The sequence below is a fragment of the Abrus precatorius genome, unplaced genomic scaffold, assembly GCF_003935025.1.
Source record: "Abrus precatorius isolate BTA unplaced genomic scaffold, Abrus_2018 Scaffold5, whole genome shotgun sequence".
NCBI classification, from domain to species: domain Eukaryota; kingdom Viridiplantae; phylum Streptophyta; class Magnoliopsida; order Fabales; family Fabaceae; genus Abrus; species Abrus precatorius.
Window position 1 is genome coordinate 21,509,106 of NW_020874395.1, and position 72,089 is coordinate 21,581,194.

The 72,089-nt window shown below is 31.4% G+C and overlaps 2 protein-coding genes and 1 non-coding gene across 3 annotated transcripts; 2 read left to right on the plus strand and 1 right to left on the minus strand.

Annotated features, from left to right (window-relative positions):
• The first annotated feature begins 1,524 nt into the window (after positions 1-1,524).
• LOC113868015 lies at positions 1,525-2,288 on the plus strand. Its single transcript, XM_027503565.1, has one exon. The coding sequence runs from the start codon at positions 1,674-1,676 to the stop codon at positions 2,286-2,288; it is 615 nt and encodes a 204-aa protein (XP_027359366.1). The 5' UTR covers positions 1,525-1,673.
• Positions 2,289-30,521: 28,233 nt separating this feature from the next.
• On the minus strand, positions 30,522-30,628 carry LOC113868220. Its single transcript, XR_003505246.1, has one exon. It is a non-coding gene; the product is annotated as a small nucleolar RNA R71 (small nucleolar RNA).
• Positions 30,629-44,717: 14,089 nt separating this feature from the next.
• Positions 44,718-45,368, plus strand: LOC113867992 (succinate dehydrogenase assembly factor 4, mitochondrial). Its single transcript, XM_027503531.1, has one exon. The coding sequence runs from the start codon at positions 44,889-44,891 to the stop codon at positions 45,222-45,224; it is 336 nt and encodes a 111-aa protein (XP_027359332.1). The 5' UTR covers positions 44,718-44,888; the 3' UTR covers positions 45,225-45,368.
• Positions 45,369-72,089: the final 26,721 nt, after the last annotated feature.

Below are 72,089 nucleotides of genomic sequence, written 5' to 3' on the forward strand. Positions count from 1 at the left end.
TTTAATTTTGTTAAGTTGATGTTTGTGAAATTGTAAGTCATACATTTACCTATTTTTCAAATTGATTGTGCATTTAAATTTACTCATTAGAAATGTGTGAAATGAATATGTATGTTATTTTTAAATAAACATATATTTTTAATAATTAAAAAATGTAAGTTTTAAAGTGATATTATATATGTATTTTCATTAAAAAAATGAAACTATATTTTTTAAATTACTTTAATTTAACTCTATAATCACAAAATATAAGATAATAAGAAATTTTTATAAATATAAACACAATTATTCATTAAAACTCTAAAAATTTATATAAGATAATAAAAAATTAAATAGCAACTTTTATCTAAATAATTTAGAATAAAATTAAGAAAAAAAAGAGAAATAGATAAAAGAGCATATAATTTTCAATCAATTTTAATCTTATATACAATTGTTATTTTCAGTCAATTTTCATCTTTAAAATATAGGTCGCTAAATGTAAAAAAAAAAAATTTTACAAATATCTCACTTTCTTAATACAGTACTCTCATTAATAATATAAAATTTAATTATTTTTTCACAAATATCTTTAACAGTAATGTTTAAAAAGGTGTTTTTTTGTTCCGGCATTAAGGTAATAAAATAGTTCATATTATTACCTTTTATAAAATCAAGCGACTAAAAAAGAAAAATCATTTATAAAATATAACTCTTTAAAAAGCCTTTGAAGATTCCTCGATTCAGTTATGCTATGGATTGATGTTTTAATGGATTGTAATTACACAAATATCATTATATTTGACGTAAAAAAAATATCATTGTAAATTTAATAAGTAAAATATTAAAGTATCATATCATTTTTATATATTCAATTGTTTGTGGTATTTTATGTAAAAGATAATAATTAAATAAAGTTATACCATGATAATAACTTCAAAATTTATACCATTATATAAAAGCATCTTAAACTTCGTTCTTAAACTTATAACCAAAGATGAGTGTATCTGGTTCATCATTTCAACCCCATTTTTCTCTCTATTTTCAAATCATTTTATATTTTTTAACATTTTTGTTAAATATTTTTAAAATTGAAAATTTTATTTAGAAAGTATATTGGAGAAAGTACAATAAATACCAATTTGAAACTATCATCGGAAAATTCCCACCAACCCAACCCCACTCATAATTATGTCTGGCTTTGTTACCCGCTAAAGTTGTTTTTGGTACAATACCCACCAAAATATTTATCTTCACACATACTGAACCAAACATTGCTCAGTAAAGACCCATTGTGAAACCACGTGTCCCACATTATATATTCTGTCACCAACTTTCCCTTTTTGCCCTCTTTCTTTTCCATAATTTCATTTCTTAATCTCCACTCTTTCCTTTACCATGTTTCACTCTCTCAGACAAACCCAGTTGTCACTGCCAATATGCACCTCGTCCTATATAAACCCACGTACTTTCCTTGTACTCTTTCGTGTCAAAAACACATTTTTTGCCACAAACTCATTTCAATAGCAATTATCCTCTTCACAATCTCTCCTTCCTTTATCCTCTCTCACCCAAACACAAATATTGCCTAGTTTACAAATTTTGTGACCCCTCTTTTGAATAAAGCTGCAAAATCTCATATTTTTGCTTTTATTATTTATAGACACAATTTTATTTTCTTCATTGGTGACAATATGAAGAAGAGAGCTTCTACAATTTTGAAGTTGCTAGCTGCTTTGAGCTCAATGGCCAAATCAAAATCTTTAGCTCTCAAGTCCAAAACAAACGCCATCAAGGCTCGGTTGATAATATTCTCACTTGTGATGAACAAGAAGTATGTGATGAGCACTATTTCTGATAAGTTCCAATCTCTTTTGGGTCATCATTCACTTCCCAAAGAAGATTGCTCGTTGGAACATGGCAGTGATGACCAGAACAAGGACACTGTGGTGTTCAATGACAATGCACACTCCAACAAGGTAGTGTCCAATCCTAATGAGACCCAAGTAGTGGTGGAGGACAAAGATCATGATGGCCATGAAAGTTACTATAGGTATGGAGAAGATGATGATGGGGGTGATGGCAAGTACCCGGATCTTACACACACAATGTTTGAGTCAGAGGGTTTGGATCTTGAAGGCTCTGTGATTGATTTGGTGAAGTGTTCAAAGGAAGAGGCAGGGCAAGAGTTCAAAATGGAGGATGAAATTGACCATATGGCTGATCTTTTTATTCAGAAATTCCGAAGGCAAATCCTCTTGCAGAAGCAAGATTCTTTGAAAAGGTACCATGAAACGATGCTCAAATGAGGTGCTTGAAACTTGAAACCCATGTTTACCATCGATATATATTGTTGGGTTAAGTTCATAAAAGCTCAAAAATCATCTCCCTTTGTTAAGTTTTTTCTCAAAGGATGTGGGAGAAACATAGGCACCAGTTAGTGTTTGCTTAGAATTCTGGCGAATCATATCTAGAAGAAGAGAAGAAGAGAATCATATCTAGAAGAGAACAAATTAAAATTTGGTGTCCATAATGTTCTTCATATTTTGTCTTCTACTTGTGTGCGTACACAAATTAATTTAAATTTTATATTTTCATTAGGACACTATTTTTGCATTAAAAAAAGAGCCATTTTGGAAAAGTGGAATGGTTCAATCCTGCACAGGAAAAGGCACTGTGAGAGGCACAAGCACAGGTAACGGAAATATTACGCGACCGTCAAAGTCAGAAAGGAAATCGCACGAACTAAAAGGCGTCAAGGAATAATGATTTGTGCACACACTTTAACACACGTCATCTAATATTTGTCCAGTTTATACTGCACACCCCGTCTCACAAATCTGAAATTGCCGCACCTTTGACACGTTCGATTTAATTTAAACGCTTTTTATTTTTTATATTTTTTGAAAAGAGAAGAGTAGAAAAGTGAACAAAAAGATAAAGAAATTATTAAAGAATATATTGATAAAAAGTTCTTATGAAGTATTTATATAAAAGTTTCAAATTTTTTTGTTTATTATAAGCGTGAATACCGAATTTTAGTTTAATTCTCATTTCAAATAAATAACAGTTGGTAATAAAATAAAACTCAAAAATTTTTAAAAAAATCTGAAAAATAAAATAGATAGATTTTTTTTGGAGTTAAGATAACTGAGTGAGTAAATATTTTTTTCACAGCCTTGTTGTTGGATTTTAAAAAAAAATACAATACAATGAGTTTTTAATTTTTAAAATAAAAATAAAAAATTACATTTCTTTAAAAAAAATTATTTCATTATTATTAAATAAATAATCTTTCAAAACTTACTTTTTTTTTTCATCTAAAATAATCTAGATTTAATCAGGGTCGCGCCCTTGAATATGGTAAATGACTAATGAGTTTACTACTAAAGATGTTTTGTATACACAAAAATTCAAACTTAAAATCTTACTTAAGAGATATTGAGCCGCTTATCACTCAAATCAACCTCATTTAGTTTTCATAACTTACTTTAATCTTTTGGATGTCTCATTTAATTTTCATAACTTACTTTAATCTTTTGGATATGTCATTGTGTTATATTTTATTTTTTGAGTCCTCACATTTTTTATGTTTTAGTGAAGTATTTTAAACTTTATTTCTGATCATTCCTTTTAAGTTGACTATATTATTATAATAATAAATGATTGAATTTTTATAAGATCTATTTAAGTAAATAGTATAATAATTTATTTAAATTTAATATTTTAAAAAATTTGAGTTCAATATTAATTTAAAATATAAAAAAAAGTTCAAAATAAAAATATTTGATTTTGTATTTTGTTTGAATTTTAAGTTTTACGTTGTTTTATTTTGCATTACTATCATTATGAATGGATTAAAGGAAGAAGAACCAAAGAAAAACATTCTGACCTAAAATTCTAAAAATAACAAAATTAAATTTTTTTTCTTTCAAACTAATTTTTTTAATCTTAAATTGACATTATACTTAAATTTTTAAAGATACAAAAGTCAAAGAACTTATTTTACAATTGACATTAAAATTCAACTATCGTTTATTATTTTAAAAAATAAAGACAAATTAAAAGATAGAAGCATGAATAAATTCTAAAATACTTATCTAAAATACAAAAATGTGAAAACTTATAAAAAGAAAAAGAAACAATAAGACAACACAATGATATATGGAAAATGTTAGAGTGAGTTTTAAAAAATTATTAATTTAAGATTAATAAAAAAATTATTTTAGTTTTCTTTCTTGAAAGATTTGTATTTTATTTAAAAAAAAAAATGAAAACACTCTGTATTTTATTGTGCTTGAAAAAATATCATAAGAATAAGAGTGAAAAAAAATGTAAAAATATCATATAAGAAAGGTTACATAGTCAAAAGAGTAAAAGGATAGAAAGAATATTATTTCTTGTGTTTCTGTTAAAATTTAAAGTTTATTATTGTGCTTAAAAAAAAGAAACAAAAAAGAATAAAAATTAAGGTGTAAAAAAATGTTAAAACATAAAGTAAGAATAATCATACAATCAAAATAATTATACTATCTTATTCACTCTTCTAAAAAAATGTAACATTATATTAAAATTAATTCACTCATCTAAAATACTAAAAAATATACTTTTTTAGAAATTAAAAAAATCAGATTTATTTTTTTATCATTATTTGAAATAAAAATATGAATAAAAACTCTTAAAATACTTGTTATCTAAATTAGAAATGTTAGCAATATATTTTTTTAGCACATTATCTATTATCAGTTAATATTTAATAAAATTATAAAAATATGACTGAAAATTATTAAATTAAGAATAGAATTTAATTATTTTTTTAGTATTTTTTAACAAATTTCTCTTTGTTCTAGGTCATATTAGGAATCATTTTGCAACAAGAAAAAATGCTAGCAATATTCTCCAACATATTTTTATTTATTAACTAAAATTTACAAAAAATTATAAAAAGTATGCGAGTCTCACTCTTAATTTAATTATTTTTGCTCTTAATTTAATAATATTTTTACACTTTTTTAATTTTTAATAAATTTTAGTTAATAATAAAATTATATTAAAAAAATATATTAAAGAATATATTTTTAACACTCTTTTAAGACAAAATGGTAAAATTTCATAAATATTTTTGTGTTATTTTTTATTAAAATTAAAATTTTATGTCAATAATTATATAATGAAAATTAATATTAAAAATTTAGAAATATTGTGAACATAAAATACTAATCTTAATTAAAAAGTAAATTTACAAATATTCTTAATATTATATCAATTTTATTTATCACGGAGATATAATTTACTTGAGTTGGGAATGCTGTGTTTATTGTCGGCTAGACGAAAAAGTTTACTACGGAGTTATGATAATTCGTATTGCGATGGGACAGTAAATAGGAACGTGTTATGTCCTCTCTCTTTCTATTTTTTTCTTCTTCTTTTTTTTATTGGTTTGATTTAATCAGATTTTTAATAGAATATTTTTAAATTATTTTAAATTTATTTAATTTGAATTATATTTTTTAAAATTATTTTATTAAATAATAACGTAATATGTTACTTTAAAATAATAACTAATGTGACATAGATACATAATATGATATTATTAAGAAGTAACAGGGATATTGTAAAACAGTTTAAATTTATGAGTATTAAAATATAGAAAAACAGTTAAAGGACTAATTAAATTAATCATATTTATAAAGATAAACTCATTTTAAACTTTTTAAATCAATAACATTAATAAGTAAATTATAAAAAAAATATAATTTTATGTTTATAGGATAAAGTTGAAAATATGAATTTAAAAAAATAAAAAAATAAATATACATTTTAAAGGATTAAAATTAGATTTTATTTTACTAACCAAGACTTAAAATACCTACAAAGATGTAACATTATTTTCCCGCATAATGATAGACATCAAGATATAAACTAAAAAAAAAAAAGTATAATTTAAACTAAAAATTAAAGTTTATTATCTTTTTTTTATAGGCAAAACATATATTCTTAGAGTTCAAGAGGAACTCAAAATCTATATGCATAAAGAAAAACTAATATTTACAAAGAAAAATAAAAAGTAAAAACATATTTATACAAAGTTAAAGACAGATACAATTTTGTGAGTTTAGATACCATTCAGCTAAAACAATAGTTTTTCCTTTACTAACAAATGATAGTCATTTCCAGGACCTTAGAATAATAGAATTTAGGACTTTTCTCTCATCCAAAACACCATAAGTACCACACTATACTTACACAAACAATCAATAAACATATCCCTTTTCTTTTACTACAACTAACATTAACCCAAGAAAGCAAGTGAGTCGATAATTCTGAAGGCAAAACTAGTGAGAATCTAAGTCAGCGAGCAATAAAGTACCAGATTTGAGATGAAACTGAGCACGTTAAAAACAAATGGGTTGGAAGTTCTTCTAAACCATGACAGAAGCAACAAGTTATATCATCAATTTAAACACCATGATCAATCAGTAAATCTTTATAGGGAAGTGCATTCAATAACAATTGCCAAGAGGGAAGGCGCAAGGCGTCATCCGTACATTGATCTACACTATTAGAACCACCAAAAAGTTCAAATAGTCATGAATATGTAGATTGCACTGAATAACAACCTAAAGAATTTGCCCTCCATACCCATTTATCTTCTTATAATACCTTAATAAAAACTCCATCTACAAGCTCCAACAAAAGATTAAAGTTTGAGATCTCACGTTGAAAGAGTCCTCTTCGCCAACTAACATCCCAAACCCCGTTAGTGCCATCATGAAAACCATTCTCCAATACATAAGATTTAACATTCCTCGCCACTGCAAACAATCGCGGAAATGCCTCACACAGTCACACCCTGCCTACCCACTTATCTTTCTAAAAAAAAAGTGTGCAAACTTGCACCCATACTCCTATCCAACTTCTCATTCAGCTATGAATTTCCTTGATGAATAACCTCCAGTAAATCACGCCACCACAAAGAACATCTGTTGTGGATTGATGGATGCTGAATAGAAGAAGCTAATATACCATACCTAACTTTCAACACCTGCACCTATAATGAACTAGAATAAGTAACACCTCGCCACAACCTTTTACCAAGAAGCGCCCAATTAAACCACTGCATATTCCTAATTCTCAAGCCACCATTCTTTCACGGTCTACAAACCGTTTCCCATTTCACCCAGGGGATTTTAGATCCATCCTTAACACTCTTCTATAAAAAAAATTTACTGGATAGTGACAATCTCCTTTATCTTCTCAACGATATCCCACGATCAAGACAATTGACTGAATCCCGTGAAACCATTTCATAGAAGTTCATTGATATCCTCTTTTTATAAAGCAAATAGACTTCAATTCTTGAATAATCGATATCACTTCTACTTCTATTGTAACAAAAGATTCCCCTTTTATGTGGAAAAGGCCTGTATCAATAATAATGATTTTACGTATGGACAATTCCTCAATATCTTGTTCATTCAGTAATTAAATCCTCTTGAATCCTTTTTTTTTTTTCTTTTTTCTTCCAATTCCAGTTTCAGTTAAACCCCCTTCGCACATTCACTAGTATATGAGGGGTGGGTGATATTATAAATCTGTGTTTTCTCTTTCTCTTTTTCACAAAAATGGATAGAAATTTCTCATCTAATTCGTATTTCAGAAAGATTACCATATATAACATAAAATTTCTTCGCCTATTTTTTCTAATCGAGAAAAAAATCTCTATTTGACAGGGTTTCTTCCTATACCTATGAATTCCATTGGACCCAAAAATAATGATACATTGGAAGAATCTTTTGAGTCTTCCAATATCAATAGGTTGATTGTTCCGCTCCTGTATCTTCCAAAAGGAAAAAAGATCTCTGAGAGCTCTTTCCTAGATTCGAAAGAGAGTACTCGGGTTCTCCCAATAACTAAAAAATGTATCATGCCTGAATCTAACTAGGGTTCGCGGTGGTGGAGGAATTGGATAGGAAAAAAGAGATTTTAGTGAACGTATGCATCAAAAGGTGCATGTACGGCTCTTAAGGTATAAGATTAAATCCTAATCAATCGACTTTATCGAGAAAGATTACTTTTTTTAGGCCAAGAGGTCGATAGTGAACTATCGAATCAACTTATTGGCATTCTGCTATTTCTCGAAATAGAAAAATATAACAGACCGACTTTGGTGTCTTAAAAAAGGATAACGAGTGCAGTGACATAGAATTAAAAACAACATTAATTAAAGTCACCCTGCCTCCAATCGATAAATACCTATGCTTCCATGACGCCAACTTCTTTTTAAGAGCCTCTAATACACCATTCCATGCACTAGGCTTCCTCGAGTTAACACCTAACTGTAACCCGAGATACTTTAATGGAAAACTACCAATCTTACAATGTAGGAACTCCGCAGCCAAGTTTTCAAAGTCATGGCCAATATTAATCCCTAATACACAACTTTTATGAAAATTAATTTTCATACCTGACATTAACTCAAAGCTACGCAATAGTGCTTTCAAAGTCCACAAGTTCTTAATTGAAGCCTCTCCCATAATCAATGTGCCATCCATAAACTAAAACAAAGAAATATCCGATCCCCTTACCCCAATTTTTACACCAGAGAATAACCCACAAGCCACTGCCTTCCGCATAAGAACTCCTAACCCTTTTGCTGCTGTGAATACCAATTTTTGCCTCCTGAGGATGACCTCCACATTTTTTTTTAAAAAAAAGTATAAAAATAAAATAAAATCTTTTACAAAAAATAGAAATTTTTTTTGAAGAAAGAGATCGATTCCGGAAATGAAAATCCTGCACTATGCAGGCTTATACCTCAACATAAAAAATCGTTCTAAAGCACGAGAAAGGCAAAATTAGAACTTTTGGCATTTTGTAAAAAACTCTAAACAAACCAATATAAAGACGCAAGTTAGGAATCCACCCAAGGGAGAGCTTTCAGAGGGGAGAAAAAGAGCAAAATTTTAGAAGAAGAGATCTAACGAGAGAAATTTAGAGAAAAAAGAAAAACTTCAAAAATAAAAATATAAAGAAAAAGATAAAAAAAATAAAATAAAAAAGAGAACCGTTCCGATTATCACTGCTAGATCTACTACAACCGGTCATCTTTTCTTCCATTTTGTCATTTTTGACTCTATCCCAAGTATTCTTCTTCTTTAAATATAAAATCCGTATGTTTGTGCTGTGTGTTGAAATAGAAATGAAAAAAACCAATGCAAACATTTAGTGAAAGCTTTAGGAACTTTTGAACGTTTATGTTTCTATTAATATTATAATATTATAAGCTGACATAGTGATAGTGTGCACGCAACCTACTGCAAGAATGAAAAAATGCACCTTTCAAATGCATCTTTCACACTTTTTCTTTCATTATTACATATAGATTTTATTTTATTTTTTAGTGATATCACACGAAAATCTTTAAAAGCAAATCCTATAGATGGGATATACAAATTGGAAATACAATCTTTGCACCGAACCTGTATGGCAATTTTATTTTTATTTTTTAATTTTGTTATTAATTTTATTATGTAGATTATTTTATTTTGTTTTTAATTTCACATTATGATTGTAATAATAAAAGAAGTCAAACATAATGTTAATTTTTATTGTATCATATTTTATTTTTATTTTTACTTATTAAATTTATCTCTTCATCAAAATTATAAAAGATAAGTGGCATAATAATAAAAATTAATTAATAATCTTTATATTTGTGTTCATATCTAGTTTACTTATTTCATTTTTCAGATTATATGTTCTCTGGTATTATTAATTTATTTCGTTGCATTGCATAATTTATAATGTTAATATAATTTAGTGTCACGTTTAATAGTCTCTTGTCTATTATTTAACGAAATACTCTTATAAATAGAAAACACAATAATGACATAAATTTATGATACTAACGCGTAGCTTATCTGTCGTCCTGTATCATAAATTGATAAAGTTTATATGTACTTATGTTATCAAAGTTTTAAACAATATTAATTTATTATATGTTATTTTTAATTAATTAAAAAATTATCTTAATAACTAATCAAAATGTATTCCCTATAATCTATATTTTACTAATCAATCAATAAAATTATTTTACTAACACAATAATTTATAATGCTAATGTGTAGCAATTCTACCTTTACGTGTTATAAACTATTAGAACTTACATGCACCAACGTAACCTTAGGTTCTATATAACATAAATCAATCAAACAAAGTTTTAATTTTTTATTTTTATTATTAAATAATTTTTAATCAATTTAAATATATTTATTCATTTCATTAAATATAATTAATTTCATATTTTAAATTTTCTTAAGTCGTATTCCTAATTTTTAAAAATTAAATAACCAATCATTTCTTCATTTTACTATACAAATTTTTGCAATATCGATGTGTGATTTACATTTCCTTCGGTTCTTCAATAAATTATAAGAGATTTATGTATAACTTACGATATCTTAAATTCTCTCTCAACGTTAATTATAATCAAAATAAAAAATTAAATACTTTATTTACGAATAAAATATTTTTAACGATTTGCAATATAGTTGTGTATCTTCCTTCACTTTCTATATTGTTTCTTTTAGGGTACATGTATAACCGCGTTATCTTGTATCCTAAATATTATAATTTTACAAAAATAATTTTAATTTTAAAATAAATTTTCTTTACTAAACTTAACTTTAATTAACTAACTTTGTATTTTTTAGATAGAATTATGTGGCTTTGAGTTCCCCATTGCACCTGAAGATATGTAGGAGCGAAAACTAAACCCGTCAAGTTAAAATAATTTTTAAAATAATTTTTTTAAGATACCTAGTTAATATTTTAATAAATAATTTTTTTCTTTCTTCTTCTAAAATGAAATTAATTAATGTTTAGGGGTTAAAACAAATATTTTTTCAAAATTAAATTGAATTTACACAATTAATTTTAGGTAACCGTTTTTTTAACAGACGTTGTGGGGTGCTAATACCTTCCCTATGCGTAAATGACTCCTGACTCATTTTTGGTTTCAAAGATCATATTATTTCAAAAAAAAGTTTTTCCAAGGTTTTCTTAAAATAAACTTTGGTGGCGATGATCAATTGGATTTTTATAACATTATTTCCTCTAATTCCTAGCTGTGCTTAATTGGTTGAATTGGATCATTTTATGATATTTGAATTTTATTTGAACTTTATTTAATTTTTCCAGTATTTGGCAAATTCTAATACTGTTTTGGTTTCTGGACCATATCTTAAGTTGTAGAACTCCTTTCATTGTCATTCTTGATTTGTAGGAAAGCTAAGAGAAAGGTGCACAATTCCTATGAGAGGTCAGAAACCAATTCTGATGATAAGAAGCTAAAATTGGGCCTGGAAAAAGTCAAAATGCTGCAGTCGCGGATCCTGAGCAAGGTGCAGTATTTGGGCCATATCTTAGTCCACAGACATCCAATTAAGCCCATTCCAATGGCGTTTTGAAGCTGACATCCAAGGCTACAACTGTCCTTCAGGCCACGAACCAAAAAAAGGCTGTTTTCATAGCCGAAAAAATAGAACAAAGTGACGAACGGAATTTTGAATTTTGAATTTAATTTTTTGGCTCTTCTCTTCTCTTCTCTTCTCTCTCTCTCAGCCCCTCTCACCTTTATGACTTGTTGTTTTCCTCCATTAATGGAGGCTTAGATTTCTATCTAATTCAAGGATTAAAAGGGATGTGACACTCTTGAGGATTGGTCTCACATTGGCACAAATTCAATAACAAATTCAGTTTCATCTCTTCTTTATTTTCTCCTTTTGCTAAATATATTTTTGAATTGAAGTTATTCGTTTGGATTGATGATTATGCATTTGGTTGATTACGTATTATTCGATTTATGTATGTAATTCAGTTTTAAGGAACGTGAATTAGATTTTCAAGTTTGAGATCTAAGATTAATGGCATTGGTGAATTAAATTAACACAAATCGATTAGGTTTTAAAGGTTTCTAAACTTTGAGCGAATTGTTTGTTAATCGAATGCATGAGGGTTCTCGTGTGAATATTTGAATTGAGGTTTCATTCGAATTTAATGTTAATCACTAATTTGTTGTTTGATGCATCTTCTTGGAATCCGGTGATAGAATGGTCGTAGTTCTTCTAAATTCTTGGATTAGAGTTTTTAATTATTTTTAACTTTTGATTCTAATTAGTTAATCTATATATCAAACCCCCTCTAAAAATTTTATAATCGTATAACGTTATCATCGATGGGAGATGACTCAGATTGTACCTCTTACTACATAATTTTTATGCAATTCGGTTTTTATTAATTTGTCCGAGAATGACACTTGCGATCAAATTTTGGCGCTGTTGCCGGGGATGATGATGTTATTTGATTATATCATTATGTGTTAATTTGATTGCATTGCATATTCTGTGTTGCGTTTTACATCTAATTAGGATTATGCATAATTAGCGTTTTTCATCGAATTAAGATTTTGCATAATTAGCATTTTTCATTTAGCATAATTGTGTCTATGCATTCTATTTTAGTAGCCTTTGAATAGCATAATAGGTAGTCATCTATGCTTGCTTAGTATTACATCATTCAATTCTCTACATTCTGTGTTGTGTTTCTGCATTTTTGCATTCTGCATTCGTCGAAGAAGTACACGGCCATGTATATGACCGTGCAGATCACTGCCCAAAAATTCCAAAAAAAAAAAAAAATGACTCTTACACAGAGATGTACACGGTCAAGTACACGGCCATGTACATGACCATGTAGATCTCTGCCCAACAATTTTTGAAAACTACATGGGTGTGTATCTGAACGTGTAGATCTCTGTCCAAACTTAAAAGTGGCATAACTTTTTGCATACAGCTCCGATTTCTTATTGTAATATATGCATTTCATATAGCTCGACGAGATCTACGCAATAGCAAAAGGCTGAAGGCCGGTTTGTGGTTTCTGAAAAAAATTTATTTCTTTTTATTCTTATTTAGATATTATGGCTCAAAGAAATTTTTATATGGCTGATCATAGAAGACTAGAGAACAAGCTAGATGATTTACCTTCTTTGATTGAGCAGTTGACATTGTCACAAATGGCTACAATGTTGTGTGAAATTTGTACTTTAGCTGAACATCATACTAATTTCTGTCCTACATTGCATAAGCCTGCAGGTTGGATGAATAATTCAAACTTGGGATGGGGTAATTTTACACAGCAACAATATCAACCCCCACCACAAACTGCTGCACCTTCCAAGAATGAGCCTTCCTTAGAAGAGTTGATGAGAGAAATGGCAATTAACGATCTGAATTTCCAGTTAAGAACAGAAGCATCCATTCAAAACTTGGAAAATCAGATTAGACAGTTGGCTTCCACTTTGAATCAATTGCAAACTCAAGGTCCTGGTAATCTTTCTGCACAACCAGTTGTCGATCCAGAAAATGTTACTTTGACTTTAAGAAAGACCATTCAAGACTCGCAAGAGCAGCAACCAACAGATGAAGATCTTAATGCTACTGCTCCAGCAAGTGTAGAATTTGCTCCTACTGCTCATGCCACTTCTACCAATGCAGCAGAAAATTTTGAGCAACTTGTTCCTCTTCCATTTCATTTGGTTTTGCATGATAATTTGTTGAATGATGTAGTCGATTATAATTTGACTGAGTTTTCTGAATTTTCAGATTGTATTAATTATCCTAACTTAGCCAATTATCCTAATTCTTTTACTTGCGATGCATGTAATAATTCTGCAAAATGTAGCATCTGTGTTGAGATTGATACGCATGTTTATGGTGATTTGATGCAGCTATTGCAGATTCTAAAAAAGTAAATCATGATGCATCCACTGCAGATTCAGCTCCAATTTTTACACTGCTTCCTGCATCTGAGTTGAAGCCATTTCCTAAGCAATTGAAGTATGGATACTACATCACTATATATCCAAGAGTACAACAGCCAAAGTATAGCAAGAGTACACAATATTCTACACATCAAGGCAATCAAGAACATGAAAAGAAGCTCATTAAGTTTATCAAACAGCTGGAAGTCTCTCCACGATTATTTCTTCCATGTTTCCAATTAAATGAAGTGCTGCAAATTTATGAGAAAAAAGAGGAATATCTAGGGATACAATTGAAACTACTGTCATCAAAAGTATCTCCTAGAATTTAAGATCATAAGGCGTCAAGCTAGTGACGTTAAAAGAGCGTTGTGTGAGAGGCAACTCACAGTTATTTTATTTTTATTTTTTTTAGAAGTTTTCAATTTATTTTCTGCATTCAATAATAGTCTTGCATTTGAGTTGTGATAATTCATGAAGTTGCTACACATCTTTGATGCATAAACACTTCATGTTGCATGTAACCTTATTATTTCACACGCATTTCTGCATAATTCTAAATTTTGCAGTGGGAGAACACAAATTTTGGAGACCATTGAGGAGGTTTGCTTGCTAGCGGCCACTTATGCATGAATAGGGAGTTCCACTTTCCCTTTCCTTACTACATTTTACTTATATTTCCATTATACATTACATTGAGGACAATGTGAAGTTGATGTGTGGAGGGAGGGGAGAGTAATAGGTTTTTATTATTTAGCATTGTTTTGTTTTGTTTTTGTTTTGTTTTCCTTTGTTGAATTAGAAGTTGTTGAGTTAAGGCATTAGTTATTAAAGAGGATAGAGTTCCTACATGATTTTACTTTTACTTCTTCCTCTTGGTATATGTGAATTGGGTGATTGATTTTGATTTGTATGATTGAGTATGTTAGACTTTACCTTTATGAGCTTTTGAGCCTTATTTTTGGATGGTTGAAATTCATGCCATTCTTTTCCTTCTTGTGTGCTTTCCCTCTTAGTTTTGTCATTCTAGAACTTGTTTTGATTCTTCTTTGAGGCTACAATTTTCATATGCAATTATGAACATGATAAAGACATTTCTTTCAAATTTGTACCCACTTGGCCATATAGCTTACCTTGTATTTTGCCCTTTGTTTAGCCCCTTTGAGCCTTATTGACCATTCTTTGGCTTCTAGCACATTATAAGCTTTAAGTGGAAAACCATGTTATACCTAACCTTAGGAAATAGGGAGTGCATTGGTTTCATTAATGTTATTGCATTTCAAGTATAGGGGTTCGGAAAGAATGCAAGAAGAAAAAAAATGAAGGAAAAAAAGAAAATAATAATAATAATAATAAAAAATTATTACAAAGAAAATGAGAAATTTTGATGAAGGGAAAAGGAAGTCCAAGGAGAATAAATGTATGTTATGGCTTGATTTGTCTAAGGACCAATGTTATTCTTATTCTCTTTGGTTGTATCTTGTCATATCCTCATATTTCCCTACCCTTACCTTAGCCCCATTACAACCATTGAATAAAGTCCTCTTGATTTGTGTTTGCATATGATTGTAAGTAGTGGAGAAGTAAAAGATTAACAAGCTTATGGTAATGCATTGTCTTTTGAGGTGACTTGAGTGAAACACTTTGAACCATACACTTGAGAATTGAGTTGTATACACCATCTTGTGAGATCTTTCATGCTTGATCTATACACTTTGAATGGTATTGCTTGGCTTGCATTTTTTAGAGGTTGGGAGTTGGATGTTTGATTGTTGTAGAACTCTTGATGCTTTATTTGATCTTGTGTCCCTAAGTTCAGCACTTCTAAGAATTCATTGGAGAATTTCTTTATTTGTTTTGATTATTCTATGATTTTTTAGGTTATATGTTTTTATTTGCTTGATTGTGTCTTACATGAGGACATGCAAGAGCTAAGTGTGGGGGAATTTGATCAGTTGGATTTTTATAACATTATTTCCTCTAATTCCTAGCTCATTAATCCTCTTTTGTGCCTAATTGGTTGAATTGAATCATTTTATGATGTTTGAATTTTATTTGGGCTTTATTTAATTTTTCCAGTATTTGGCAAATTCTGATACTATTTTGGTTTCTGGACCATATCTTGAGTTGTAGAACTCTTTTCATTGTGATTCTTGATTTGTAGGAAAGCTAAGAGAAAGGTACAAAATTCCTATGAGAGGTCAGAAACCAATTCTGATGATAAGAAGCTGAAACTGGGCCTAGAAAAAGTCAGAATGTTGCAGTCATGGATCCTGAGTAAGGTACAGTATTTGGGCCATATCTCAGTCCACAGACATCCGATTAAGCCCATTCCAATGGTATTTTGAAGCTGACATCCAAGGCTACAATTGTTCTTCAGGCCACGAACCAAAAAAAGGCTGTTTTCATAGCAGAAAAAATGGAACAAAGTGACAAACAGAATTTTAAATTTTGAATTTAATTTTTTTGGCTCTTCTCTTCTCTTCTCTTCTCTTCTCTTCTCTTCTCTCTCTCTCTCTCTCTCTCTCTCTCTTTCTCTCTCTCAGCCCCTCTCACCTTTATGACTTGTTGTTTTCCTCCATTAATGGAGGCTTAGATTTCTCTCTAATTCAAGGATTAAAAGGGATGTGACACTCTTGAGGATTGGTCTCACATTGGCACAAATTCAATAACAAATTCAGTTTCATCTCTTCTTTATTTTCTCCTTTTGCTAAATATATTTTTGAATTGAAGTTATTCGTTTGGATTGATGATTATGCATTTGGTTGATTACGTATTATTCGATTGATGTATGTAATTCAGTTTTAAGGAACGTGAATTAGATTTTCAAGTTTGAGATCTAAGATTAATGGCATTGGTGAATTAAATTAACACAAATCGATTAGGTTTTAAAGGTTTCTAAACTTTGAGCGAATTGTTTGTTAATCGAATGCATGGGGGTTCTCGTGTGAATATTTGAATTGAGGTTTCATTCGAATTTAATGTTAATCCCTAATTTGTTGTTTGATGCATCTTCTTGGCATCCGGTGATAGAGTGGTCGTAGTTCTTCTAAATTCTTGGATTAGAGATTTTAATTATTTTTAACATTTGATTCTAATTAGTTAATCTATAAATCAAACCCCCTCTAAAAATTTTATAATCATATAACGTTATCATCGTTGGGAGACGACTCGGATTGTACCTCTTACTACATAATTTTTATGCAATTTAATTTTTATTAATTTGTCCGAGAGTGACACTCGCGATCAGGCAACTCCTTTGATATTTTTGAAAACATTTTTGTTGTACAGTTGTGACCGCTCGGTTACGACAGCTGCCACAAGAAAAAGAAAAGGGGCAAGAGATCTCCCTATTTTAGGCTCTGCCCAATATGAACCTTTAATGTAGTATAACCATTGATCAAAGCTAACAAGCTACTCCTACACGCAAGCTTCCATCTAACTAACCCATTTTTCTGAAAATTCAAAGTTACGTAACATAAACAAACAATATCCCCACTCCATCAAATCATAAGCCTTCTCATAATCAAGCTTTAACACAAAACATCTCTTGTTATGCCTCCGCACAAAATTAACTGCTTCATTAGCCACAAGCACACTATCTAACATGTTCTTTCCTATGATAAAGGCTGATTGTTGTTCTAAAATTATTGAATCCAGAACCCTTTCAACCTATTTGCCAAGAGCTTGGAAACAATCTTATAAAGGCAGCCTAGCAATGAGATAGACTGAAAATTAGATATCTAATGTGGGTAAGACACTTTTGGCACAAGTGCTATAAAGTAGGATAACAAAGACCTAGGTAGTTTCCTATTTCTAAAAAATTCAGTAAGCATACCCATCACTTCTTCCTTGATCAATTCCTAAAACCTCTTAAGGAATAAAAAATTAAAACCATCATGCCCCAGACTTTTATCCCTCTCACACTCCAATATCATCCTCCCCACTTCCTCCTCCGAAAAAGCATTAACACAAGCCCCTCATTCTGTAGAACAGTGACTCGGTAAATCATTAACATCAATAGTAGGTCAAAGCCTGCAAAATAAGACACCACACCTGCTGTAATCTCATCAACCTCTTCGACACATTTCTCCCTAATTTGAAGCACATGTATATTATTTCGTCGCCTCCTTGCGTTAACACACAAATGAAAGAACTTTGTATTTAAATCACCCTCTTTTCCTCATCGCACACGAGTTTTTTGGACTATGAGACTCTCCCTATTCTTCCTAGCCTTCTAAATATCACCCACCAATATCTGTTGTCACTCCTCTACATCTAAAAGTTCCATCACAGAATTTTTATTATAAATCAAGCTCAACTTAGTTGTCAAATTAGAAATCACCTTATCAACATTTCTAAACACCTTAATATTCCATTTTTTTCAATGCAATCTTAATATTCCACAACCTCTACCTAGTTCTCTAGGTAGCCCATGGAAGGTTAATATCTCTTTTCCACGCTTCCTCCACCACCTCCATAACTCCCTTATGAGTTAGCCAACAATTGTTAGATCAAAACGGCTGTAGACCCCAGTTAACCGCTTTGTACTTTAAAATAATGGGACAATGATCACACACATCTCTGCTCAAAACCTGAATAAAATGATCTTTCTAGTAATTAAGTCAGGAACCAAAAACAATGACTTTATCTATCCTACTCTTCATAGAAGCATCCCCTCTTATCCATGTAAATTTCGTACCCATAAGTGAAAGATCCACAAGTTCCATTTCCTGAATGAAAGAATTGAAGCCATTCATTTCAGAGATAACATAGTCTATCTGACAACCCTTTTTTTCTTTCACTTGTCTCACAACATTGAAGTCACCCAACATACACCACATAAAATTTCCAAAACCCCTTCTTGTCATGAGCAAATCATCCCATAACTTTCTCTTCTCACTTAATCTACATGATGCATAGACATTCATCACAACACATAGGTTCCCAGTAGCCAATACTTGCAAGCAAACACCCAGGAATCCAGTACCAGAAAAGGAGAAAAGTATTTTACCTTTGGAAGTACCCCAAAGTGAAAGCATACCCCGCTTCTGCCAACGAAGAACAAGGCAATCCAATCAAAATCCACAGAACCCCACAATCACACACATAAGTTGCGATTACATGTCTCAAGTTTTGTTTCCTGAATTGCCAAAAACTCCAGACCTTCAGAGCGAACAATCTCATACATCTTCTTTCACTTCACCTTGCTCCCCAACCCTCGACAATTAAATGTGTCAATCTTCATTTAGAACCAAAGCAAACCCTATGTTCTTTCGCAATCATTCTGACGCGTACCTTCATCTCAATCAATTTCTTTGGAACTTGCTCATCGTTCCCATGTACGACCATACCAACCTTCTTGCCAATGTGTAGTAACCTCGACACCACTACCTCATCATCACAATCTGCAGCAGCTATTCGCTCCCCCACCTCCACTGAAGGATCGGAAGGATACGATTTGTAGGAGCCCTCGAAAGCATTAGCCGAGATTTCATCAGCTAGCGATACTTGTAATACCTTAATTCAATTTCCAAATATAAATAAATTTCAAAAAATGTGAGTAATAAATTTTTTTCATTCAAATAGTTCCCAATTTGTAGTTCAACAAAGTATTTTAAAATAAGGATGGATTACAATTTGAATCAAATAATCGCTACAGGACTTAATTAATACATTTCAGGTTCAAATAAAATGAATATTCTAAGTCCTATAGCAGTGTCATCCATCCCTTCACTGAGCCCGGTGCTGATCGTCTTGGTCACCTGAAAAAAAAATATAACAGTGAGTACTCTACACTATCACACACATAAATAAGCATGGAGTCTCACCTCACCCATTTCACACATAAGCAATTTCTAACATATTTTAAATCAGGCATCAACAAGTACAAAGCATTAGTTCCATCATTTCATTCTCATTCACACACAGGTGCACTCACTACACCATCAAATAATCCATACACACACGTGCGTTTACTGCATGTTAGCCACGCTTATGTGGCATTATGATCACATTTTTCCTGATGCCTTCAACCTCATGAACTTACTCAGTTTCTTACCATGGATGGTCGTCAGATAACCCTCGTCTCACAGATACAACGTGTGCGATCATAGGCCCCTTGGCAAAGGTGTTAGTTAGAGGTCGATTCAGGAGGAGAGCGTGTGGCTTGTGTTGCACTCACGCTAACTGTTGGTGACACCACCACCCTCTCTTCCCCAAGGTATTTCTACCGCTCCATCTTCTACACCCCTAGTGTATCGCTGAACTATTTATAACTTTCCATCATATTCAAACACAATCACTGTCGCAACGGTACGGTGAAAACGTGTATAAGAAAAACACCTTTCAAGAATAATTTTTTTTTTTTTGTAAAAATCAGAGGAGTCGCCACCAAAGTTTATTTTAAGAAAACTTTGGAAAAACTTAAAAATAATATGATCTTTGAAACCAAAAATGAGTTTGGGAGTCATTTACGTGTAGGAAATGTATTAGCACTATACAATATTTGTTTAAAAACAGTTAGCTGAAATTAATTGTGCAAATTCATCTTAATTTTGAAAAATATTTATTTAACCCCTAAACAATTATTATTATTATTATTATTATTAGTATTATTATTATTTTAAAAGAAAATAAATTATTTAGTAAAATGTTAATGGACACCTTAAAAAATTATTTTGACTTGACGAGTCTAGTTCCCGCTCCTACGTATCCCGGAGTGCAATGAGGAACTCAAAGCCACATAATTCTATCTATAAAAATTATAAAGTTGGTTGATTAAAATTAAGTTTAGTAAAAGAAAATTGATTTTGAAATTAAAATTATTTTTGTAAAATTATAATGTTTAGGATACAAGATAACACGGTTATACATGTAACCTACGAGAAACAAATACAAATAGTGAAGAAAGATCACACAACTATATTGCAAATCGTTAAAGTATTTTATTTGTAAATGAAGTATTTGAATTTGAATTTTGATTATGATTAATGTTGAAAGAAAATTTAAAATATAAAATGAATTCTATTTAATGAAATGAATAAATATATTTGAATTGATTAAAAATTATTTAATAATATAAAAATTAAAACTTTGTTTGATAAATTTATGTGGTATAGAACTTAAGGTAATGTTGGTACACATATGTTCTAATAATTTATAACATATAAAGGTAGAGTTGCTACATATTAACATTATAAATTATTGTGTTAATAAAATAATTTTTATTGATTGATTAGGAAAATAGTGATTATAGGAAATACATTTTAATTGATTATTAAGATAATTTTTCTAATTAATTAAAGATAACATATGATAAATTAATATTGCCTAAAGCCTCAATAACGTAGGTACACATAACTTTATCAATTTATAACACAACGATAAAAAGCTACACGTTAATGTTATAAATTGATACACTTATTATTTATTTATAATCTACTATTCATGAAATAAAAGAAAGTAAAACATAAATATAAAATTGAATTATATTAACATCTACAATAAATAAAATAAAATATAATAATTCTTAAGAATAAATAATTAATGTAAAATTAAGATATAAAAAATAAAATAACACAAAAAATATAAAGAGAATTTATTATTAATATTAAAATGAAATAAAAAAAATGTAACTATAATGTGATAAACAAAAATTTATATGGCTTTTTATCAACATTAATAATTTTTAATTATTATTACTTGATAATAATAATAATAATAATAATAATAATAATAATAAATATAAAGAATATATGTTGAGCTAAATGAAATAAAATAAAGTAAAAATGAATAAACAACAAGAACAATAAAATAAAATAAAATAACATAAAAAGGAATAAATAAAAATAAAAATAAACGAAACAGTAAAAAAAAAATATAAAAATTGGATTGGAGAAGTTGGTTCAGATGGTCTACCCCTAAGCCTATTAGATTTAAAAATAAAAGAAAATAAATAATAAAATAAAAAAATATTTTAAAAAAAGTTTGATATTTTGATTTGACATATGCTGTTGCGTATTATCTTTCTCGCTGGCTAGTATGCATCAGACCTCTTATCCGCTAGCTAGTGTGCAAGCTTTCCAACTTTTATTTTAAAGCAACTAATATAATAATCATAAAAAGAAAACGAGAAAGATTAATAGTTTTGAACTTTTTTTTTTTACTATCATTTGTTCCTTTCATTGTATTTGAGATTTGGTGGAAGAAGTATGAAAAGCTTTGGAGCACAATCTTCATGAGTACAGAAATATACCTTCGAATCCTTTTTTTTTTGTTGTAGATCTCTTTCTTCAGAATCTTGCTCTTCTTATTAAAAATCTTACTCTTTCTTTAAAACTTTGTCACATCTTCTTTAAAAAATTCGCTCTTGTACTCTAAAAAATTTTTTGAGAAATTTTCTTTGCTGCCTCCCTGAAAACTCCTTTTTTCTCCTTTCAGATCCCTTAAAGAAACCTGTTGCTTCTTCCCTAATTTTATTTTTGAAAGCTCGGTCTCTCCTCTCTAAAAGGTTTTTACTTTCCTTCTTAGAAAAAGAACCCCCCTCATTGGATCTGTTACTTGTGTTTTTATACTGGCTCCAGTTCTTCATGTTTTAGGGTTTTACATAAGGACAAGCTTATGAACTTTTCCTTTCTCATGTATAGAGTTTTGCTTTGGGAACTGGGTGTAAGTCTGTATAGGGCATTATTTCCTTTTTGAAGGAAAATTGATTTTTTAAGATTTTTCTATTTTTTGTTAAAATAACCCTATTATTTTATTTTATTTCATGTTTAAGAGCAAAAATTGATATTCATAATCACAATCGACATCAACATGCCATTCACACACATTTTCAACCATTCAATTATTTCACATCAAGCGATGGCATGCTAATACATAGTTTCACCCATAATCTCAATCACATTACAATATTCACTTTCTCATATGACACGTAGGCCCACATTCAATTACATCACACTCAACATCCAATTTTCATAGAAACTCTATCATAATCAATCCATTCCATCACACATATCAACAATATTCATTTCATCATGCTCAATCAAGAGTCCTCTATCAAAACACGCTATCCCTACATTCTACCTCAACCACATTATATTATTTATCAATATAAACGGATTAAAGACATAAGGAGATAGGGTAGAGTCCCCTCCTTACCTCAAATCGAAGACCCAAACATGAAATCAACAAAGAATATGCTCCCCACACGAATTTCATCTTAAATACATGGAAAACTCCATAAGAAATCAAAATAACAAGGAAGAGGAATGGAAAATAAGAACTCTAACGCTTAGAACTTACCTCTAAGCGTCCTAAATACAATCTCAACCTTCAATCCAACTCACTAACGGCTTTGGAGGCAATTTAATCGGTAAGAACGTGTTAGAATAGAGAGAATCAGAAGAGAGATAAAGAGAAAAAAGTGAGAATGTGTTCCCTAAACCCTAAAATCTCCGAGAAAATACCCTTCTGGTCACGACACTCTCTCTCCCTTCTCACTACAGCAAAAACCTCAAAGAAAAATGCACTTTGGTTTCTATAAAATCTTGCTATAACGAGATCCTCTCGTTACAGCGAGACTACACCCAGAAATGCACCACTCTCTATTGCCTTCTTGTTACAGCGAGAATGCAACAGAATCACCCAGCTCGCCCAGGGCCTTCTTGCTACAGTGAGAATTCTCTCGCTATAGCGAGAACACCCTTGCATTACACACTTAGTCAAATTTTCAATTAATTCCAGCCCAATCATAATTCTACATCGCATTCCAACCACACTATACGACTATCTTCACAATCATATTCACATATATTCATATCATCATATACATCAAATACACATTCAAATAATAACTCATGTATTTAATTTAATAATCAATAATTTAGAAAACTTGGGGCGTTACAATACCTTTCTTTTAAGTTGCAATGGCATTGACGCTTCCCTACTATGATCCCTAAGGTTTATCTATTTATCATGACAACGTAAAGAAAAATTATCTTCAAAATGTAAAATCCTACGATGAGAAGCAATGATGCAATATTTAATGTATGATTTATGTAAGATAAAGGGTTTTCAACTAAGATTGTTCGGAGGGCAAGTGTACCCATCGAGAAGTAATAAAGGGTTTTCAACTAAGTTCGCAAAATATCGTCCCACATTGATTGTTTATCAACTACTAAGAGTTTTCCTAATTTAATTGTTTGAGCTTCAAATATGCGAGATTAATCAGAACGAGAATTTATAAAATCAATTGTAAAAACTAAGAGTAAAAAACACAGAGCACGTCTTGGTTACACTTATTAGAGAGAAACCTAGGGCGTATGGGTGTTCTCATTCAATCCTTTATGTTATTTTTCTATTTAGATCTAAATCCGATTTCCTGATGATTACTAATCATTTATACTAATACTATTAATATCCATTGGTCATGCAATATTAATATTCTTTTCTCTAAGTTCATATCCCCAATGGTCATGCGAGTTATCAATGTAGAAAAAGCCTAAGGAGCCTATGAGTTTGTTAATTCAATAACGATTAAAAGATGAAGATTGGTTTAGTCTACCTAATCTTTTATCGCGTTTTATCCTATAGATCTATTAATTAACCGAGGTATGATCGCCTGACGATGTAATTAATTAGGGTTAAGAATGAGAAATGATAAGATAAATTCTAATCACAAAGCGGAAATCAAATTTAGACTCAAATATCAAAATTTCATAAAGTAATGAACAAAAATTCCCATAGCCCTCGCTATGGATTTAGTTACTCATATAGAAAGAAAAAGCTGAAATAATTAATAACATATCCATAATGAAGAGAAAAGCAAACTAGAACAAGAGATGAATCTTCGGTCTTCAAGTATGGTCACTTGAATATCCAAGTGTGGCCAATGGTGTGCCAAAGGTCCGTGCAAGAGAGGTGAAAGTGATCAAGAATCTTGAAGGGCCTTATGTGAAATGATGCTCAGGAAAAAAAATCATTTCTACGATGCCTCCTCCTCTCTATTTATAGAATTTGAACTCCTTTAAACTAGGTAAGTTTGGCTAATGCAAACAAGCACGACCGTGTATAATGGTTAAGCATGGTCGTGCATATTGTTGAAGCACTCCCATACTTTATTGGACGTGCTTATTGCTGTGAGGCTTTTAAACCCATTGATTTGGGCCTAAAATGAACCCAAAATCTACTCGTGGCCTCTTTATATCAAACTGCACAATTAATAAATAAATTAGTGTAAAACCCAATAAAAATAAAGGTCAAATATGAATAAATGGCTGTAAAAGAAGGCCTAATTACAGACTTATCAAATACATTGACACTTCCCTACTATGATCCCTAAAGTTTATCTATTTATGATGACAACGTAAAGAAAAATGATCTTCAAAATGTAAAATCCTACGATGAGAAGCAATGATGCAATCTTTAATGTATGATTTATGTAAGATAAAGAGTCTTTTTCTCACGTATGTAATATAATGATTAACTTTTAAACATTTTATCCTTGTTACAAAATAACTCTATCATTTTTTTAACTAAGAATACAATTAATTTTATCAAACAAATTCTAATTCAATAAGTTAGTCATGAGTTATTGATGAATCCATATTTTTACTGATATTTTAGCGTAATTCTAACACATTTGATAAGAAAAATATATGAAGAAAGCAGAAAAACTCAGAAAAAGAGAATGAATTTAAGTTTTCTTTAAAATTGTAGTTATCTTAGCAATTGTAGAATTTTTGCTTAGGAATTAAGCTTTTAATCTTGTTTTTGAAGGAATAATTCGAGGAAGGTTCATGAAAATAGAGGCTTGATGACAAGGAAGAAGAAAGAAGCAAGTCTGGACTCCAAAAACACAAGACCAAGAAAGTGCAGATTAGGCATGATCACTATTGTCAGTAAAAGTGATCACTCCAGAGTTTAAAGAAGAAGAAAGTCTGGGCGTTATCACTTTTATCAGCGAAAGTGAACGTTCCGGAGAGCTTTCAACCTGGCGAGTTACGCGTAATCACTTTTATTCATAAGAGTGATCACGTGCAACCACTTGAGCTCTGCGTAGTCACTTTTATCAGCAAGAGTGATAGTTCCAGAGAGCCTTCAATATCAGGAAAGTTGCGCGTGATCACTTTTTCTCATAAAGGTGTTAACGTGCAACCATAAACCTTCTGCGTGGCTACTATTTCTCATAAAAGTGATAACGCGCAAATCTGGAAAATTCTATAAATAACAGAGACGTGCAGATTTTTCGGAGTTCAGTTTTATTTTTCCGTTTTTCTGTTAGATCTCGTTAAGAGAGATTGAGAGAGAAGATTGGGGTCAAGTCTTGAAGCTTCCACAAAGAGGAATCGGATTGGAGCTTCTGGCCATGACTTCTTGGAGTTTTTCTTCTTCTTCTTATTCTTTCTCTTTCTCTTCTCCCATGTCTGAGTAGTTTTCTTGTAGTTAGGGGTTTATGGAACTCGAATTGATGTATTGATTTGACTCTTGCTTCTGAATTTTGAGTTCTTGGATTAATTGAATTGTGAATTCTATTTTTCTTGCAATCTATGAATGGAAATTTGTTTGATTCATCTTAGAGGAATAATTACCAATGGAAGTTGGATTTGCTTCTCCGATCTGAGTTAGCAATTAGAATTTGGGGATTTCTTAGGGATAAGGAGATATAATTCTGCAATCTTAAGGTTCTAAGTCTTAATGCAACTTGAAATTGAACTTCACCTAAGGGATTAGGATGGTTTAGTTGCTTGTTAGGGTCAATGAGTTAAGGAATTAACCTTTGGCTATTGCTATGCGAAACTGATTGTCAATTAACCAAGTTCTTGAATGTTCAGAGGCATAATTGAATTAATACTGATATTCTTGTGAAGTAAATTCCTAACTATTCTTCATTCCCATCTCAATTCATCACATTGTTATACTTTGTTTTTCTACAAGTTAATTCTCTGTATTGTGCTGGTTTACTGCTATTACATGTTACAATTCTCTTTCTAAAATTCATGTGGCTCAAATGGTTATAATTCTGTGAAGTGGTACTTGAAATCTAAATTCCCTGTGGAGATGATATTTGGATCTTAAATTTACTCATTACTTACTGCAATGATAAGTTTTTAATTAATTTATCATTGATAAGTTACTTTTATCTCGTTTTATTCTAAAAAGCTATTAATTAATTGTAGTACTGTTGCCTACGATGTATTTAATTAGTGTTATGTAATAAATAGTCAATTCAAAACATACAATTATACACAATAAGACATATTAATCATGGACAAAAATTAAACTTAGATTCAAATATCAAAATCACATAAATTCATGAACAAGAGTTCTCATAGCCCTAACGATAGGCTTAATTACTTATGCTAGAAAAAAGAATTAAAACAACCATAAATAAAGCCATAGTCGAAAGGAAATAACAAACTAGATTGTCTCCAAGGATGGGATGATAAGGGTATCAATTTTCAAGTACGATTGATTAAAGCTCCAAGTTCTGCTACGAATATGTTAATGATCATGAGTAGGATTGTGAAAAAGATGTATAAAAAGCGAGAAATAGATGAGATGAAAACAAGATGAAAAACAAGATCTTAAGTCACTATCCCCAAGGTCTTTTTTAATAGGGTTTGAAAATCCTAAAATTTTTAAAGTTAGACATTTCACAGGTGAGCACGACCGTGCAAGGGCATAAGCATAGCCATGCGTGTAGTCAAAGCATCCCTGTGATGGCTGTTAGGATTTAGTCATGCTGACTGTAGCAAAGCCCAATTTTCTAATCAATTTGGACCCAAAATGCACCAGAACCCAACTTTGGCCTTTTCATATAAATCTGCACAATAATCATAGAAATTAGTGCAAAATTCAAGTAAAATAATGACCATTCAACAATATATAGACTATAAAATTATTCCAAAATATACTTATTACTATCCTTCCTTTTTCTTTTCGCATGACCTTGATTTGTGTTAAAATCACCCAAAACACATCATAACTCCTTTCCTATTCCATGTCTAGTCATACACAAGTTTTCCTATAATCTCCTTTTGTCATTCAATCGGCACGGGGAGTTACTATTCTCACTTGCTTCCTGTTTGGTCCCCATACTAGGCACACACTAACAAAACCCAATCTATAGAAGGTGAAGAGTAACTTACCTTTTATTGCATTTCAAATAGTAAGCAAACTGCCACTACTTCCAAATTGTAGGCCACTCACGCCACTCGAAGTCATCATCGTTCTATACTTGACCACATTACTCTCTAAAACAAGCCTCAAGCTTAGTTTTTTAAAGAGCTAAGATATTATATTCTTTTCTAATGATATCTCCAATTTTCTTCTTCTTCAAATAACCCACTAGCCCCCAGATATTAAATGTTAAGACTTTTATTGATGATCAATGACACCCCCTTCGTTACCTGCTTCTCACATATCCCTTACCTCCATCTCAACTAATTTATTGATCACCTCCATATAATTCCCACGTACCACTTCACTCATATCCTCTCCAATCTGCAACATTTTTTCTGCCAATTTCCTCTCCTCCCTACTGGAAACAAGCTACGCTTAGGAAACAAAAACAAACTCTTATAGATGCTGCTGACATTGCGATGTGTCCCAAACATTTGGCCCAAGCTTCGATTCCCTCATAGAATTATTTTTCATGGATTTCAACTGCGCCCATAACTTAGAGCAATGTTTCTTCCTCCTTGACTTGCAAAGTACACTCCTAACATTAATTCTTTCTTACACCACCACCACAATAACATCATTGGATTGAACGGAGTCTAGTCCTTGACTAAATACATGATTAGCCTCGTTTGACCTATGGGAAGACCTAATAATTAGTGCATCAGTGATAAGTCTGTAATTAGGCACTATTTTATAATCCATATATTCATATTTGACCTTTATTTTCTTTGGGTTTTACACTAATTTATATATTAATTGTGCAATTTGGTATAAAGAGGCCGGAAGTGGATGTTGGATGCATTTTGGGCCCAAATTGATGGAAGATTAGAGCTTCACAACAGTCAGCACGCGTAGACCCTTTCAACAAGCACGGGGTGCTTCAAGCCCATGCATAGTCGTGCTTAAGGTCTTGCATGGCTGTGCTCATCTACGAGAAGCCCAATTATCAAGATTCTTTAGGGTTTTCAAACCCTATTAAAAGGAGATCTCAAGCATCATAAAGGAGGACCACTTTTATCTTGGCTTTTGCTCTAGAATACATCTCATCTCGTCTCTCTTGCACGGGATCCTTGACACATGCTTGGCGAGACTTGGGGCTTCAAGCGATCGTACTTGAAGACCGGGAACACATCTCATACTATAGTTTGATATTTCTTTTGATTATGGCTTTATTTATGCTTGTTTTAGTTCTTTTCTTTAGCATGAGTAACTAAGTCCATAGTTAGGGCTATAGGAACTATTGTTCATGAATTTATGGAATTTTGATGTTTGAATCTAAATTTGATTTCTGTTTTGTGATTAGATTTTATCCTATTGCGCTTCTCTCTTAATCCTAATTAATTATAGTGTCAGGCAACCGTACCTCGGTTAATTAATAGATCTATAGGGTAAAACGAGACAAATGATTAGGTGGACCAAACCAATCTTTCTCTTCTAATCGTTATTAAATTAACAAGTTCATGGGTTCCTTAAGCTTTCTTAAATTGATGTCTTGCATGACCATTGAGGATGTTAATTTAGAGAAAAGAATATTAATATTGCATGACCATTGGGTATTAATAGTATTTGTATGAATGATTGGTAATCACAAGGAAATCAGATTTAGAGTTAAACAGAAAAATAACATAAAGGATTGAATGAGAAAATTTATATGCCCTAGGTTCCTCTTTGATAAGTTTAACCAAGATGTGCATTTTATTTCTTACTCTTAATTTTATAATTGATTTTATAAATTCTTATTTTTAATTAATTTCGTATCTTTGAAGCTTAAACAATTGAATTAAAAAATTCTTAGTAATTGAAAATCAATCTTTGTGGGACTATATTTCGGAAACTTAATTTAAGAACCCTTTATTACTTCTCGATAGGTACACTTGCCCTCCAAACAAGTTTTTGGCACCGTTGTCGGGGATTGCTTTTTCAATATTAAGAAAATTTCAAATTTATTTGATTTAAGCAATTTGTGTTTTATTTTATTTTAATTCTGTTTTGTTTATTGTTAAATTGTCCTTTTATATTTTATAATTTTCATTTTTTTTATTACTTCACAATTTCTTTTAATGTATGCTCACTCATTCTAAGTGCTATACAACTTGTTTATTTGATCCGGAGATTTCGTAAATAAAGAAAAAAAGTGAGAAAGCAAAGAATGGCAGAGGGAAGGAGATCAATTCAAGATTACATGACACCCACTGCTAGAGGCACTCCTGGAAGCATCGCGGCCCCTAATGTGGAGGCAAACAATTTTGAATTGAAACCAACACTCATAACCATGGTCCAAAACTCCATACAGTTTGGAGGCATGCCTAATGAAGACTCCAATCTCCATTTGACAAAGTTCCTCCGATTGAAAGATACCATCAAATACAATGGAGTCTCCAACGATGCTATTCGACTCCATCTTTTCCCGTTCTCGGTATCTGAAAAGGTGAATGCTTGGTTCGCCTCACTCCCAGCCAACTCCATCACAACTTGGGAAGACCTCACTCAACAATTCTTGGGAAAATACTTCCCTCCATCAAGGTCCTCTAAGCTTTTGACAGAGATATGTTGCTTCCAACAATATGAAGTAGAATCCTTATTCGAGGCATGAGAGCGATTTGGAGAGCTTTTGAGGAGATGTCCTCATCATGATTTTTTGACGTGGAGACAGGTGCAAATCTTTTACAGTGGCCTACCAATCACCATCAAGGCTACAATTGATGCCGCAGCAGGAGGGTCCCTCATAAGAAAAGATCTAGATGATGCATACAAGCTAATAGATGAGATGGTATCTTCTAGCTTTCAGTGGCACACCGGTGACTCTTACGACATCAAGAGGAAAGAGACCGCCTCAGTCCACCAAGTAGAGAGTAGTAGTCCACTAATAAACCAAATGGAAGCCCTTACAAAGTAACTAGAATCTTTAATGAAGGCTCAAGACCAACTTGTAAGAGTTCTTGCAAGCCCAGAATTTAAGCAAGAAGAGGCAAATTTCATGGGCAATCACAATTCGGGGTGGAAGAGTCATCCTTCTCACTCTTGGGGGAATGACTTTGGAAGTCAAAGTTCAAGTGTTTATCGCCCTCATCATATGCAAAGTTAAGGAGCAAGACCGAAAGGGAAATAAGCCCCTAGATCCCAGTCTAACTTTCAAGAACAAATGATGCAATATGTGCATTACTCTTATAAGAGGATGACAGAGCTTGAATCCAAGTTGGACCAACATATTGAGAGAACTGACAAGAGATTTGCAGAGGTCAAATCTGAAATACAGGCCAACTCTTCTAAGATGAGTGCACAATTGGAGCAAATTACAAACCTTCTGAGTCAAAGAGTGATGGAAACATTGCCATCTTAGCCTGAACCTATTCCAAGGGAGCAATGCAACGCCATCACCCTTAGAAGTGGGAAGAAATTACAAGAATCACAGAACAGAGGCACATGCACGCTTATGCTTGTTAAGAAGCACGCCCATGCTGATTCTACATGCACGCCCGTGGTTACTGATGAGCATGCCCCTGCTGAAATTGAAGCACGACTGTGCTTATACAAGCACGCCCATGACAGTGATAAAAGCACGACCATGCATCACTATGAGCGAGACCGTGGTTCAAGCGAGGAGCCTGAAAAAGAAAAGAAGGAAGAGCCTCTTGTTCAACCAAGGCCCTGTGAGCCTAAGATACCTTTCCCACAGTGGCTGCAAGGTCACCCTCATTATGATGAAGAGTTCCACAAGTTCTTAGACTTATTGGGCAAAGTGCACATCAATATGCCTTTCATTGATGCTATCTCCAAAATGTCGAAATATGCTAAATTTTTAAAGGAGATTTTGACCAATAAAAGAAAGTTGTGAGCACATGAAACTGTGAAGCTCACCTAAGAGTGCTCAGCTATAGTCCTTAAAAATCTTCCACCTAAGCTTAAGGACCCAGGGAGTTTTACTATTCCTTGCACAATTAGAAAAACTCATATTGATAAGGCTTTATGTGATTTAGGAGCAAATATTAATCTTATGCCTTATTCTATTTTCAGGAAGCTTGGAATGCATAAACCTAAGCCGACTTCCATGTCACTTCAGCTGGCAGATAGGTCGATCACATACCCCAAAGGCATAATGGAGAACGTACTTGTAAAAGTTGAGAAGTTTATATTTCTTGCTGACTTTGTGATACTTGACATTGAGGAAGATGATGTTGTCCCCATCATACTAGGAAGACAGTTCTTGGCCACTGCTAGGGCCACCATAGACGTACAAGAAGGGAAGTTCACACTGAGGCTAGATGTTGAAGAAGTTGTATTTCAAGTTTTCAATTATTTCAAGTATCCTTCTAGCCAAGAATCTTGTCACTTTGTGAGCACTGTAGATGTTGCTTGTCCTTCTCCAATTTATGTGAGGCATGGAACCACGAGAAGAAGGCCAAGAAGGAAGCAATATAAAAAGAAGAAAAGACAAAATCTTAAACCATCCATTAATAAGCCTCCTAATTCCAAGCTTAAATTTTCTTCTCTTTATTCTAATCCCCATCTTATGAATAATTTTTCTGATGTAATAGGTGTTGTGGAGGTAAAACTGTTGGGGAGACAATTACATGTCAAGGGATTCACCTCTGAGACTCATGCCTTCTTCCCACCTTGATTTACTAGGAACGTTAGGCTCGCGACGTTAAACAAGCGGTCCCAAGAGGCAACCTGTGTCTTTTATTTTATTTTATTTAAATTTTATTTCTTTTTGTTTATTTTAATTTTACTATTGTTATTTTATTTTTAGAATAAAGAATAAGCATATTGAAAGATTGCAAGAACGAAGTTGATAGTTCCCGCACACACTTTTGAGCTCTAATATGAAAGCGCGCCTGTGCTCATCTCATACACGGCCGTGCATTCAATTACAGTTGTGAGAGAAGCTTTACATCATATGCATGGGGGTACTTAAGATTTCAGCATGGCCGTACTCCCTCACCTGAAGCCGTCGCGCCAAGATTTATCAGGGAACTTCTTTCCTTTTATTCAATTGCCCTTTTTGCATGTTTTTAATTTGATTGCTTTCAAACATTGAGGACAATGTTTTGCTTTAAGTATGGGGGAGTAGTTCCTGATTATATAATTGTAATTGCATGTTCTTGAGTAAAGTATCTATGCTATTTTTTATGATAATTTAAAACTTTTTACCTTATGGAACCCAATTTTTCCAGATAGAAAAGCATGTTGAGTGATTATTATTGGTATTATACTTTTATTTGGAAACTAATAATTAGCTAAGTTCCTTACTTTTATGCTCTACATTAAACTTTAACCCACATATGTGAGTTTTGAGTCTTAAAGGGAATTTTTATCTTAATTTAATTAATTGTACCTCTTTCCTCATTATTTTATGTGATTATCTCCTTAAGATTTGTGCTCTAGAACTTGACTTGAAACCGACTTAAGACTTCTCTTTTAACTGCATGTTTTTAATATGATTAAGGCATAATAGGATTTTTATTCATGGCCTTCAACATGTTTGAGATACAACTAGTTGTCCACTTTGAACTTTATTGATTTTCTTGGTCCCTTGCATTAAATTTATAAAATATTTTGATGACCTTGAGTTTATGAATGAAGCAATTGAGTTGTTGAATTGTTTGATTAATTCTCCTTTATATCTCTCATGTGCAAAAAGAAAGAAAGAAAGTATGAAAAAGAAAATGAAAAAAAGAAAAAGGAAGAAAAAAAAAGGTTATATATGATTGAAAGGAGAGAGGAGTAAAGATACTGTTTATATACAAAAATATAAAAATTACTTTAAGAGCTTCATTTGAAAGCTTAGGGGATGTTTATAATTTTTATAATTTATTACCCCTTTTTATATCCCTTTGCTTTCATTTATCTTACCTCAATTATTATAACTCCTTGGCCACATTATAACCTGAAAAAGATCTCATGATTTTGACTTGTATTTAATTTATTTAGTGGAGAGTCAGTTTATAGTCAAGCCTATGGTAGTACACTTTTCTTTAGGAGAACTGAGTGATATCTCATTTTGTCCCTTAGTGAGAGACAAAAGTAGAGTACCTTAGTTTGACGTTTGAGTGAAAAGTATGAAATTATAAGATTCTAATTGGAAATTCTTTTGATTGCTTATGCTCATTGATATCACTCTTGTTGCTCTCTTTATCTCCATTGTTTCGGGTTCTGTGTGTGGTATTATGTTTTAAATTACTATGTTATTTACTTAACCAACACTTTGCTTGAGGACAAACAAACAGATAAGTATGAGGGAGTTGATAAGTCTGTAATTAGGCCCTATTTTACAGCATATATATATATATATATATATATATATTCATATTTGACTTTTATTTTATTTAGATTTTACACTAATTTATATATTAATTGTGTAGTTTGGTATAAAGAGGCCGCAAGTGGATGTTGGGTGCATTTTGGGCCCAAATTGATAGAAGATTAGAGCTTTACAGCAGTCAACATGCCTAGACCCTTTCAACAAGCATGGGGGGTATTTCAATCCCATACACAGTCGTGCTTAAGGCCTTGCACAGCCGTACTCATCTGCGAGAAGCGCAATTATCAAGAGTCTTTAGGATTTTCAAACCCTATTAAAAGGAGATCTCAGGCATCGTAAAGGAGGACTATTTTTATCTTGGCTTTTGCTCTAGAATACATCTCATCTCGTCTCTCTTGCACAGGATCCTTGGCACATGCTTGGCGAGACTTGGAGCTTCAAGCAATCGTACTTGAATACTAGGAACACATCTCATACTCTAGTTTGATATTTCTTTTGATTATGGCTTTGTTTATGATTGTTTTAGTTCTTTTCTTTAGCATGAGTAACTAAGTCCATAGCTAGAGCTATGGGAACTATTGTTCATGAATTTATGGAATTTTGATGTTTGAATCTAAATTTGATTTCTGTTTTGTGATTAGATTTTATCCTATTACGCTTCTCTCTTAATCCTAATTAATTATATCGTCAGGCGACCGTATCTCGGTTAATTAATAGATCTATAGGGTAAAACAAGACAAAGGATTAGGTGGACCAAACCAATCTTTCTCTTCTAATCATTATTAAATTAACAAGTTCATGGGTTCCTTAAGCTTTCTTAAATTGATATCTTGCATGACCATTGGGGATGTTAATTTAGAGAAAAGAATATTAATATTGCATGACCATTGGGTATTAATAATATTCATATGAATGATTGGTAATCACAAGAAAATCAGATTTAGAGTTAATTAGAAAAATAACATAAAGGATTGAATGAGAAAACCCATATGCTCTAGGTTCCTCTCTGATAAGTTTAACCAAGACGTGCATTGTATTCTTTGCTCTTAGTTTTATAATTGATTTTATAAATTCTTGTTTTTAATTAATCTTGTATCTTTGAAGCTTAAACAATTGAATTAGGAAATTCTTAGTAATTGGAAATCAATCCTTGTGGGACGATATTTCGAGAACTTAATTTAAGAACCCTTTATTACTTACTTCTTCATGGGTACACTTACCCTCCAAACAATTAGGTTTGCTAATAAAATCATCTTGTGCAACATCCTTATCTTTTTTTTGTCCTTTATCAATAACACCTAATTACCATAACTTTTCATCAACTCTTATGTCCTACCAGTTCCTTTCCTTATAAGTTTTCACCAATCTAGGCCCACCTCGGTCAACATTTTGAATTTTCTCTTATTTGCATATATGTTACGTTCTCCATAAAATTTGATTTTGTACTTTCAAACTCCTTATGCTTTTGTACAATGTTTGGCATGAAATAATGCGAGTTTTGTCCCTTATAATCAGTCCCCTTATTCCCTCTCCTCAGGGACCATCTCTAGTCACCCTTTTTTTTTGTTTCTGTTGCACTTCTCGTCATTATATCACAACCCTTCTTACCATCATCTGAATTATCATCCTCTAGAGTGTCTAAATCCAAAGAGGCATCATCAGAACACTCTGACGATGAAGTATATGATTTATGAGAGCACCACCCTCTATGAAAGAATTCTCTTCCATGTTCTTAGATCATTCAAATTGAGAACACAAGATCGTTAACCTGAATCCTTATATCTTGGTTAATTAATGCATGCTTTTAAATATGTAGGTGAACTCTCGCAAAATTCATTTGCCTTCAAAAAGTCATATCAATGTCCATGCACACAAAATGTCCCAACAATGACACCATCTTCCGTAAGAATGCCTCTGATCAAACATGATATAACACACCATACAAACAAACCCATATTCCCCTATTGATGCCACCAATCAATAACATAGAATTAGCATAGACAAACTCTCCTTATGCCTAGCTATAACCTTCCCCAAATCCTCTAAACCCTCGAATTCTAACAAAATCAGATCGTCGCCCATCATATGGCCTTGACATTTAATATGAATTCTCGTAAAAAGAAGTCAGCCACACTATTGAACTCTTTTGTTCGGTGTAACCTTTCCACTATTGCCTCACAACACTTCTTAATCGTATCACAATCAACATGGAACTCGCTGTGACATCCCAGTTATTTCTTAGGTACCACACCGCATTCCAATTTGGACCTTTAATAGTGCCTTTCCCCTTCACCATATCCATATAGCTTTGCCCAATGGCACCGTCTCTCCCCTCCCCCTTGGTCCCAATGTTGGTTGTTGATTTTGACACCTTCGCACGCACCATATCTTGAGTTTGTCCCTTGGCATTATGCTTATTGCTAGTTCTGCTATGTCGAGACACATTCATCACTATCTGTATGTTGTCTATTGTTATGAAACTCAGTCTCTTCCATATTGTTGACATCCTCGACCTCCACAAACCACATGAACCCAAATCTGCGTTCCACCTTATCTCGTTTCTTTGAGATAAAAAAATCCTCAATCTTCTCATTTGGAATATCTCCTATAGTGCCGATACTCCATGACTCTTCCAAAAATTTGTAAAGAAAAATGTTAGTAACATCTATACACGACTGATGTAGCTGAAAAAGTGGTGTGTAAAAATCGATTACTGGGCAAGTGCACCCATTGTCAGAGTAATATTGCGAAAATTGGAGTACCAAGTGTCGTATCCACATGGACTGTTGCTAAGAATTGCTTCCTTGATTACCCAATTATTAATGAATATTGGTAAGAAATTATGTTGATAAATTTGCTGAACTAAGAAAATAACAATTTAAAAGAAATAAATTTCTATGATAATAAAGCCTAGAAAAGTATGACTAAGTGTATTCAAGAGAAATAAGTGAGTATCTAGGTTGTAAATCCTCCTAAATGTCCAAATAACTGGAATTCTCCTTCAACTACTTAGTTCTAGCCCCTTGTTACTGCAGGAATTCCTGAAATAAACCAATACCTTTCTCAAGGATAATGGTTCCTAACCTTCGATTGATTAATCGAAATCTCTTCCTTAATTAGTTCCCCTTGGTTGCATTAAGTTCATTATGAATTCCATAATTAGGGTTATTCCTAATACAAAAAAATCATGCCTTTCTATCTCTAGCAATACATTCAAGTCCTTTTAATTGAGTAATGGTAAATTCATGCAGGATTTTTACTCAAAATCAAACAAGAAAATAAGATAGAAGACAGTTAATACTACTCAATTAAATTCAAGAGAAGAGAACATGAAATAACATTAAGAAGAATTCCAGAAGGTTTAGTCAAATATGATTCATTATGTCTAGATACTCAAAGAAAAATTAGAACCTAAACATCCCAAAACTACAATTACAAAAGAGAGAGATTAAAGAGCTTGATTCCATTCCCCAGCCGTCACTAACTCCGTCTTTCCCAAAAATAGCATCCTTCCAGTTTCTATGCCAAGTTCCCTTTTATATGAGTGGTCCTAAGGCTCATCTTTTCGCAGAAGTTTAAATTTTGACATACCTTAAAAGTACACGCCCATATATACAGCCATGTACTTTGGCTGTGTACATCTATAAAAAATTGCCCTTGAAAGCTTTTCTGAAAAGTACACGCTCATGTACATGGCCATGTACCTTGACCGTGTACATCTCTGGTTTTGATGACGTACTTCAATTGACATGACCGGTAGATACACCCTAATATACACAGGCGTGTACTTGCCCGTGTATATCTCTAACTCTGATTATGTGCTTGATTGATGCAACCAGTGAGATACACACTCATGTATACGGGCGTATATTTTCCGTGTATATCTCTAGTTCTTATCTTACTTCAACTTTCAATATCTTTTAAGCTCTCACTTCTTGATTCTTTTTTTTGAAATATGAATAAAATGGACTTAATAATAATAAATTCCCTCAATGAATAAAAAATCTCAATTATCATTCATGAATTTCAACGTAGGACCAAGTATAGAAAACATTTATTAAAAAGTTTAGTTATAATTTCTTCTGTCGATCTGTTATAAGCATCCTCCCACTATGAACCTTTGCCTCCTTCTCACACCCTCTCACTCTTATTTATTAGTGAGATTCAGAGAAGTTTCTAATTTTCTCCAGAAGAAAATTATTCTTGCCATAGGAAACTTTGAACCTTACCCACGTTTTCTTATTTCTTGTATTTTGATCTCTTGCCTCTTATTACTTGTTAAATTTTGCTTATGTAACAAAGTGATTCAAAGAAAGCTTCAAACGAACACTTTATATTTTCTTTGGATAATTGAAGATGTCTCGTTGCTGCAAAAACAAGACACCCAGCGAATCACCTAACTTCCCTTCAACTTGCGTATCAATATCAAACGAAATCACACCTCTATTAATATGATCTCAAACCCATTAATAATGAGCGCAGTGTTTATGTATGAAGCGCCACACACTCTGATGCAGCTGACAGCGAAGATTTCAAATAATTAAATTGTTAATTGATTAAAATTCATTCACTATTAACACATTGGTTTTATAGTGCTAACACATAATATCTCTACATTTATAGACAATAAAGTCTTAAGTCTGATATTTAGGTATGTTACTTTACGTTTTGGGTAGCTTAAAATTATTTATGAAACTAAATCATATTTTTTTTGTATAATTAATTAAATAATCAAGTATTTAATCATTTAAATTTGTATTTATTTAAATATTAATTCTACATTAAAACATTTTTATAATTATTAATTTTTTAAAATTATTACAATAATTTATAATATGGATGTGTAAATTATTGATTTTAATATTACTTATTACTGAATAATATGTATAAATGCATTGTCTTGTATCAATAAATTTATTTTAAGACTAAGTTTATCTTAAAATAAATTGCCTTAAATTTTTAATAAAAATAAAATTAATTAACTAATTTCATAATATTAAAATAGCACAATCTAACTTTAATTTCTTCGTTACATTTGAAGATATATGTAAGTAGAAATTGAAATCGTCGAAGAAAAATAATTGTTTTTTATTTTTAAAATATTAATTAAATTTTTTAAATAAATTAATATTTGGTGTGACTTTTTTATTTTAAAAAATATTTTAGTTGATGTTTCTTTAAGGTGTATTTGTTGTTATGTGAAATAGTGAAGGCATATGTTATTATTATTACTATGTACACTCAATTTAACATTTATATTATGTTCATTATGTTTAATTTTTCTACTCATATGAGTTATATTCCATTAAAGTTTATATTTGAAGGAAACTGGTAAAGGTTTTGTGATACAAGTTTAGACATTAAAAAATAAATTAATAGCATTTCAAAAAACTAAAAATAAAACTGAACACATTCCAACGGGATCATACATATGGTCATACGACTAAAGATAACTTTAAAATATGATCATTAGCACCATTTCATGCATGTTAAGATACATGCATATTTTAAAGTGCTTGTAACAAAGAACGAGTCATTCCAACATTCACTAATATATTAAATAATACATTTAATTTCATACTAAATATTATAACTATTTTTATTTTATATTGTCAACATAAATAAAATATTTATACTTACGCCTATGTAATAATTGTCAGTTAAATTTTAATACTTAAACTAAAATATTCTTAACATAAAAAAGAATAAAAATCTCCCCCCAATTAAAAGCTTATTAATATATACAATTATTTTTATTATTATATAATTAATGAATAATTTATTTACTAAATTACATATAAATATTGTATTTGAGCTTTTAGGTCCGTTGAATACAAAAATAAAAATAAAAATAAAAATTGGATGACGTGCTGGGAGAACAGGTTATCTCATTGTTTGGCAGAAAGAGGAAATTAGCGGTTGGATTCGTGGCTGCGAGATTCACTTGTCTTCCATTTCCGTCAGCACCATATTTTATGATCTATCCATACCCATTCCTCACTCTATTTTCTTTTGCCCTTTCGTCAACCGAACTCGAAGAAAGCCTTGACACTATTTGAGGTAAGGCTTCTCGACCACTAACCCTTTCGGCGATTGCTTCTTATGTTTTCTCCTTTGTTGTAATTTTCTTTCGTATAGACACAACAATTTCTGGAATAATAGTATTTTTGACACTGTTATAAGATTATAATAGGGTTCAGTGAGAAGAGCTTTTTTTGCCGCAGGGTGCTTGTGAAAATGCTTCAATGAGAAAAGCAGATAGATATCGTTCTATATTTCTATTGTTGGTAATTGACAACTGTATGAGTAGGATTGTGTGTTTTTCACGTACATGGAGTGGGAATGGTGGAATTTTTTGGAACTTTCAAGTGTAGTTTTGATCAAGCAAGCATAGACTTGGGGTGGGTTATGGTCTAGCGAAGGGGAAAGGAATCTGGAAAATCGCTCCTATTTATGTGCAGGCTCTAATATCAAATGTTTAAATGGGAAAGGGTTTGGGCGTGATGGCTATTGGGTTTGGTGTGTGGCCCATAGTTGTTAATCTCGGATAGGATAAATAGCAGCCGACCCCTAAAGCACTAGAGCAGAACAGCATATAGCATATAGTGGGTGACCGTTATTTAAAAATTTATAATATGCATATATAATATTTATGTACACAGAAATTTAATATAAATGCTCAAAAAATTCTCAAGATTACATAATTATCATTCCAAGTAACAGCATGGATGTTATATTAAACAAAAAAACAGAGGATGAACAGCAAAACAGATCTTGAACAGAAAAGCAAGAATGATCAGTGAATAGTAATGTTAAAAAGCTTAGGCTTAACTCATTCCTAAAAGCTAGCTCATGGGAGGAGGGCTACCCTATCTCTTATAAGGAGTATTCTCGCTCCTCTGTTTATTGTTACACCACGTGTGCATGTCTGTGTTTGCGCATGTGCCTGTACAAGGTTAAAGGATTCCTTAATTATTCTTTGTAGTGTATTCTTTTTAAATTAAGGAGACTAACTCTAGAATCCATATTTTCTGCACTGTTAATTTTTATTATATTTCAATGGAAGGTGTTGTTTGAGGTAACATTTAGTCGTTTCTCAATTCCCATTTAATTTATGGGTCTGTACTAAATGTTTGAGGTAATTTGTAACATTGAGGATGATGTATTCTATTAACCTGTAGGACCTTAGTTATTCATCCCAAAATTGAGTTAATCAACAACTTAGTTCTTGAGATTGTATGAATTAGGCATTGTTGTCCTATAGATTTTAATTCTTCTTTGTTCCTTGTCTTTGCAAACTATCATTCATTTGTCCTTTTTGGTATAAAATGATAGTGGAAAAAGATAAATGAATAACTTTTTGCAAAGTTAAGGACTAATAGGATTTTTTAAATCTTAGACTACAGTGTCCAATCTATACAATCTCGAGGACTAATTTATGGGTTTACCTCCCAAAATCTTAAATTTCTTGAGATATGATAAGAACAGAATATATTTATAAATGTATGACAAACCAGTCAGGGGATATCCCTGAGATTACAAGTAGAAATAGCAAGAACAATAGGAAAACTGGATTATGTAATGCAGCAACAATGACTGTCCCTATGACAGCCGCCCTCCCAAATAACCTCCCAGATAAATCCTACCTCCCTTCCTCTGATCAATACCCCTATATCCCTCCTACAGCCCCTCCTCCCTCATTCATCCACGTCACCCATTCTGTTAGAATCTACCTTAACAACCTCTTTGCCCACAATCCCCATCCTACCCCTCCTTCTCTGGTATGTTTTGAGTGGAGGCCCAATTGGCCTGGACCCAACAAGATACTTGTCCTAATTTAGTTCTTACTGACTGGGAAATAGTTTTAAGAAAAGGCAGATGATTAAGAAGATTGAGATATGATGCCTCATGAATTTAAAAAAGAATAGGAGAAGAAAGTAGGGAATTGCCCTCAATCCTACTTTAGACCAATTATTGCAAGGGACATGCTTCATTATAACCATTGTGTTCACTGTTGTTTAATTGCAATGATTTTTTAGATTCATTCAATTTTTTCTCCAAAATTTCTGATGCTATTTTGTACATATTATAATATGCATTTGTGCTTTCTTGGGCCATTCCATGATAAAATTTTATGGTGTAAATTCATGCATTATGATAAATTTAAGCAAGAATCAAACTTTTGTTTGTCATTGAACTTAAAATTTGATTTGGCTTTTATACTGCTTTCCTTATAGATATATATTGGAGATCAATCATATCCAGATTCAGTGAATCAAATTAGAATTAATCAGGCTATAATTAAGGAAATTATTCTTCCTTTTATTTTTCTGATTCAGTTATCTTTATGACAGACAGGATTGGACAATAAATAGAATCATGTAAATGTGGGATTAGAGGCAGATAGGACCTTTTACTTTTCTGATTATTTGTTTCCTTTTTTAGCTCACTAAATCCAACCACTCAGTCTGTATATATAGACTTTGGTGTAACCTATTTTGATCAAGGAAATGAATGGTACCATTCTACAATATATATTGATTTTCTAAAGAAAAAGTTAGTTTCTTACACAAAAACAGACCACATGTCTAAAGTAGCATGGAACCAATGGCAAAATGTATGACAGTTGGTGATTGTGTTACCATGTGGACCAATGGATGCCAAGGAATATTGTTAACACAATGGTCTTTGATATGTGTGTCTAGGAAAAAGGTGTTTGAGCACTCAAACAACAACCATAACAATCAAGCCTTATTTCACTATGTGGGGTCGGCTATATGGATCACATGATGCCATTGAACTCGGTCAAAAATCAAATTTTCATAAATCTGGTTCATCAAAAAGTCTCTTTTAATAACTTTACCTAAAGTTTTTTAGGTCTCTCTCGACCCCTCTTTACCAGACTAGGTGTCATGCAATCCGCTCTCTTTGCCATATCTAAAGATCTTCTCTATACATGAGCAAACCACCTTAGTCAATTTTTAGTCATTTTTTCCACTATAGTTGCTACTCTGATAATCTCTCGTATGCTGTCTTTTTTTATTTTGTCTTTTTTGATATGTCCACTCATCTACCTTAGCATTCTTATTTCTACCACTCCTACTTTTTTTTTTCTTGTTTTTTTTTTAAGGTCCAGTATTCACTACCATAAAGGATAGCTGGTTGTATTGCTATACGGTATAGTTTTCCTTTCAACGTGATCACAAATAATTCTTGATGTCTTTTTCCATTTTAAACACCTAGCTTGTATTCTGTGACTAACATCTTCATTAATTTCCTCATCATTTTGTATAATCGATCCCAAGTACCTAAACCTGGGAACTTATGGTATAAATATCATCTTCAAGTTTAATTTTCAACGCTTGGTCCTCATCTTGTGTTTTGCTAAACTTACAATGCATATACTCTATCTTACTTTTATTCAAGTGAAAACCCTTAGATTCTAAAGTCTCTCTCTATAGTTCAAGTTTAACATTAACCTCTTCTTTTGAATCCTTGACCAACACTAACATTTGCAAATAGCATGCACCAGAGGATAATCTTTTGTATGTCATTTGTAAGTACATCTAAAACAAGGCTAAACAAGTAAGAGCTCAAAGCGGAGCTTTAATGTAAACCAATTCCAATTAGAACGTCCTTAGATACGCCTCTAGAAGTTCTCACATATATAGTTACCCCCTCATTCATATCTTGTATAGCCCACATACCCTGTTTTTTTCTAAAACCTTCCATAGGACTTCTCTTGGTATCCGACCATATGTTTTTTTCAAGTTAATAAAAACTATGTGCAAGTCCTTTTCATTGTAGCGATATTTTTTCATCATCTTTCGGGAAAAATATATAGTTTCTATTGTAGACCTTCCTGCTATAAAACCAAATTGATTTTTTGCAAGCTCAGTTTCTTCCCATAAAACCATTGTTTGAGCACTCAAAAGTACTGTAAAATTTGCACTAATCACGAATATATGTTAATAGTAAATTAATATTTTCAATGTTATTAACATTTGGAATTCCTACCGTTTTAAATTCACCCCCTCCCCTCACTAATGATTTCAGATTCTAAGTAAGCACAGGTGGTACCCAGCAGTGGTAGGACTGTGGTTTATTACTTGCCTGAAATTATAAATACTTGTCTCATAGGGCAATAGTTATAGGCTTTATTTTGAACAAAAATCTGTACTTAAATGTTATGAATAATGACATAAGGTCCTGCACTCCTGCCCTTAGAACTAGTGATGGAATAGACTACCATAATTTAAATCTTGTAATTCTTTGATTTTTATTGTTTACACAAAGTTAATTGGTTTGCACTAACTTTTTCTTTTCATGGTTGAAGTGAAAATTTATAAGATAAAATAGTTGATATTGGGGTGTTACACTTGTTGCTGAATGGGTTGAAAATGATCTACAACCAAAGGTCAAATCCATTGTCTTCAAAAAATAAATAAATAAAAATAAAAGTAAATCATTGTTTCATACGGTGAAGTTTGTGGATTTTTCACAGCCTAAGACGCATCAAAATTTTGGCACCAACATTAATTATTCCTGTTTGTGGTAATACTTTCAGGGTTTCATTCATTCTGGTACGAGTTTTCTGATTTCTACTCATCTGCCTAACATCATTAACAAACAACAATGGCCTCCTCTTTCCCTCGATCGCTGTCCTCTAAAGCCAATCCTGCGCTTCACCACACCAGATCCAAGCAGCTGACTGGCTTTGTTCCCGAATCAGTGATGCGGCTCCTCAGATCTTCTTCAACTCAGCAGCAACAGGAAAACCCTGTCCATGAAAAAACACAGGCACCTCAAAAATCTCTCCATGATGAGAGCGAACGAAGCCTTGAGCCTAAAGAAGATGATGAAGATGATGATGATGTTAACAAAGAAACAGGTGAGGTTGGTGGGCCCAAAGGGCTTGAGCCCACCAGGTACGGTGATTGGGAACGGAAGGGTCGCTGTTATGATTTTTAAGCTTTTACTTCACTTTATATAGCATAAAAATAATAAATTCCATTATGATTATAATTGATGATTATGTAATTTAATTTATTACTATTATGAATCGCTTAAGTGACAACATTGTCTTTAGGTTCTTTATTATGATTCAGTTACACTTGGGTGAATAAGAATAATTAATTTGTTGCTTACATGATTCCCAAGAATGGATTGACGATTTGATCTAGCAATGATTCTAGTGTAACGTGTGTTAGCGGTCACATGGGTATTCCCCCCCTTTATCGTTTTGATGGAAATACTCTTCGTCGTAACTTGTAGGCTAATACAGCTTGTGCATTCTCTTACTGGGTTCTCAGAACTAAAGGTAGCTTAGTGAAGGAAGAAGAGGTTTTGTGATGGTTTTATGGGTTTTCTTCACTTGAGCTTGAATAATGTAAAGAGAGTAGAATAGTGAAGGGTGGCTGTGGATCAGTTATGTATTTAATTTTCTAAATAGTTTTTTTTTTTAATGTTTGAAAGAAGAGAGAAGGAACGAGAAAATATGATTAATACAAAACTCTTTAATTTAGAGAAACATAAAATTAAAAGATTAAAAGTATTTATAAGTCTCTTGTTCTCGTATAAAAACTCTTAAATAAGGAGAGTTATTTTATAACTCTTTTTCTTTTTTAAAAAAATTAACTTTTAAATAAATTCTTAGAGTTTTGTTATTCGATGCTTTTAGTACAGTGGTTAAGTGATAGAAATTGATATGCAAAATTATTGAATATCAACAAGAAAAAATGACTATACATAACTAGAGCCTATGACTTCTACAAAAATTCCAATAGCAGTAGAATTTTATCTTGTTGCTCTCTTCAAAAGAATGTAACAACTTTCCTTTCTCTCCCGTCTCCCTTTACTCTTATTATGCTCCTTCTAACTAATTCATGCATTAAATTTTTTTTTTGCTCCGTTACTCTTTTTCTTTCTCACATACACCTCCAAACTTTGGACCTTTCAGTAGGATCCAATAATTGATCTCCTTTCCTAATTCGTCACTTGAGGCAGCAGTCCCAACAATACCTTCTACTGAAACAGTAGCCTTGTCTTCAAGGTTGAAATAAGGAAATTGACTCTTCATGAAAAATTCTTCTTCCCAAGTAGAGTCTTCAGCTGCAAGTCTTTTCCATTGAATTAGATACTCCTTGAATAGGTTACCCGCCTCCATTTTGTCTCGTACTATCCAAACCTTCTCTGGTTCAATCAAACTACCCACTACCATATCCTTTGGCAAATTAAGAGTAGCTAAACATTGGCCAACATCCTTTTTGAAGCACATAGTCATATTTTCCCAATCTGATAAGGACATCTGAGTTCAAGCCCAAGCACATGGAAGAACTTATGCACCAAAGAATTCCCAAGATCCACTTGAAGACTTAAGTGCACCAATGACAAGGTTAAGAGCTAAGAAAACCCAAGAAGCATTAGCACATGAAATACATCTTGTATAGGAAGTCCAACATCAATTTGAAGCCAATGATATCAAGAAAGATCCATCTTGTATAGGAAGTCCAACATCAATTTGAAGCCAATGATATCAAGAAAGATCCATCGATGGAGTTAAAGCCTATCACTTATTTTATTTTTGCTGACTTTGAAGGAAATAAGCCCAATGACTCAAATTAAAGATTTTACTTTTTTCTTTCTTTCTTTTCAATCCATGAATAAAATATATTTAAAGTGTTTATATAACAAGACTTGAACCTAGGTACTTGAGGCTAAGTGTGATCCTCCTAATCACTAAGACATCTTAATTTACTTGTACTAAAATAGATTTTCTTTTTCTCTTGTTTGATTTTAAATTAGGAAAACTCTTAATCTACATTGTACTAAAAACACTTAAATTGAACGGAAAAGATAGAATTCATATTGAACAAATTCAGAAGTGTGAGATTTTCTCTTAAGGCTATGGTTCTTCCTTACTTCTAAGGCCTTATCAAGAATTCACATTCTTGTGACGATCATCGTAGGTTTATCAACCAAATAGGTTTGTGGCGCCTATCATTTGTTCTTTCTTTTTCTAATTCTCTATTTAACATGCAATAACAATGAGAAATCTAAATTTGACCTAGGGTTTAAATATATGCCAATTTTCATCTTAATCATCAATTTTCATTTCAAATTAGCCTAAATCATATCTCCTGTTATACAACGCCTTTTTTTTTATGATTCTTGAGCCAAAATTGCATTTTAAAACGTGAGCTTTCACCTCATTTAGAAACACCTTAATCCAAAATTTGTAGCATGAGATACAACACTTTGTTATGCTGCATAATTATTTTCTTGTTCTTGTTTGTTTTCTTTGCTCAAGTTAGTTCTATCCTCCCAACTTCTAGGGTTCAAGGTATACATTAGAAACCCTAATTTCCTATTTTAATTTGAGTGTTCCTAGTCCTAGTTAGGTCCTTTCTCTAAGGGAGTTGGAGAAACCTCATCATTTGGTATCAAAGCTAGTTAACTAGGGCTAGTTTTGAATTGAATCTAGAAATACTTGTGGCTAGTTGTGTGTGTGTTGTAACATCCTATACTTTGATTTAAATAAAATGAGGTTTGTTAAAGTATAATTGGAATAGATTTGGATAGAATTTATATTTTAAAAAACAAAAAAAGTGAACAGTAAAATCGCCTATGAACAGTGTCGATAAAACAGTAAAATCGCCTATGAACAGTAAATCGCGTATGAACAATGAAACCACCTATGTACAGTGATGATGATGTCATCAATGACATTAGCATGACGTCATGGCTGACGTCACATCTGCGTACAATCCGTGTATAGTACGTGTGTATAGTGTTTCCGGCGTGAACAGTGACCGCGAACAGTGTTTTCGGCGTGAACAGTAAGGCGGTGAACAATGTTTCCGGCGGTGAACAGTAAATTTCGAAAATTTTCTATGAAAAGGGAGTTTCACACGAAATTTTCATTTCTTCACTCCTATCCAAGGTTCTCAAAGGTTTTAAGGCTACATCTCACCATTTTCTCCCATACTAAACCTCCTAAACTTAGATTTTTCTTTAGATCTGTGATTTTACTTCCGATCTAAAGAATTTCAAGTAAGTTTCTCTAAGTTTGAAGTTAGATTCACCGTTCGTTTCTCTTCTTCTTCTTTTTCTTATAGATGTTTATGATGTTCTTAAGAAAAACTCTGTTCTAGAGTTCAAATCTTCGGTTAAATCTTTGTAAAAGCTCTGTTTTGAGATAAGGAGGGCTCTACTTTATCATTTTGTTATGTTTATTACTTGTATTATATGTGGAATAATCCTTGTTTTATGAAAAATAATCGGTGAAAAGTGAGAATAATTGGCTGTTTATGTGATTTTATGATGAATACATGGTGAAAATGTGATATTATGTTCAAATAGGGCATGATAAGATATATTGAGGATGGCTGATATGATTTTATGATTTTGTGATATGAAGTATACAAAGAGATGGATGTTTCATGTTTGAATATATTGTGTTTCATGTAAAAATGATGTGTATTGTAAATATGCCATGGTTTAATGTATAAGATGAAAAGTATGTGGAAATATAATGAAAAATATGTGAGAACATGATAAATGGCAAATGTGAACGTGTGAATATACTCGAAAGGGTATAAGATGGAAAAGGATATGATGTAAATAGTTACAGAGATATACTGGGGGAGTGAAAGATGGAGATGATATGGAATATCTTGGAGAAATGCAGGGTGGTGAGTGACATTCGGGATTGTGCACGGAATATTGTGTTCTAATGCACCACATGGCCACACACTCATTTCTCGACTTGACTCCTGACCATTACCTTTGCTAAGGGGCTATCTATTTCATGCGTTGTATCCGTATTGCATTGGGCCATCTGGCAATTATTTATATGGATATGTAAGACCACAGGATAGAAGTATCAGATAACTGTGGCCACAAGGCGCGGTAAGCGCGGATAAAAGTAAAAGAAATTGTGAATCTGTGTAATATAATATGTGTTGATATGAGAACATGCTTATATGACACTATGATATGTAATGCTATGATGTTTTCTTTAACTGTGATAAGATGTGTTTTGTGATAAATATGTGTGATGTATGAGTGGTAAGGTAGAGACTCACCCTTACACAACATTTTTCAGGAAATCAGGACGAATAGTACCAGGCTCACAGTGCATGGATGGATGAGAACTGCTATAGGACTTAGTTATTTTGAGTTATGTAATGAATATTTTCAGTTCTATAGCATTCTTTTGAAATAGTTGTAAAACTACTATTTCTTTTTGTTGCTGATGAAAATTTTAGAATCTTTGTTTTTCTAAAGTACTTATGAATTAATGAAATTTTACTCTATGAACCTTATATCATTTCATCGTTTCTTTCTCATTAGAGAGTTTTTGAAAGAACATTTACTTTACCATATAAATTTTTATGAAAATTTATTATATATTGAGGAAAGAAATATAAGGCGTTACATGTGTGGTTTGTTTGATTTTGTGGAGCAATTGAAACAAGGAGAAAGAAAATTACACTTGTGGAAGAGGCTGAATTTGAAGTACCAAATTGTGTTCATAAGGTGTTTGTTTTAATGCTTCACTTGGCGACCAAGTAGGTGTTCTATTTACTATAAGTTGTGATTGTATTTGAGAACTTTGTGAGTTCAATTAAAAATTCAGTTTGTGCAATTAAGTTGTGAAATTGTGTGTTAGATTTGGATACTAGCAAAAAGGTGGAAACTGAAGTTTATGGCTATTTTGCTGATACAAAATTTTAAAAAAATGAAAATTGTATTGAAAATAAAAAAGAGTGATTGTGTTGGTTATTTGGGTGACTTGTAGTGTGGCTGAAATTTCCAATCGACTTTGAAGTGTGGTTTGCTGAATTATAGAAGTGTTGAAACTTGTTTTTAAGCTTTTGAATTGTAGGACCTATAAGGAACTAAGTCACTCAAATTCACATTCATTAATCCCTTTCTTTTGCTTGTGTTTTTCTTTCTTGTCTCAATTTTGTCCAAATAATTTCTTATTTACTTGTTTTTTTGTGTTTGTTAGGTATTAGAATTGTTCTTTACTACTTCTTTGTGTGGTGTCACAATCTGAATTTAGAGCCTTTCTTGATAGTCACTTGTTTCTTATTTCTTGGTAATTTATTAGATAAGCTTGTAAGAACTTTAAGCTAGAGATTAAGTGGTAAAAGGCAAGAGAGTCACATTAGAGAAAGAGCCTAAAATTTGATGGAAACACTAAGAGTGATACACTTGTGAGGATACTTAAAAAGAAATTCAAAATTTAACCTATGGTTGAAAATAGAGAAAGGGAGAGAACATTATCACCTCCTAGGGATCAAAGATTGTTATTTGACGCCCTGACCCAAAGGCTCACTAGATTAATGAGAGAACAAACTAAGAAGATATGTGAGAGGTTAGAGAATATAGAGAATCAAAATAAAAAAAGAAGGGAGAGAGAAGAACATAATAGGGAGAAGAGAGAAAATGAAAGGAATGGAGGGAATGAGAGGAGAGGAGGCAAAAAATGAGAGAAATAAAGGGAGAAGAGAAAGAGAAAATGAGAGAAAAAATAAGAGAGAGCGTGAGAAAAATATGAAAGTATCCATTCTATCCTTGAAGGGGAGAAGTGACCCAGAAGGTTATACAGAGTGGGAGCTTAAGGTGGAACAAATATTTTCTTTCCATACATTAATGATGAGAGAAAAGTAAAGTTGGCTACATTAGAGTTCACTTACTATGCTTTAATTTGGTGGGATCAGTTCCTAAAGGAAAAAAGGAGGTATAGAGAGCCAATGTTGGAGAGTTGGGAGGAGCTAAAGAGAGTCTTTAGGAAGTGGTATGTGCCCCAATACTACCATAGGGAACTCCATGCTAATTACAAAGAATAACTTAAGGGAGTAAGAGTGTGGATGAATTCTATAAAGACCTAGAGATTTCCATGATTCAAGCCAATGTAGAGGAAGAAATGGAGGTTACCATGGCTAGGTTCTTTAATGGCCTAAATGGAGATATTAGGAATGTGGTTGAACTTCAAAATTATGTGGAGATGGAAGACTTAGTTCACCATGCTATGAAGATTGAACAACAATTGAAAAGGAAGAGTGTGAGGAGGACATCCTCTAATTATGAAAAGCCTAAATGGAAAGAGGGGTATAAGAAGGAGGGAACTTCATTTAGACCAAACATGCTTACACCCCAACATAGCCATAATAAAGGAAAAGAGGTTGTGAATAAAACTAGGACAAGGGACATCAAGTGTTTTAAGTGTTTAGGAAAAAGATATATAACTTTTGATTTCCCTACAAAAAAGTCATAGTCTTAAAAGAGAGTGGTGAAATAGTTAGTGAATCATTCCAATCTGAATATTCTAGTGAGGAAGTGAGTGAAAGAGAGGATGAGGAAGTACTTGAGGGAGACCTTTCCATAGTTAGGAGACTGCTTAGGGGAGTTGCACTAATGTGGTTAGTACGAGGCTAGTCACCAAGATGAATTTGAAAACCATACCCTACCCTAAGCCTTATAAGTTGCAATAGTTAAGTGAAGAGAGAGCTAGAAGTAGATAAGCAAGTTGAGATAAAATTCACAATTGGGAAGTATACAGACAAAGTGTTGTGTGATGTTATATCCATGGAAGCAAGCTATGTGTTTCTTGGTAGACCTTGGCAATATAATCGACAAACACACCATGATGGAAAAACCAATAAATACTCATTTGAGTTCAAGAATAGAAAAATGACTTTGACTTCTTTGTCATCAAGGGAGGTAAGTGAAGATCAAATCATAATGATAAAAAAAAGAACACAAAAGAGAAAAGAAAAAGAGAAAAAAAGTTCAAAAGCAAAGGAGAAAGAGAGTGAGAAAAGAGAGGAGAAAGTGCAAAATCTATTTGTGAGAGGAAAAAAGGTAAAAATAATATTATAATGAAAAAACCAATACTTCTACTTTTAAGTAAAGAAAACACTTTTTCTATAACAAATGCTACTAACCCATTTTCTAGGAAGTTTCTTCTTTGGTGCAGGAATTTGCAGATGTATTCTCTACAGAGGTGCCTCATAGTTTACTACCTTTGACAGGGATAGAGCACCAAATTAACCTTATTCTAGGAGCTTCTTTACCCAATAGACTAGCATACAAAAGTAATTCTAAAAAAATCCAAGAGATTCAAAAGTAAGTTGAAGAGTTGATGCAAAAAAGGATGGGTCCAAGAGAGCTGAAGTCCATGTGCAATTCTAGTTTTGCTTGTAGCAAAGAAAGATGGAACATGTAGGATGTGCACGGACTGTAGAACCATTTATAACATTACGATAAAATATAGGCATCCCATCCCTATACTAGATGATTTATTAGATGAATTGCATGGTACTTGTATATTAATGAATCATGTGTTGAGAGAATTTCTAGGAAAGTGTGTAGTTATGTATTTTGATGATATTTTGATTTATAGTAGAACTTATTTTGATCATCTAGTACATTTGAGGAGTGTTTTAGAAACACTTAGGAGAGAGAAACTATATGCAAATATTGTTTTATGTACAGATCATATTGTTTTCCTTGGTTTTGTTATTAGTTCTCAAGGTGTCTAGGTTGACCAAGAGAAGGTGAAGTGTTTGTAGGCAAGCATACTTATCAAAAAGTAATAAAGGGTTTTCGAATTAGTTATTGTCTCACAGAGATTATTTTCAAGTACCAAGAATTACTTAATTTGATTGTTTAAACAAAACAGGATTGTAACAGATAAAAAACAGAGCTTAATTTTAACAATAAATTAAAAGAACAGTAATACAACGTATGAGAGAGATTAAATGAGATGGGCTTAGGACTTATGAGTTCACCTACTACACTTCTTTATGTTCTAATTAATTTAATCCTGATATTGGTATTCAAATATTTGCCAACCACTCATAATTAGTTCTATTAACACCCAATGATTATACAATGTCACTATTCTTTTTCCTGAGCAAACACCCCCAATGATCATGTAAGGTAATTGGTCGATAAAGTATGAAGATCCTATGAGTTTGTTAATTCAATAACGGTTGAAAGAAAGGAATTAAGTGTGATTAATCTAATCCCTTATATCATTTTTATCCTATAGTTCCGTTTATTACATATGGTACGATTGCTTATAATGCAACTAACTATGGAGTGCTAAGGATGATCAAATCTTAACATACATAATATAATCCGATAGAATAAAAACCAAACATGAATGGAAAACCAATACAACATTAAAGTAAAAATCACACATTTTGCAATAGGATCCGTGATAGCCCTAGTGATAGATGATGACGAGTCGCTATCAAAACAATTAAGTTTTCTAAAGGTTTTGTAATATAAAGCCAAACCTAGATCAATTCACGGAGACACATTTTCAGTCAAATTCAATTTTAGGTTTTGTTTTAAAGAATGCAAATAAGGTTTTTTGGGGTTTTGAAAATTAAAAATTAATTAAATTAAATTATGAACAGAATTAAAGTGAGTAAAAATGAATTAAGAAACATTAATCCACAGAATACCAATTGCGTGTAACTCCGACTATTACAATATCTAAAGATTTAAATCTGAGTTTGAACAATCACCCAATACAATTATTAATTCAATCGAATATCCTAATTAAATAGAGTTACAAATTAAATTAAATAATCATTTAACCTAATCCGCATTAATTATCAAATCAGAGCATCAATCGAGTCCTAATTTGAATTCTAACAGCAAAAAATATAATTACGATTGCAATACACAATTCTGATATTAGAGAAAAAAGAGAACAAATTTAGAGCAATTTAGTGCAGAACTCAAGTTGAAATTACGGCATTTGGATTCCACGGATTGAATGAGAGGTTTAACCTTTCATCTAAACACTTATCCCACGTAAGAATGAGAAAAGAACAAGAGAGTTCGAAAGAAAGTGAAAATAAAGATTCTTATTTCGGCAAAGTCTCAAAATCACCAAGTGTCTAATCACTTTCCCCTTAATTTAGAACCTTACTAGTCTATTTATAGGTTTTGATTAGGGTAAATTAAGTAGCCAAATGCGGGCCTCAATAATATCTAAAAGCCAAATACAATTATTAAATAACAAGGGTCCAAATGCAATCTCACAACAATATTCAGCAAATCTGCTTCAACTTCAAAAAATCATAAAAAATAAAATAAAAACTCCAAATCTAGTGATCCATATATGTATTTTGAAGCTCTGAATGTGTAGAATCTAATGCAACTGGAATTAGCCAAATATGATATCTGTAGAAAAAGTATTAGCAAAATGAGTAGTCAGAGGTCAAAATAACCAAAAATACGAAATTAAAGCATTTGTTTGTAACAAGCCCAATTTATTCAAATAACTAGAAAATGATAAAAACTCTAAAAATAAAGCATATGAAAAGTGTTTATTAGTCAAAATAAACTATAAATATAAACTTAAGATATGTCACATCACCTAGCGATAAGTTTAGTTACTCATAACAAAATAAACAATGAAGAACGTGATCAATAAATTCATAACCACAAAGGAAAACTTAAATAAAAGAAACCCAAAAAGGTAAAAGACGAAGAGAGTTATCGTTCTCTGAAGGACGCTCAATAACTTGCTGAGACTCTAAGAGAAAGCTTGTCGTCCTTGCTAATGGTCTCCAATGACTCTCAAAGATGAGTTTGGTTAGAACTAAGAAGAGGAAGGTGTATAGAGAAGTGGAAGTGTCCCAATTATGGAGCATAAGGACTCTTTATATAGGCTGTGCCTTGAGTTTCCATTGGTTGAGCTCTATCTTTTCAAATTAGTTTTATCTACAATCAAAATTGCTCCAAATCTTCATATCTAAGTTTAAATTTTAAATTCAAAATTTAAACTTAACTTCACATAGCACTACCAAGGACTAAAAAATATATACTTTTTATCTAGAATATCTCTATAATGCACTAATAACAACTTCTAGCTAAACTGAAATAATTAATAACATAATTAGTGTAAATATATATAAAAATGAGTTTAAGTGTATAAATATAAGTCATAAAATATATCAAAATATGAACTTATCTGAAGGTCATTTAAGAGTGACCAACTCCTAAGAACATTAATGAGGTTAGAAATTTTCATGGTTTGGCAAGTTTCTATAGGAGATTTGTGAAAGATTTTAGTACCTTAGTTGCACCTTTGAATGAGATAGTTAAAAAGCATGTAGGGTTTAGTTGGAGTGAAAAGCAAGAAAAGGCATTAACTCATGCACCTATTCTTGCATTGCCTGGTTTTTCTAAATCTTTTGAAATAGAGTGTGATGCATATGGGATAGGGATAGGAGCTGTGTTAATGCAAAAGGGACATCCAATAGCTTATTTTAGTGAAAAATTGAATGGAGTTATTTTGAATTACCCTATTTATGATAAAGAATTATATGCTTTAATAAGAGCCTTGTAAACTTGGGAACATGACCTTTTGGCTAAAGAATTTGTGATACATACTGATTATGAATCTTTGAAGTACCTAAAAGGGTAAGGTAAATTGAACAAAAGACATGCCAAATGGGTGGAATTTCTAAACTAATTTTCTTATGTAATCAAACATAAGAAGGGTAAGTCCAATATTGTGCCTGATGCTTTGTCACGCAGGTATGTACTTCTTTCTACCCTTGAGACTAAATTTTTAGGATTTAAGCACATTAAGGAATTGTATAAACATGTTGATTTTTCTCATATGTTTAAGACATGTTCACATGCTGCCTATGATAGTTATTTTAAGATGATGGTTATTTGTTTAAGGATAGGAGACTTTGTGTACCTCAATGTTCAATAAGAAATGTTTAGTTCAAGAGGCACATGAAGGGAGACTAATGGGGCATCTTGTGGTTCAAAAAACCTTAGACATATTGCATGAACATTTTCATTGGCCTCATATAAGACGTGATGTTCATAAACTGTGTGAGAGGTGCATTGTGTGTAAGAAAGCTAAGTATAAAGTCATGTTGCATGATTTGTATATTGCTTTACCTATTCCTGAACATCCTTGGATTGACATTTCTATGGATTTTGTGCTAGGTTTGCCTCTATCTAAGGGAGGGAAAGACTCTATTTTTATGGTTATGGACAAGTTATCTAAGATGGCACATTTTATAGCTTGGAATAAGGTGGATGATGCATGTCATGTTACTGACCTATTTTTCAAAGAAGTGGTGATACTTCATAGGTTGCCTAAGAGCATAATGAGTGATAAGGACACCAAATTTCTAAGTCACTTTTGAAGAACATTGTGGGATAACTTGGGCATTAAACTCTTATTTTCCACTACTTGTCACCCACAAACTAATGAGCAAACTAAAGTAGTAAATAGGACTCTTTCTACTTTACTTAGAGCTATTATAAAGAAAATTATTACATCTTAGGAGGAGTGTTTGCCTTACGTAGAATTTGCATATAATAAAGTTGTTTATAGTACTACTATTTATTCTCCTTTTGAGGTAGTATATGGCTTTAATCCTTTAACACCTCTCAATTTATTACTTGTACCTAACATTTCTAAATTTAAGCATAAGGATGCATAGGAAAAAGCTGAATTTGTGAAGAAGGTCCATGAAAAGGTAAGAATTGAAATTGAAAAGAAGATTGAAAGTACACTAAACATGCAAATAAAGAATGAAAAAAGTGACATTTGAGCCAGGTGATTAGGTATAGGCGCACTTTAGGAAGGAAAGATTTCCATCACAAAAAAAGTCAAAGTTGATGCCTAAAGGAGATGGACCCTTTCAAGTGCTGGCCAAAATCAATGATAATGCTTATAAAGTTGACCTACCAAGTGAGTATGGTGTGAATGCTACCTTTAATGTAGCTGACTTGTCTTTGTTTGAGACAAATGCTTGCAAAGAAGGAGGGGATGATGAGAACACTCGAGCCCAAGCCCAGGCCCATGGAAGAACTCATGTACCAAGGAAGGCTCAAGATCCACTTGAAGACTTAAGCGGGCCAATAGCAAGGTCAAGAGCTAAGAAAACCGAAAAAGCATTAGTACATGAAATACATCTTGTATTGATATTAAGAAAGATCCATCGATAGAGTTAAAGCCCATCACTTGTCTTATTTTTGCTGACTTTGAAGGAAATAAGCCCAGTGACTCAAATTAAAGATTTTACTTATTTTTTCTTTCTTTTCAGTTTATGAATAAAATGTATTTAAAGTATTTGTAAGAAGACTTGAACTTAAGTACTTTAGGTTAAGTGTTATCCTACTAATCACTGGGATATCTTAGTTTACTTGTACTAAAGGATCTTTTCTTTTTCTCTTGTTTGATTTTAAATTAGGCAAACTCTTAATTTGCATTGTACTAAAAACACTTGAACTGAATGGAAAAGACAGAATTCAGATTGAACAAATTCATAATTGTGAAATTTTCTCTCAAGGGTAGGATTCTTCCTTGCTTCTAAGGTCTAAACAAGAATTCATATTCTTGTGGCGATCATCTTAGGCTTATCAACCAAACATGTTGGTGATGAATCCATTTTTTATTATATTTTTACTTGCCTTTTTGGTGCTCCTTGATAGAAAAAATGGACTTAGATAGTGCAAATAATATAGAAATCACATTTTGAGTAAATATCATAGGTTTATTAATTTTTGGTTAATTTGCATTTAATTACATAGATATAGATTGCAATTTTAATTGTCTTGATAATTTTGTAGAGTCCCCAAGTTAATTTTGAGATATCTTGGTCCTTGGATGAAAGTTACCCCCAAAGTAGCCACTTTTAGGAGCAAAAGTGGCAACTACAGCAAGTCTGGGCATTAAAGGTTCTAAAGTAGCTACTTTCAACCTCCAAAGTAGCAACTCCAGAGAGCTCCAAGGACGCCATTTGAGAAGCATTTTACGCGTGGCCACTATTACCTTTCATAATGGCTACGCGCATCCAAAGTTTCCACTTTCAAGTCCAATAGTAGCAACTCCAGAAAGCTCCAGGACGCCACTTTTACTCCAGAAAGCTCCAGGACGCCACTTTTGGAAGCAATTTGCGCGTGGCCACTATTGCCTTTCAAAGTGGCTACACACATCCAAAGTAGCCACTTTCAAGTCCAAAAGTGGCAACTCCAGAGAATTGGCACGCTTACGTAAATTTGCGCGTGGGCACTTTCAAGGCCCAAAGTGGACACTTTCAAAGGCAAAAGTGGACACTTTGCTGACATGTCCCCCACTATAAATAGATTTTAGGAATTAGGGTACGGAGACTGGAACATTTTATTTTTCTTGGATTCTCTTTGCCAAATTAGGACATTTTCTTTCCAGAGCTTTGGAGCCTTGGGTGACAGCCAGGGATCCATTATAGGTTTTAATTTCCAATTTCCCTTTGATTCTCATTGAATTTACATTAATGTTGCTTACGTTTCTGCATTTCTTTCTTTCATTTGTGAAGCCCATCCATATGAAGGGCTAAATTCTCTTGTAATTCCTAGTCAATTCACATGGTTCTTGAATTCTTGGGTTTAATGGCAATAATACTCTTTCTTTCCTTGGATTTATTAACCCTAATCTCTGAATGAAATGAAATTTACATGAGGGGAACATTGCTTAATGAACCCTAAATTACCCAAACGAAATTCTAATCCAAAATTGCTTAATTTTGATTAATCTTTGAGATTGCTTAATCTTAGGGATAAAGATTGAAGCCCATTAAGATGCTTAATTTTAATTGGAATGCTAAAGTTAATTTACGCTTGATAGATTAACTTAATTCAGGGAAAAAATAGGGGATTATAGAATCATTTGAAAGAATAGGGATAGAACTCGTTGATTGACTAAGGATTACTCTTCTTAATTGATTGAATTTCACTAGTTTACATCTTGCTCTTGATTAAAATCTGGAAATTGACAAACCTCCCCCCAATTTACTTGCTTTAAAATATATGTTTACACTTGTTCGATGTATGTTCCCAACCAAAAATTCCTTGGGGACGACCTAGGACAACACCTTAGTACTACATTCATTTCTTTGCATATTTGATGAGGATTAACTACAATCTTTGTGCATAACGAGTAGCGAAATTCGTTTCATCAGTTGGTGATGCCTATTCTTTGTTCTTTCTTCTTGTAATTCTTAATTTTACATGCAATAACAATAAGAAATCTAAATCTAACCTAGAGTTTAAATATATGTCAATTTTCATCTTAATAATCATTTTTTGTTCTAAATTAGCTCATATTATATCTCCTGTTATACAACACATTTTTTGGTGATTCTTGAGCCAAAATTGCATTCAATACGCGAAATTTGTAGTGTGAGATACAACACCTTGTTATTCTGTCTGCAATTGCATAATTATTTTCTTGTTCTTGTTTGTTTTCTTTACTCAAGTTAATTCTATCCTCCCAACTTCTAGAGTTCAAGGTATACATTAGAAACCTTTATTTCCTCTTTTAATTTGAGTGTTCTTAGTCTTAGGTCCTTTCTCTAAAGGGATTAGAGAAACCTCATCACAATCCATTTCCACCTTACCTAGTGTTTCCAACCATGCTACTCCCAAGATCATGGTTTTATACGTTGATAATTTAGAATTGGTCACTCTCATGAGGCCGATGTGTTTACACTTTAACCCCTCACCTTATATGTCATGCTCTATTTTTAACGCTAATATTTCTTCTACTTCTCTTTCGCTGTCCCCATCTCCCATTATTACTAGCTTTAAGCTTTTTTTAGGGCACTTATGCAAAGGAGGAAACTTCTCTCCACAACCAAAGCACAACCCTTCCACCTTTTGGTCCATCAATTCTTGATAGGACAAGTGACACATACCTTTGGATTTCTCGGAACCATGATGACAATTGTCCCATTTGCGCAAAGTTGAGTTCAATGTAGAAGAGCCTTTCACATAACTTTGGGTAGGACAAACCTAATCCAAATTGGGCCCAACTATTATAGGGCTTAGTAGAGCCCATCAAATTTTGACCTTCTTTCTCCTTTCGAGTAAAGTGTGAGCCATATGATTTCCCAATTTGATTCATGTAACTAGAAAGAATCCAAAATGATGTGACGTCATTGCTAATTACCAAGCTATCAATTTCCCATTCCATGTCTTGTGCAAAAAGCATCACTTGCCATCGATTGAGAGGGTCAAAAGAATGAATCCTTTGTCAATATCGGTTCTTAGTCTAGCCATGAAATATCCAAGATATCGGGATTCTAATAAGCTAGGAACTTGTGCTGAAATGGTTTTGAACAACTCAATGTAGTCATCCACTATACTAGATTGATGAATCATCGACAATTCTTCAAAAGGATTATCGTAGGTAGTTCACCCATAGCACAACAACAGAGATTGTTTTAATTTTTTCCATGTTAGTTGCTCTTCTGATTCTCATAATAACATAAAGCAATGAATGGTACTTCCTTTCATGCACAATCGTGAGAGCTTCACCTTCAACTTGTCAGGCGTATCATACACCTCAAAGTAGGTCTCTACATGTTGAATCCATCCCATGGGGTCAGTCCCTTGGAATCTCGATAACTCCACTCCGTTGTTTGGTGGTTTGTCAAACGATTTTCATTCACTTGGTCTCCCTTTGCTCCACAACCACTGTTACGCACCTCATCTTGGTTAAGAGATTGGTGCACATCCTCCTGGAATTCTTAGAGAGCAGCATGAAACTCACTTAAGACACTCTCCACACCCTCCAAACATGGTGACAAGGCTTCCAACTGAGTTACTTGTCCCTCCAAAGCATCACTTCGCTCAGTTGATTTTGGTGGCATTGTGACCGATTCAATAGGTCAGACCAATTGATGGAAATTGAGATGCAAATATTATTAAATATCAACAAGAAAAGGTAACTACACATAACTAGAGCCTATGGCTCCTACAAAAATCTCAATAGTAGTAGAATTCTGCCCTATTGCTCTCTCTAACAAAATGTAACAACTTACCTTTCTTTTCCCTCTCGCCTTACTCTTATCATGCCCCTTTTAACTAACTCATGCATTAAATTTCTTTTTTGTCCCCTTGTTCTTTTTCTTACTCACATTCATCCTCCATACTTTGGGCCTCTTAACGGATCCAATAACTAATCTCCTTCCCTTAATTCATCACTTGGGCCAACAACCCCATTATTAAGGAATTAGAAAATGAAAGCTTTTGTTAGAAATTGTGTTTGATTGCATTGAAAGCATTAGAAAAATCTATTTTTTATATTTTCTAATAAAAAAATTATATTTTTGGTTATTTAAATATTGTCGTGGTCACATATGTTGTGGAGTTGTCATAATATTCAACGTCAAATAGATGAACATTATATCAATAAGCCACAGTTTAATCATAGGACAAGTAATTGAATGAGAATATTTTAGATGCGTGATTGATTGTGAATGAATTATATAGTAGCAGAAAAAAATTGTTAATTTGCTTCAAGCACAGAAAGTTATGAAAATTTTAAAATTTAGAACAAAACTAATGTTTTGTGAAATACACTAGCTGTGTTAGTTTGCTTTGTTTTGTTTTTGTTGAGGCTTGAGAGAGTTAGTTTTCTTAAGTTAGCGAACTTATTTTGCCCTTCCTTATAGTGGCTTGTGCATAAAATTGTACATACCTAAAGTCATGAATTATCTTGACCAAAAGCAAAGTCATGAATTATAAAACTAGTTATAATTTTTTAGATAATATAATGAAAGCATTATAAATGCCTTATTATTGTAAAACTTATTGCAAGTTTATTTTACTATATATTTTATACGGTATGTTATTATTTGTTTTTTTTTCAATGGATCATTATTTTGAAGCCTATTGACACTTATAAATCGAAGGATGTTAAATTATAAAACCATTATAATAATGCACAAAATGTTAACAAAAGATAACTAAGCACCCATGTTTAAATCTTAAGTAAAGTTAAGCAAACTTGAAGTTTTTAAACTCCACAAAATAATATCCAAAAGTATATCTTAAGAAAACACAATTTTTTTTTTTGTAGCTGAAGCCACCGAAAAAAGTTGTCGCTTTTCTTTTCTTTTCCTTCTCCTTCCAGTTTAGTCCATAACCCAACAACTCAAAGTTGTCGGACCAGTGATGCTCCACAGTGATTTTTGGCAATGAATATACGATTACAAATTTACACCGTGTTCCAAAAGTTTTATTACAAGGCAAAATGTGGTAGAGACAGTGATAGAAATGAGAGTAAGGAGCATGATGAAAGCCAAACGACTAGACAAATATTGGACAAGAGCTGTCAACACAATTGTCTATTTGCTCAATAGGTCTCCAACAAAGGCTCTCACTGATGTTATACCTTATGAAACATGGCATAAGAGACAACCAAAGGTTGATCATTGCAAATCTTTGGTTGTGTGGCATATCGCTCTATTCATTCTCAAGATAGAGAAAAGCTTGACAAGAAAGGAGAAAGATACATTTTTCTTGGCTATAGTGAAGAAAGCCTCTGCTTGTACAATCCAATAATGAAGAAATTTATGGTCTCTAGAGACCTGCTTGTTGATGAATCAAAAGCAAGGGAGCCAGCAAATGAAGGTGACCAAAGGTTTTGCAGTGTTCTGTTCCTTCTACTCAATACTGAACCTACTAATTCAAATCAATAGTTCACTATTGCTGGAACTAGACTCACTCCTAGAAAGATGAAGCACTTGAGTGATGATTATAATGATGTGGCCTTTATTGCCTATGAACGACAAAGCTTTGAGGAGGCATCAAAAGAGGAGGAATGGAGAAAAAATATGAATGAAGAGCTAAAGATAATTAAGAACCAAAAGTTCCTATAACTGGAACATGAAGATTGATGGGTATTTTTGGCAGAATAAATTTCAGCGAGTCTTAAAGCTTGTAGGACCACTGATTTATCTTACTAATACAAGGCCGGATATTGTCTATGCTGTCAGCATTGTTTCATGGTTCATGAGTGACATTAGCAAGAATCACTATGGAACAGATAAGAAGATGTTAAGATATGTTGAATGGACAAAAATCTATGGTATTTTATGGTCATCAAAGAAGCAAAAGATCAAACATAGCCTTATCTTTTGCAAAGGCAAAACACATTGCAGCTATTGAGGCAACATATGAAGCCATTGGTCTTAAAAAATTTTAAAGGATATCATGAGGCTTGATCAAGGGTCTGCAACTACAATATTTTGTGACAGTATGCTTCAATGGCAATGACCAAGAATCCTGTTTTTCATAATCTCTCAAAGCATATTGAGCTAAGATTTCATTTTATCAGAATATTGAGTTTTGAAGTTTCGGAAATCTGCCCAATCAAGTTGTGTCCATCTTCATAAGACTTATTTCTCAATCAAATTTTTTCATTTTTGTGATAAGGAGTTAAATAACTCTCAAATTAAGCGGGAGTGCTAGAAACTAATTCTGAAATTCTTAGAATCAAAGTGAACATTTACGACAAAGCACTAATTTTTATTGTTAAGGCAATACACTAAGAATCCGGATTCTATATATTTTAAGTAGGAAATATAATCTAAATTCGTTTAAGTTAATTTGGCAAAAAAAATGATTTTCACTTAAATTAAAAAAATTCGCTTAAGCGAATCAGTGAAAAGTGATTTTTGTTTAAATAAAAAAAATTCACTTGAGCTAAAATTGTCAAAAAATTTTGAAAAAAAATTGATTTTTGTTTAAGTTAAAAAAATTTGTTTAAGCGAATTGGTGAAAAAGTGATTTTTGTAAAAAAATTTGCTTAAGTTAAAATCATCATTCTTGTAATCCTTATCATTATTTTCAACAATTTAATTTAATTTTAAATAATTCTACCTCACTAATGCTTAGTATAAGTAGCACACTAGACAATATATTTAAAATATTTGATGGAATAATATATATGAGTCTTTAGTACTAGATAGTCATTGACGAAAAACAAAAGTTTTTCAAATTTTTTGTAGTTTAAAGAAGCGATTTTTTTTCTTAATTAAAAATCGCTTTTTATCAAATTTGCTTAAGTAAAACAAAATTAACTTAAATAAATTTACATTGCAAGTTGCAGTTTCCGTCAAAATTATAAAAAATTTGAATCCCGACACTAATTAAATATTTACTTAAAATATAATACTATAAATTTATGATTCATGTATGTTAACAGTCTTGAGCATTCCTTAGAGTCCTGTAAATAGATGATGCGTGTGAATTGCTAAGAAAGAGAAGAAAAGAATACTACATTTTTTCCTCTCATCTTCTTGCTCCTAAGATCTCACACCATTTTAACTTTTGCCATTTTAGAATAAAATATTTTCTAACATCTCTCTCGGTAGACCCTTGTCATGCACTCTCTCTATTCCTCTCTTTGTCATCTCTCTCAGTTGGCGAACAATCTTGGACTCAATTAATACAAAATTGAACATCTTAATACTAGTAACAATGAAAAATCATTCTCAAAAGAAATAAAAAAAAACCAACACAAAATGCACATAATATGAAGCCTTTCGTTCGTATGATTTGAACCGTGGAAGGTAGGTTGTAATCAAGTCAAAACGAAGCATTTGAAATTTAATTTTCGTTTAAATAAAAAATATAACACACACTTGCCTTGACCGGAAACTAGAGAGTAAGACGATAGGCGATTGAGTTTAGTAGTTTTCCATAAAAAGATATTAATTATAGATAGAGTAATATAGAGAAGACAATATTATTTTAAATATGAATTAAATTCGAAGTATTTTTTTTCTGAAAAAAATTAGTTTTTTGTATTTCATGATAGTGAAAGGGAAATTAAAAGTTAAGCAATGATAATTTTAAGAATTATCTCCCATCTTTTCAAAATAAAAATGTCTCTCTGTACAATGTGAAAGGAGCAATGTAATTTTAATGAGTCAAGACAAAAGTTTAAATTTAAGTTGTTGAAAAGAAATTAAATTTTTAACTTATCTCATTTATAATTTATTTTTATTTATCAAATATGTCCTTAAAGTATTTTTAAGTTTATTATTTCAATACTAAGTAGACATTTTCATCTTAAAAAGTGAGACAAAAGTAAGAAAGATAGGGACTATTTGAACGCAAAAATTATATACCAATTTATTTTTAAGATAAAATTATATTTTTCAAAGTATATATATCCTATTTTCATATAAAATTAGGATTTTTTTTAATCAATACACTCACAAGCCATATACAAGTCTTTCTTATCAAATTTACAAGACTTAAATTTTACTAATTTACTTAATAAAAATATAATTCAAACTTACATGTAAAATGAATAAATTTGATAAAATATATAATAAATCAGGCTTATATTTTTCATAAATAATTAAACTCTATATCATAAATAAGAGTCTATTAATTGGAAGCTGAAAATATTAAATTAAAATTAGTTGAGAATTTTATGTGAATTACATTCTCTCTTTTGCGTGTGATGATTTTATTTTTATCTATATCTTTATTAGTTTTGTTCTAAACTTTAAAGATTAAAGTTCTCTTATTATTTTATATAAATTTTTATATTTTTTGTAAATATTTGTTATTACATTTATAAAAATTATTTTTTTATTTTTTTAAATTTAAAGTTTACTTTTAACAGTCTTATCTCTTAAATTTATGATTATAATATATATATATATATATTGATTATTAAAATTTAATCATATTTTTATTTTGATACCATACTATAAAGTATTATTTTAAAATTATTTAATTTTATTAAATCTAATCATTTTGATGTATATTATTTATATTCATGAGATTAAGTTAAAATAATCATTAAAAAATTATTTAAAATAATTTAATGATATAAATATAAATTTTTATTTTTAACTATTAAATTAATGTATATTTAATTTAAAATAAATATGACTGCATTACAGGACTTACCAATCTAATTATTTTTAAGTATTTTAATATGAATTTTTATATAGTCTTAACCAATTTCCTTAATATACTAGTTAAGAACCTAATTCACATTCCTAATTTTATCCCTTATATTCCGTGAGCAGCAGGATCTCAAATGCTGCTAGCGAAACCAACATAATTAAATGACAAAATATTTGAACTTATATTAAACACTCCTTTCAATAGAACTTCTTGCCCCTTACTTTCCAACTCGGTCCCCATATTGCAGGTAGGTTTGATGCCTAACATTTAATTTGAACAAAATATTAACATTAACATAATTTATTTTTTATTTAATTTTATTTCATATAATAGAATATTACTATTAATATTTATACTGTTTACTCTTTTTAACTTTATAGAATTTATTAAATTCTTGAATAGTCATACAATATATTTATAATAATTTCTTTTAAAACTATTTTAATTTGATAAAATCCATGCAGGGCATAAAAAAATCAATAAGTTTTGAACAAAAGTAATTTTATGAGTATTTTTAAATGTGAGTGCTTTAAGAGTTATTTTATTTTTTTGGTAAAATCTACTATATCCGCCTATGATTAAACGGTGGAAGAGTATGGCACCTTTCTTATATATAAAATAATTATAACGGTTAATTTTATATTAATAAATAATAAAATTAGTGGTTAAGTTAAGAAAGTTATTAATATCTGATCTTTCAGATATTAAAAAAATTATAACTGTTAATATAAAATAAAGTATAAAATACTCTTTCAAATTTATGGATAGGGTAATAAATACTTTTATTTTTTTTATAATTTTCAATAGTTTTTCATAAATTAAGTATTTATTTTTAATTTAATATTAGTTTTAGTTTTGAAAATTTGATAATTTGATAATTTTTAAAATTTTAAATTATATCTTTTTATTTAATTTTATTTAATATAATATTATTTTTATTGATATTTACTCTTCATAATTATAAGATTTTTTAAACAAGAGAATTTTTAAAGATAAATTATTTTTTCATCAATTCAAATGTTCTTTTTCTACTTAATGGTTTGTTTTTTTTAATTTAATGTTAACTTAAAATTTGAATTTTTCATAATTTTGTTTAATTTAAAAATTTATCTCTTTATTTAAGTTTATTTAATATATTTAAATTTTTATTATTAACAATTATCATATTTAATCTTCTTAAAATTTATTATATTTAAAAATATTCATAAAATATTCATTTATTTATATAAAATCATTTTAATTTGCCAATACTTATGCAACATGGAGTAAATTACTGGTGTGCATATATTAATCTCCAAATGTAACTTGTGACGTAATTCTTTAATGAGGGTTTTTTTTAAGATATTTTCGATGTGAAAATGCTTTTAGGGGTTTGTTTTGCTTTTCATTTTTTTAAAGTGGTTTCTTTGGAAATTAAGTATTTTTTTAATTTAATGTTAAATTAAATTTAGAGTTTTCATAATTTATTTTAAATTTCAAAATTTATCTCTTTAATTTATTTTATTTAATGTGATAAAACCTTTTACTGTTTAAGATTTCATACTCCTAAATTCTATATAAAAGTTGACATGCAAAATAATTTTAATTAAGTGTTATTATCTCCTACATTTAATATTTACTTATTTTTATTCAATATTTATTTAGATTTTATTTTTTCTAATTTTAAAAATATTATTTTTTAACTTATTTTTTTTCTTTATTTAGATCACTTATATCCTCTGTATTTAATTTGAGTCAGAGAAAATGTTTAGAGTCGTATTTAATATACTAAAAATATTATAATAAAATATTTAATCTTTTATTAATTATAAAATTTATTAAATTTTAAAAGTATATAATCTAAACTCCTAAATATATATGTTATATATAAATTATAGATCATAAAAAGTTGTAATAAAATATCATCCGCATCAATTATTTATCTGCAATTTCTCAATAAAAATTAAATGAAAAATGAAATAAAATTGTAATAAAAGTTATATTATATATATATATATATATATATATATATATATATTAGTTATTTATTGTAGATCATAAAAAAAATGTAATAAAAATATCATCTGTATAAATTATTTGTTTGCAATTTCTCAATAAAAATGAAATGAAAAAATTAGGTTACTTACAATAAATTAGAGGTCAACTTTATATTTCCTAATTAATTATTATATTATAATTATTAATATATTTTTGTAATTAAATACAAAGTCAAATAAAATGAGTAGTTCAATAGGTAAGTGTTTATTGAAAAAAGTCTACAAAGAGCAAAAAGTTAACAAGAATTTTTATAATAATTTTAAATTTTAAAAGAGTTAAAATAAAAAGATTAAAATAATTGGTTAGTCTCTAAAACTTTTTTACACTTTTAATTAAATTCTCAAAATTTAAAAAAAATTATTGAATTTTTGTAATTTTAAATTTTTTTAATTAAATTTTTAACAATTAATATTATTATATCTCTATTAAATGTTAATGATATGACATTTTAAAATTAATTGACAGTCTATTTTTTATAATTATTTTAATAAAAAATTTTAAAATTTTGAAATCTTTTTTTGTTACTAGGGGACATATTCAACGTTAAATTGAATACTTATTGAAATTGAAACGTCCCTATTATTATTAATAGTTTCATCCTAATTATTATGTTACTATGTCAAATTTAGAAATTTTAATAAATTTAAACTGCTAAATAAATAAATAAAGGCATAACATAATGTACATCTACATACATGTAGAGTTATTGTTTAACAGTATATAAGATAATACAGACCTCCTATCTTTCTTGGATTATTCAAGTATACTACAAACCAAAAGAAAATGAAGGTCAAATAGAAAGATCCTAAGCACTCATAATTTAAATAAACTTTTTTTTTAAGCATATCACTCTCTTTTAGTCATCTAGCCCATCTGGAAGATGATAAACATGAAGGTCTAGATAAGTCGTTGCACAGTACATGGGATAGGAGATCTCAACCCTATCAGGAATTTGCATAATTATAGGAACAATATGAGGTTATTAGTAGTAGTAATAGTTAGTATCACACAACAACCCGTAAAGATAATATTTTAATTAACATTATTATGACCCCATGTTCCTGATCGCATACTAAAAGTCATGTTGTAACACCTTAAATTTAATTTCAAAATAATAAATTTTCGTAAATTCTGGATAATAAATTTTCACTTTTAAATACCACTTCAGTACTACGTGGTTCCATCAATATTTCAAAATAAAGTAAAGGGTTACAAGTTCATTATCCAATGACCACTACAAGACTTATTCAAATACCCTAAACTCTAAAAGTCATGTTGTAACACCTTAAATTTAATTTCAAAATAATAAATTTTCGTAAATTCTGGATAATAAATTTTCACTTTTAAATATCATTTCAGTACTATGTGGTTCCATCAATATTTCAAAATAAAGTAAAGGGTTACAAGTTTATTATCCAATAACCACTATAGGACTTATTCAAATACCACAAATTTTAAAATACTGTTCTAAGTCCTATAGCAGTTCCATCCACCCTTCACCGACTCCGGTGCTGATCGTCTTGATTACCTGAAAAATGAACGTAAGGGTGAGTACCTTACACTACCAAAACGCAACAATCAATTATAGAGTCTCACTTCCGAATCATTTAAATTACATTAAAATAAGTATAATCACAGTCAGCATTATCTCACAGTACATTTTAATTCTATAATTCACAGCATATTATACTGACGCTTTACGCCCATTCACAGCATATCATACCGGCGTTACCCGCCCTATTTACAACATATTATATCGACGTTACACATCCCTTTACAGCACATTATACTGGCGTTATACGCCCTTTTACAGTACATTATACCGGCGTTAGCACGCCTCATTACAGCACATTATACCGACGTTAGCACGCCCCATTACAGCACATTATACCGGGGTTAGCACGCCCCATTACACATAAAAAGAGTAGGGTAGAGTCCCCCCTTACCTTGGATTGCCGACCCACACTCGAATTTGACAACGGAAGTATTCTCTACACAGATTTCAGCCTAGAACAAATGGAAGAACTCCATGAGAACCCAAGGACACCGAAAACAGATAAAAGGGTTGAAAAATGGAAACACTAACTATTAAAACTCACCTCCAAGCGTTCTCCACATGGATTTGACCTTCAATCAAGCTCCCAAACGGCTTTGAAGGCAATTAATCGGTAGAATAGGGCTTTGGGTTGAGAGGATTGAAGAGATTTGGGAGAGAATTTGAGAAATGAATCTCAAATCCCTAAACTCCCTTTTAAAACCCCTCAGATCGCGACACTCTCGCTACAGCGAGAAATTCTTGCTGCAGCGAGAAATTCTTGCTGCAGCGACACCCTCTATCGCTATAGTGAAAATCTCAGACGAAACTGCATCCTGATTTCTGCAGAATCTCGCTACAACGAGACCCTCTTGTTACAGCGAGACTGCACCCAGAAATGCACCCCAAACTGTCGCTCTGTCGCTACAATGAGATATTCTCGCTACAGCGATAAGGCGACAGACACATGCCTTCCACCCAGGGTCCTCTGCATCTCTCGCTGCAGCGAGAATGTCCTGCACCAGCACTTAGCCTATTTCCTGCCCAAACCAGTCATGCACACATAAATACACACATCCATATACTTAATACACATAAACATCATTATTACGCACTTGAATGTACATTCATACTCATTCTCACACATATAAACATCGATAATTTATATTACTAAAATTTGGGGCATTACACATGTTCTGCTCAAGAATGGGAATATTTCCAGCACTTATTCTACATCCATAACATAGTTAATAGACACAAACAAAGAAAGGGTGAGTAAATCATTCATAAACAAGCATCTTAGAGTATTTTATCTGTATTATTCTTTTTTTCAAAGAGTAATTAATCATTCATTTAATTTTTAGGTTGAAGATTAGGAGTCATGTACCTGCAATCCAAATAGTGCTATAGATATAACATCTCAAATAGGGAATTGAGTAACAGTGCTCAAAATCTATTATTTTCACTCCTAGCGGTTCACACTCTAACCCATCTTGGTATGCTTCAATGCCTGTCAAGATAGTTTAACATATTTTTCACTGCTTGCGACACAAATTAGGTAGGTTTTGTCTCTTGCTAGGACTTGAGTATTTTGCTATTTCCTATGGTAAAACCAACATTATTTGCCTCCCGTCTGTACCTGATATTTTAAACCACTATCCTTATGAATTATTTCCTAATCACAATATAAATTCCAGCCATTAATTTGTCTATTGGATACATATCTATCATAATCATTCATCCCTCAAAACAAGATAATCATTCATTTTATAGACATGGCTATTTTCAAAAAAAATTTATATTTCATGTACTATCTTGCAAAATTCATAACTAATTCAATACAAATCTAAAAATTATAAAATCACTTTTGTTTTTTTTATTTACATGTCTATTTCATGTAAAAATACAATCATAAATCATTCAGTTACAAAGTGCCCTTTGAAACTTAGTTTTCCTGTCTTGTCCCTAAAATAACATTTTGAGCACCAGAATGATGAAAAATTTGTAACTAAATCATTATATTTTAAAAATCATGAAATTAATGAGGTTTTCCTTCTTTAAGTATATAATTTTCAAAAAAAAATACACACAAATAATTCATACACAAAAAGTAACACTTACCCTAGTTTCTTTCTACTTTTCATATGATGCCATTTTCATAACTCAGTAAATTGTAAAAATTGTAATAAATTTAATTTTCATCCAAAACACGTGAGGTTATTCTTTAAGTATGTCTAGTCTTAAGTAAAAATAGTTTCAAAATCAAATGGTTTATAGAGATCAATTCATGCTTTAATTTATTAGTACATGTCACAAGTTAGCATAATTCAGCAATAGATATTGGAAATTTTATAAGTATTTTATTTTAACTCTGATTTGAGCAAACTAAGTGAGCATAGCTTCCTTATGAAGTAAAATTTTATATAAAAATATAAATAAAATAACATCATGCATAAATTTTAAGACAAAAAATTTAAAGGAGCTGTTCTTAGAAAATCATTTAC

Excerpts from the sequence above, each read along its gene's own strand:
- LOC113868015 (XM_027503565.1), top strand. The coding sequence starts at position 1,674 with ATGAAGAAGAGAGCTTCTACAATTTTGAAGTTGCTAGCTGCTTTGAGC.
- LOC113867992 (XM_027503531.1), top strand. The coding sequence starts at position 44,889 with ATGGCCTCCTCTTTCCCTCGATCGCTGTCCTCTAAAGCCAATCCTGCG.